Below are 72,089 nucleotides of genomic sequence, written 5' to 3'. Positions count from 1 at the left end.
CCAATGCCACGACGCTATTAATATTTTCAGAGGTTGCCATTCTTCACATACAGGCCATGGACACAGGGGTGCCTTCTTCCCAGCTTTAACCCTGTATTGTCCATTCACGGGCGCGGCTATGTCCCACCGCTGGATTTTGGTGGATGGCGCGATTCCCCATGAGCGAGGTGGCTCTGTAAAGCTTCATTCCTTCCATCCACGCAACGCCGATAGAGCCTCTATACAACAGAAGAATGAGCAGGGCCAGATGTAAGTGGATGCTGCAGGCCTTTTGGGCAATTAAAGGGGAGGTGGAAGCGCTCTGTGGCACAAGTTGCCCATAAGGGTGAGAGGGTTAATTCCCTGGTTGCCACTTCTTGTGTTGTTCTACACAACCTATGCTAAGCGAAGCATCAGGACTCTCCGGAGAGTGAATGGCTGGGCTGGCCCCCAAGTTAACTCAGATGGGAAGAGCAGCAGCTCCATCATAATTCGAGCAGGGTGAGGGGGGTCCTACGAGACTGAGGATCAGCATCTGGCAAGGGGAAGGCGGTGAGGAAATGCCCTGGCCACCTACCTCTTACTGCAACCGCCTCTGTGCAGCAGTAGTCTCCTTCGTTGAATGGGCATCCGCTCATGTTCCTCGGTAATTCACTGGTGTGGGCGCTTTGGATGTGCAAAATGTGTATTTGTTTTGCCATAATAAAGTTTTTTTTTTTACTGGGATAAACCTAAACTTACACGCCCAAGCGTCCCTCAATTCTACCACACATCTCCCCCCCTCTCCGCTCACACTGGGAGAGAGCATCCAGGTGAACCACCTTTCAATTGCTAAAGGAATTGTCTCATGAGTTGATTAGTGGGGGCACGGTGCAACCTTTGGGAGGCGTGAAAAACAGATGCGGTGGTTTGTGCGGGTGGGGGGGGGCAATGTCTCCTGGAATTCAATGCTCCCTGACAAAGCTCCGCGATGGGATCATGACAGCCCTGACCTATAAACGCGGGCGGGAAATTGTATTATCAATGGTTATGTCTGGGAACATTGAGGCCTTAAGTAAAGGCTGTGCACTGGAAGTTCATAGGACACTGCCTGCATTCCCGTTGCGTAACGCACGGATGCTTGTTTGCTGGGAGCACTCTAACAGCAGTTTCACAGCTTGTGCGCTGGAGGCATGACGGACAGGAAGTTCCGGCTATCCATGCAACGCCAATTGCCCGCTAGCTCACTCAGGCTGCCCTTCAAAGGCGCATTGTGCGGGCTTGTTGGCCCATCCTCTCGCACTTCTATCACCCTCACTTAATGGTCGATATGTCGCCCTCGAGGTGTGAACTGGTCTGAAGAGGAGGTGGAGGCGATGATACTGGCCGTAATCAGCAGGGTGGCGCCAAACCTGGTGGGGAGCGGTAAGGCTCCCAACAGGAAAATCTACTCTGGCCTCAGCAAGGCCATGGCAAGGAGAGGACACAACAGGAGCCCAACTCAGATCCAGAACAAAATGGAAAGCGCCAAAAAAGAGTTCTTAAAGCTGAGAGCTGCCTGCAGTGGAGAACTGCTGCCACTGGGAGGCCAAAGCACTACTCCCTCATGCGCCGAGGCTTGGCTGAAGGCTGGTGGTCCCAGCAGACATGGAAATGAAGGGGGGTGAGTTTGGTGATTTTCCACAGCATGCTCTGGCAGAGACAAACCAGTTTCTGGTTTCAAATGCACCTGCTCGCTTTAATCTGAGCACCACTGTGAGCCAACCAATCTTGCACCAGCACTCATCAGGAAACTTCGTTTCAGTATGGGACATATGCAGCTTTAAGATAAATGCAATCTCAAAGATGTGCTGTATGTGCAGTGAGATTTTGAGTTTAGCTTGTAGGAGTGTGACTTCTACTTTAGTGTTACAGAGCACTCTGCGGCAATGGGCCTGCTTGAGCACCACACTTAGAGGAGTGATTTGGTGAACGAAGCAAATTGCAGGTAGCAATGAACACTCAGCAGCGGTGGCTTTGGAGGGTAACAGCCAGAGCCAGACCACTCCTCGGGCCGTGGTGCACCCCCCCCCAACGTGGTGCAGCTGGTGATGTGAAGCCTACCTTTTCAATTCTGGTTCTCGCGAACAAGCCCAAATGGAATTGTTGTGTTTACCTTGGCCACCCCTTAGTATTTAATGGCTGTGTCTGATCCAGACACGCCAAGTGAAGTCTTCTGAGGGTGGGCAAGTGAGAGGGGAATGTGATGCCCTTGAGCATGCTGCAGTAGAGGAAGGCCGAGGGCACACTCTTTCTGCTCTTCCCTCACCACTTCCCTACTCATGCAAATTAAAGCAGGCATGTGAGCGCCGTTTATCTCCCCTCCCGCACATGCATACTCTCTGTCTGGCCTTATAGTCCAGCTGCAAAGCCGCATTGAAATCATGGTGGGAGCGACAGACGTGAGTGTTTCAGGCGCCTCTTCCTCTCCTGTAGCTTGCATTGGCCAAAGGTTTTCCATCAACGCAGAAAGGTTACACTCTTTTAACCAACATCGGACACATTGAAGAGCTGCCATATTCCCGGCCCCACCATGCAGGGTTGAGGTTGCCATGAAATTGAGAAAGTTGATGTGTGGAGTCTAAGCCAAACTTTAAAAACTGAAAAAGAACTTTACAAACTTAAGAAAGTTAAGAAATAGGGGAACTTGCATGCAGTTTGCAACGCCTACCCTTGTCTGATGGGAGGCCTACATGCTGGCCTGCAGTTCAATGAGGGTGGGAGAGGGAGAGTTTGCGGAAATTCACTGTCCAACAGCTGCCACTCCCGCACACATGCGGCATGCAATGCATTTCCCAACAACCGTGACAGGTGTTTGACAGTGCATTTCCGCTGCACACAATGACAGGAGGCGCACTGTTGAATGTGGGAGAGGGCGCAATTTTAAAAATTAGATTTATGTTGCTATCTGGAGCTTAAAGCCATGCATCCCCCCATTTCCTTCAGGAGCAGCTTTGCCCCCCACCAAAACCAAGGAGGAGAGGAGCGAGGGGGCCACCCAGGTGCAGTGCAGTGAGGATGAGGGTAAGCCTACTTGTCACAGAGTGCCATGTTCTTTGGGAACGTGTTGCCGCGGGATACCAACGTTGCCCTTGTTACTGAGAGTTGTGTCCAGCATCTTCAAATGCTAACTGGCTCTGCAATCTCTCCATGTTTCCAAGGAATGTCTGGGGACACAGAGGGGGCTCTGACCACGGCAGGGCACTCTGCATCAGAAACCACAACACGCAGTTGGCACTCAGACAGAGCCATCGCTGGATACCAACTGTGAGTATAGTTAACCGGGGAGGGGGAAGCGGCTTGCGGCAGGAGATTTTTCTTCATGGAGCGGGATGGCTTGGCGGTACTGGCAAGCTCTGAAGGGTGGGGAAATGTGGACACAAGCCACAGAAACCAGACCCCGTGCCTTGCCTCATCTAAAGTTTTCACTGTGTTTTATCTTCCACACACTTCAGACAAGGATCTGGAGCGCAGGCTGGCAGTGGTTGAGAAGTGGATGAACAGGAGGAAGGGGGCCGCCAGGAGGCTCCTGGAAAAGCAGAGGGCTGCAGAGAAGGCCGGCAAACCACATGGTGCGGGATCCAGCGAAACAAGCACCAAACTTTCCTAACCCATCTCCCGCCTCAGTTGTCTTAACTGTTAATGCATTGCTTAACTCACACAATAAAGGCAATTGCAATTTTCACAAATGCTTGGGCACATGGTTTATTATCGCTCGCTGGTTACATCTCTGCAAAGCAGAGGATTGTCTGCTTTCCATGACCATCCTCTCCTGGCAACCGACCAGAGAGGACTGGCATGTGTAACGTTTTATAAAATATAAAACAAATTGAACTCTGATGCTTAAACGCATACCACTAACCTATGTAAAAGCAGGGGTGGGTTTTTGCCGTGGTGGTGGCAGACAGAGAAAACAACTGGGGGGTGGGTCGCTTGCTGGTTACATCTCTGCAAAGCAGAGGATTGTCTGCTTTCCATGACCATCCTCTCCTGGCAACCGACCAGAGAGGACAGGCATGTGTAAGGTTTCATAAAATATAAAACAAATTGAACTCTGATGCGTAAATGCACACCACTAACCTATGTAAAAGCAGGGGTGGGTTTTTGCCGTGGTGGTGGCAGACAGAGAAAACAACGGGGGGTGGGTCGCTTGCTGGTTACATCTCTGCAAAGCAGAGGATTGTCTGCTTTCCATGACCATCCTCTCCTGGCAACCTACCAGAGAGGGCGGGGATGTGTAGCGTTTTCTAAAATATAAAACAACATAAATAAAAAACTCTGATGCCTAAAATGCACATCACGCAACTCATTGCTGGGTGCGGTTTCGCCGGCGTGCGCATATGCTCCACCAAATGCGGTCGCTTTGTTGAAGCAGCCCTGCAGCGAGATGAAACAGCTTCTACACCATCCCCCCCTGCAAACCGCTCAGGCGATGCCAAAACAAACAAAACCTATGCCCGTACCCGCTTAGAACCCCATGGGCGTTGCCACCCGTGGTGGTGGCAGACAAAGAAATAACAGGGGGGGGGAGGGTCCTCGACAGTGTCCATTCTGGCTTTGGGCTTCCTCACGCCGCTATGCATTGGCTGTGATTCTTGGCAAGCCACCTGAGTGCAGCATTGCCAGCTCAGGAGGTCTCCCCAACCATCATGAGCTCCTCAACTCCTGTGATGGGAGGGGCGCCGCAGCATGCCCCACACAGCGACTTCCAAGTCGGGTGTCCTCGGCCAGAGTGGGATATTAAGTCACCTCCGCCGCGATCTCCTACCTGAGATTTGCAGCTGGGCCAGCAATTGCACAAGTGGGCAGGCACTGCTGAAACGCTTGGGCAGGCAAGGTGCGTGTGGATGCGATTCCTTCAGGAGCAGAGGGCTCCTAATGAACTCCCCCCAGCACCCCTGCCACCCGAGGAGCTCCATGCGCTTCGCAGCAAAGCCGTCTACAAAGGGTCTGCATAATGTCATTCCCCTGTCGATGGCCAGTTCTCTACAGCTGGCGACAGCTCGCTGTTTTGTTTTGGCATGCTGCTCTTACGCAATGAATGACGCCACCACCTCCCCTTTCCCCGCTTATCCTCGCCGCCCTTCCATTGCTCCTCGACCTCTCCCTTGCTCCACCATGGCCTTCGCTGAAAGTCAGCGAGCACCCTAACACGCCGCGACACGCCTTCAGCAGTCATTCTCCGCATCTGGTGAAGTCAGTTCCATCATGGGTATGGGTGTGGAGCCTGTAAGGGGACATTAAGTTGTGAGAAGAAGCAAAATTAATAGCCAGGTTATGGAAGGAACTTTTATGAATCCACTGGGTCATCTACCCCAGGCTCGCATGGAGGGAGAGACATCTTTCTTGTTGGAGCACATGAGCAGGATCTCGGCATAGGCATCCCAGGGTTTGGTGCAGAGAAGCTGGAATCCAGAAACTCCCCTCAGCATCTCATATTTCGAGACTCAAGCAGTGAGCGCTGAACGGGCACTCCAGTAATGAGCAGCTCACTTTATGCGGCATGGTGTCTTCTCTGTTCTTGCAATGGAGTGGTTGTCCTGATGCTCTCAGAGTGCCTAGTACCACAAAAATCGCGAGGGGTGGGGTTGGGGTTTGTGTTTCAATGCACCTTCATTTGCAATTCGGAACACCCAGAAATAGGGATGTGGTCAAGGACATCAGTTCATGTCACCAGAGGTGTGCCGCTGCAAAGAGAGCTGCCATGAAGGAGAAAGAACATGAGGTCGCTACCATCACTGTTCTTCCTTTTGGACAATCACTAACGACAGTTGCGCCGTGGAGTGCTGAGTGCTGCAGGGTATTTGGTCGCGACAATAACGCTAAGCAGCACACCACTCCCTGGCAGGGCGCAGACACGCAGCACTAACATGCAATGGCCGTTGAAGAGGCATCCTATTGTGGTGGCCTCACATGATTTCTTCCTAAAAGCGATGACACACCGCCGCGTGTTGGCGGTAAACCATGGGTCATCACGCCGGACCGGGCCATCAAGATGCTCATGTACACCACGGCAGACAGAAAAAACCACCATGTTGCAAGCTTTCGCAAGGTATGCGCCGCGACTCCCTTGGATGCCGCATCTTCGTGTGAACATATGTCTGGCCAGAGTTCCAAGCCCGCTGCTTCAAACAAATGCTCGGCCCACACCAGCATTTCCCCGAAAAAAATGATCTCGCCAGTTTGCAATAACAGCGTCAGCAAATCAGGAACCCCCCCCACCCCTCCCCACACCAAAAAACTGGCATGTCTGGAGAAGGATGGCAAAATGTTGCAAAAAAGCAAACACATCTCAGTGCTGCGGCAGAGCAAGGCCAAAGCCACGCGAAACATGATGATGTGGATCTCCTCTGTCCATCTCCCTCTGCTCACAAACAAGCGCACACAGTGATGCATAGGCAAAAGTTCCACTTCAGCTCTTTTGTGACTGGAGTCCACCTGCCCACACCCCCCTGGCACACATTGAAGGGTAAGGCTGCGTGGCGCGGATGCGTGTTGGAGTAGGCACCTGCCCGCCAAGCTTCCTCAGTGAGGGAAGCCATTGCAAGTCCCTGCATCGCCTCCCCTGGCAGGAAACCTATTGAAAGTGCACTTTTGTTTTGGGGAAAATTCCATCATGAAAAGCTTCTGTTCCCTTAACCCGGGCCCCACTACCTTCATGGCATCACTGTGATGGAGGGATGTCGTGGGAACACCACAAAGCATGGCCTTACACCAGCAGTAGGTTAAACAGCCAATGAACTCACCACCTCATCTGCTATTATTGGGGACTCGCAAGTGGCATCGTCCTCTGAGAATTAAGCTGATTTCAGAGGTAGACACTGTTGGCTTAAAGTGTTTTGAAAAGTTCAGTAGCCGGCAAGTGCAGAAACGGGCCCGAATTCTCAAAAGAGGAGAGAGGGATGTAATTGAGGATTCACCCTGTTCTCAGGTTCCACACAGTACTGTGCAACAATGCAGCGACAGCGGGAATGCAAGCAATGCTTCCCCCCCGCACATCCGCACCTTTACATGAGAAATAGGACATGAGCCGGGGACCACATTTAAACCAACCCAGAAGTGAAGGCGTGCAGACAGGTTCTGGAGTGCCCCATCACAAGAGAGAGGCAATAACAGAGCAAGCTTGCACCCGGGGTATCAGGCAGAGGTACAGGAAAAAATCTCACCCTGGGATGTAGGGGATGGGTGGAAAACCTGCTAGGGGTTCCTCAGTGGTCTATGGTCTCCAAGTCTCTGCTCCCAACTTCTGGTGGAATCCCTCAGCGTCGCTGCGTCTGCAGAAGCTGTAACGACGCGAAGACTTCTGTCGCCTCGGAGCTGATGCGGGGGGTTGATCGTCCTGTCCCCCCCCAACATCTGCTCGAGTTCCTCTCATAGAAGGCTGCCATCATCTCGGAGGCCCATTCCCTGAAGTGCTGTTGTGCTGGTGTATCCGCTTAAAGTCCCTTTTCAAAGTCTTTTGCCTTCGCCCTGCACTCAACGGATCGCCCTGTTGTGCCCTTTTCGCGCAGATTTGAACTGCCACCCTCTGCAAACATGTCCAAGTTGCGGTAGGTGGGATTCTCTTCAGCGAAGCGCTGAACTTCCTTCTTCCCCCCACACGGCAATGAGGTCCTTCGTCTCCTCCTGCCGCCTCTTACCCGACTCCTCTGCACCGAAAATGGCGGCCGCATTGTTTAAAGTGCGCTCGGAGTTTCCTCCCATCCCGCTAATCTAGAATCCTCTGCAAACGCTGTAATCAGCGTGTAATGGGCAGGTGGAGACGAGCTGACTGAGTCATCGTGGTTGGGCCAATGGATCACCGCGGCAACGGGCCACATGGCCTCTGTGGGTCGAAGCTGCATGCATAATTCCATCAACAACGGTATCTGGGGAAGTCTGGAAAGTGAGATGCAAAAGGAACAGAGGAATGTGCGCGCCCAGCCAGAACGCCCCATCGCACTGACCCATTGGATGGATCAAACTGCCACACGCTGGGCGTAAACCCTCGCTGCCGGGCCTTCGATCCACTTTCGCTTCCACTTTTGTTTTCGCAACCAGGGCACCAAATTGTGGGGAAACTGGCGTTTTCCCAAAAGTTGCACAAGTATCGAGCGACAGGAAAAATGTGGAACAACGGCTGGAATGTGGCACAAAAAGGGGGTCGGGACACATTTCGGCTTAAGTGTGTGCAAACAGATGTGTGATACTGCGACGACCTCACATGCCAGATCTGCAACAAACAGTGTGTGCGAAAACGCCCTATGTCTGCTTTTAAGAATTGGCCCCTGATTGACACAATATACACATCTGCCTTAGGGAAGGTGGAACACTTGTGAAGGGACATAAGGAGCCTGCTGGATCAGAACAGAGTCCATCTAGTCCAGCACTCTGCTACTCGCAGTGGCCCACCAGGTGCCTTTGGGAGCTCACCTGCAGGATGTGAAAGCAATGGCCAGCAGCTGCTGCTGCTCCTGAGCACCTGGTCTGCTAAGGCATTTGCAATCTCAGATCAAGATTGGGAGCCATGGATTGGATTGTGTTCTCCATAAATCTGTCCAAGTCCCTTTTAAAGCTATCCAGGTTAGTGGCCATCACCACCTCCTGTAGCATCGTATTCCAAACACCAATCACGCATTGCGTGAAGAAATGTTTCATTTTATTAGTCCTAATTCTTCCCCCCAGCATTTTCAACGTATGCCTCTGGTTCTAGTATTGTGAGAAAGAGAGAAAAATTTCTCTTTGTCGACATTTTCTACCCCATGCATAATTTTGTAGACTTCAATCATATCCCCCCTCAGCCGCCTCCTCTCCAAACTAAAGAGTCCCAAACACTGCAACCTCTCCTCATAAGGAAGGTGCTCCAGTCCCTCAATCATCCTCGTTGCCCTTCTCTGCACTTTTTCTATGTCTTCGATATCCTTTTTGAGATATGGCGACCAGAACTGAACACAGTACTCCAAGTGCGGTCGTACCACTGCTTTATATAAGGGCATGACAATCCTTGCAGTTTTATTATCAATTCTTTTCCTAATTATACCCAGCATAGAGTTTGCCTTTTTTACAGCTGCCAAGCATTGAATTGACATTCCCATAGAACTATCAACTAAGATGCCCAAATCCCTTTCCTGGTCTGTGACTGATAGCACTGACCCCTGTAGCGTGTATATGAAGTTTGGATTTTTTGCCCCTATGTGCACCACTTTACCTTTTGCTACATTGAACTGCATTTGCCGTTTCTTAGCCCACTCATCTAATTTATCAAGGTCCGCTTGGAGCTCTTCACAATCCTTTGTGGCTCTCACAACTCTTCATAATTGGTATCATCCGCAAACTTGGCCACCAACATAATTCGGAGGACATCCGTGACTGTCCTGGGTCATATTAATACTTAAGCCTTTCTTCTGTTTGTAAATTTCTATTTGGGTCTACAACTCAATCCTAGATCATTGTTTATTAAATATCCCATTCTGTTCATTGGGTTCTTATTCTATGAAATGGTCCTTAACTATAAATAACAGCAGTAAATTAATTAATGTGATTCTCCCTTTCTGTTTCTTCTCAAGAGCCACACCTTCACCCAGCCTCCATTGTCATGGGGCAATTGTGAACCAAGGTGCAATCTTGGTGCAATCTGCAAAGATATTCCAACAACAATAATAATATTTTAAGTTTTTTCCCCAAATTACAGCATTTGTATTAAGAGGGAAGCTTTAAATTCTCCAGCCAAATTAAAGTGAGACATTACCCATCTGTCTGTAGAAGAGAAGTATTTGGTTCTCAATACCATCACTGCAATTTTTTTTCAAAACTACCATAATGATGTAGAAAAAATTCAGAAAGGATAGGCATATCAATGGCTGTTAGGTAAAGAAACCTCCTTGCCCAGAAACAGTACAACTTTAAATGATGGGTGCTGGGCTAGATGATTATTCTGTTAATGCCTGTGGATTTTGAATATGGGAGGTTAACATGCTACCTGCTGATAAACACTGACTGTGCATGGATGACACATGGCTTGAAAACTGACTAAAGCATCAAATCAGAATCTTAAAAAACCCTCTGCCCCAGGTTTCAACATGCATTTTTTAAAAACCACTCTGTTTAACATTACATTGTTGAGATTCAGTGGACAGTTTTTAGTTTAGGGTCAGAAAGGATCAGTGACATTGCTATGATGAGTGGCTTAGCTCACTTGCTCAAGTTAGCCAGAGCTTTCTGAACCACAGCACTTTGGTATGGTCTTTCTTGTTTATGGCACACAGCCTGATTTCACAGACTGACTAAACTGTAGTGAGTTGCAATATTGACAGTTGTCTCTTGTTGAGGAAGGCATAAACTAGATTTAACAAATCTGTGGGCCTCTTCTAGCTTTAGTACTAACCTCAGCAGCATCTGTAGGCCGGGGCTCAGTGCCAGGACAGAGCACACCATGCCTGCATTGTAGCAGCCGACTGGGACTTTCCCACACTGACTGCAAAGAGGCAGTTGCTGGTATGGGTGAAAGCACAACTTCCTGCTGCTGCTTTGGGCTTTCTAGGCAAGGCTGAACAAGCAAAGCTTTTCCTCTGCCACTGCCACTGCCAAGGTGATGCTTGGATCTGAAAACAATGTGTAAGCATATATAAAAGTGTGCACTACTTCCGTCATTATGTCTGAAAGAAAACAGGTGCCCTCCTGGGAGATGCAAACATATCTCAATATATGACATTCCAACCAGCACTACAATTCACACATCTCCCATTATAAGTGAAAGGTTAAAAGTCCTGAACTGGATGACCCAGGGTAGCCTGATTTTGTCAGATTTTTTAAACTAAGCAGGGTCAACCCTGGTTAATATTTGGATGGGAGACCACCAAGGAAGTCCAGGGTTGGTACACAGAACGTAATGGCAAACCACCTGTGTTAGTGTCTTGTGTTGAAAACGCTATGGGGTTCACCGTAAGTCAGCTGCAACTGTTTACACACGCACGCACACAATTCCAGAGAGAAGTTTCAAATATGAAATTGGCAATTTGACCCACAAGAGAAAGTGTACAGTTGTGAGAGCTTTCTGCTTTTCCTCTGCCATTGCTGCTGCAAGGTGATGCATGGATCTGCAAACAATGTGTAAGCACAAATAAAAGTGTGTGCGCTACTTCTGCCATTATATCTGAAAGAAAACAAGAGAAAGTGAAAGTGTACAGTTGTGTGTACATTATGTCTGGAAGAAAACAAGAGAAAATGGTCAGTTGTGAGAGCTTTCTGCTGTAAAATGTTGCCTATGATCATCACGTAGTACATAGGTTAAAGAGACACACACCAAGATCTGAATGTAATTAAAACGCTCTAAAGAGAAAACAGTCAAGGTCATGTTAAGTTTCAGCTGCTCTTGTGAACATCAGGATGAATGGCTAGCATAGTGTGTGGATTGCCATTTGTTTCATAACTATGACAATTCTTCAAAACATCCCAGTACCCCAAATCTTCAGGCAGCATAACGGAATCTTCCTTCTCTCAGAAAGTGTAGCGTTTTCAGCTTTTAACATGGCACGGAGCAAGCCCTGCATAAGGTTTATTTAATTTTAATATCATCAAGCCATGAAACAAGACAGTTCTATAATGAAGCATTTGTAATATCCAATGGAGTTGTAGAACTGTAGAAAAAGAACAATCTTTATTGTGAACATGTAAACTGGAAGCTGTCTACTTAAGTACCTTGTGCTTCATTATGTCTCTTTGCAAGAATCCAAAATTAATTACCTTTATTTGCCATCAAGTCATAGTTGACTTATGGCAACCCTGTAGAGTTTTCAGGCAAGAGACGTTCAGAGGTGGTTTGCCATTGTTTCTACTGTGTCACCACCCTGTGTTACCAGACCAACCCATGGTGGTTGGATGGGAGCTCTGTTTTAAGACAGTGATGCACCTACCCATTCTGTCAACCCTTAGGGTGCCTAGCAGTGCAGTGCCAAAATGGGGAGCCCATTCTTTGCATTAGCTCAGTGTACCCACAAGGACACAGTAAAAATTTGTCTGGACTTGGCCTCACCCACATCTGCCATGCAAAGCGCCTATCTCACACCTTTCCTGATAGGATTAAGAGAGCCCTGGAGAGCATTCCTATCTCTAGCCCTGGACTATATACCTCTGCAGAGACAAAGAATTGTTAATTTGTTTGCCCCAAGTGTTCCTGACCAATGTTGTATTAACTAAATGCTTCCTCTAACTAATCTCTCTAATTATGGTCTCATTTGCATGTCATGGTTTTATAGCTGTAATTCCATCAGCTACCATCCCCCTTTCAGGCACTCCCAAGCTTGGACCATCAAGCTAATGCCTCAACCCATTAGATTAATGACTCAACCATTTAAGGTTGATTTCTGTCTCTCGTCTGTCCCTGAAATGCAGGACTCCTCTTTGTCCTACAGGGTAATTCTGCATAACCCTGAGGGTCTCTTTTTCCCTATGCCCCTCTCCCAATAGTTCTTGTTCAGTAACTGTCCCGCCTTGAGCCTAGCGGGGACAGTGTGGAATAAAAGCCTAACAAAACAAACAAACAAACAAACAAACAAACAAACAAACAAACAAACAAACAAACAAACAAACAAACAAACATCTTAGGACTGTGTGTGTGTTCTGCTGCTTTGATTATTGTGCACTTGTGAACCCCCATTATCCCTTAATAAAATTGTTAAACATTATTCACTCTCCTGCAGAATCTCTTGCAAAAGCTGATTTTACGTTAACATAGACAACCAAGATCTTGCGCTTGTCCAGCCTTTTGCTAAGCCAAGAGACTGTTGTTGCTAATTCCCCACTCTAAAAGAGATTCGCACCATTTTGGATAACACCTGGTATTCCTTAGAAGTTTCCCATCCATATACTAAGCGTGGTCAGAGATGAGAGTGTGTGACTGGCCCAATGTCACCCAGCAAGTTTCCATGGGTGTGTCGGAATTAAACCTGAATTTACCAGGTCCTAGTTTGACACCTTAACCACTACAACATGCTGGGGTGGTGGTAGCTACTTTACTAATGGGTTATATGGGCTGTTGATTTCATAATGCTATGTTAAATGACCTTCAAATTAAACAGAGTGAATGAAGAGATAGCAGGAGTCACCAGTAAAGATGTAATTATAATTCTGAATTGCTCGCTCACATTTAAGTAGAATACACAGGACCTCTTCCCCCGAAGATATCCATTCTACCCTGAATCCTCTGTGTGTGTGTAGAAAGGGAGAGAATAAACAAACATGAGTCACCCTTTAATCCTGAGCAACCCTTATTCCAAAGGGAAGCATACAATGCTTCTGGAATTAACGTAGGCTGGAACTGCACAGTGCTGGACTTGGACCTCTTCTTCTAGGTCAGGGGTCCCCAATCTTTTGAGCCTATAGGCACATTTGAAATTCCAACATGGCAGGGTGGGCACAGACACAACATGGCTGCCATAGGAGGCAGAGCCAGCCAAAAAATAATTGCCACAGCTTAATCAATCATACAGTATAGATCAGTGATGGCGAACCTTTTTGAGACTGAGTGCCCAAACTGCAACTCAAAACCCACTTATTTATCGCAAAGTGTCAATAAGGCAATTTAACCTGAATACTGAGGTTTTACAGGTTCTGGTGGGTTTTCCGGGCTGTGTGGCCGTGGTCTGGTGGACCTTACTCCTAACGTTTCGCCTGCATCTGTGTCTGGCATCTTCAGAGGTGTATCACAGAGGGAAGTCTGTTACACACTGTGATACACTCTGTGACTTCCCTCTGTGATACACCTCTGAAGATGCCAGACCCAGATGCAGGTGAAACTTTAGGAGTAAGGTCCACCAGACCACGGCCACACAGCCCAGAAAACCCACCAGAGTAACCCCCTCATTCTTCTAAAGCAGGGGTGTCCAGCTCTGGTGCCCCAGATGTTCATGCCACCGCCGCCTCCCCCTCTGCCCGAGGGAGAAGGCAAGCACCTTCTCCCTCGGGCAGAGGGGGTTCCCTGCTCTGCGCTGCGGGCTCCTGCGCCGCGAGAGCAGGCGGCCCCGAGCAGGTTGCTGCCGCCATCCCCACCCCGCCCCCCCGCCCAAGGGAGAAGGTGGCTGCCTCCTCCCTCGGGCAGAGGAGGAATGGCGGCGGCAACCTGCTCGGGGGAGGGGGAGACCCGGGCATTTGCGTGCCTGGTGAGAGGCCTCCGCGTGCCATGTGTGGCACGCGTGCCATAGGTTCGCCATCATGGGTATAGATCCTTGTGCTCTGGTGGCAGATGCAACCAAAGCAACATTTTAAAAAACCTGCACAACCAATCAAGTCACCAAAAGTCAATCAGAAGCCTTGCTAGGCAAAAGCCCAACTTGGCTCCACACACTTTCTAAAAACCACATTTCTAAAAACCACATTCTAAAAACCACCTATTCTAGCTGCTTACATAGATGATACAGGCCAAGAAGCTCATCACTAAAGCCCAGAAGCTCATCTCTTACCATCTAAAAACAGCTGGAATTTGTTCTACAAAGTATTTTAACCTCACCTCTTCCAGTGTCACCTGATGTCAGGGGAGAATAAAGGCAGGAGAATATCCTACCCTTGCACGTTTTCTGGGTGTTTGTTAAACTGCAGAATGGCTCTTTTGGAATTACAGAGAAGAGCTGCATTTGACAGCAGCCACAAGGTGGCAGCACATTCTAAATATAAGAAGGGTGCAGAGTTTATAAAGTCTTTAAAAAAATAGCTTACTCTTTTTGCAAACTTCTTCTTAGCAGTCCAAATTATCACTACTGTTCTCATGCTTGGACTCCCCATGTGCTGTGATTCAGACCTGACATACAGTTGTCTCGATATTTGAACTGAAAGCCTTTCCTAAGTATACTGAATAACAGATATTATTAGTTGGTAACTGTATTACTATAAACAGTCTGTGTTGTGGCCAACAATACCGTTCAATATACAAAGTGAGTAGACTTTATCCAGCTGAAAAACCTTTATTTTGTTATTGGGAAACAAAGTGAAACCTGGGAGGAAGAAAGGAATTTCTAGAAAGCAAAGGTCTCAAGCCAGACAAGATAACAAAGGGGAAGAAAAAAACACAAGTGGAGAATGACGCAGGTTAAGGTGCTGCTGCTTCTAAGTCCCTTCTTTTGAAAACAAAATAACCCCAAACGGAAGGAAGACAAGAAGCCTCTCCCTAAAACATCCCAGCTGATTGCGCCACCCAGGACTTGCCACGTTACAAAAAGCCACTCCCAGGCAGCGATAGTAGGAGGGAGAGAGCTGGGAATTTCCCCAGTCCAGCAAAGTAATGGTTGCATGTAAGCAACTCCTGTTCCTTTGTCTGCTGATCTAACATACTTCAATCATCAGTTGCAACAAGTGGAGGGAGAAAGGGAGAGAGAGTGCACAGTACAGTCTTCTGGCTGAGCACAGTAACCTTCAACAGAGAAATCAGCACTGAATAAAACTCTCCTGCATCTCTTCATTTTGTTGGTCACTATTTCCAAATCACTCTGTTGACATCTCTTGGAACAGGTGGCTTTGGGTCACTAGCCCTACAATTTAGAAGGCAGGGAGAAGCAAGAGGAATGGATTACTCACAGGCTGAGGCTGACAAGTCATAGTAAAAGTTATTTTAAAATGCTAAGGAATAAGACTCAGGAAGCTGTTCCAGTGACAGCTTCTCCCATAAGGATAGTCAGGAGGAGAGAGCTTTCCTGTGACACAGCCATTAAAAAGCTGCTTTTCAAAAGTACTCCAGGAAGGGAGCCTGTAATCCCTGACAAAGTGGGGCAGATTCTGGCATTTCCTTATTTCACGAGCTAAGATCTGGGTGAAAGTGGGAATTCAGTTTAGCATTCTTTTGCCTGAGGGAAATATGGCATTTGTAGGACTGCAATTTAATAAAGAACCTGGCAGTTCCTAGCAGAACAGAATATCTAGCAAATCTGGACAGAGCTGAAACAGAACAGTGCATCTGCCTGAATGTGATCCTAAGGACAACAATCATTCCAGGCAGAAGTGGTGAACGGCGCATTTCTCTGTCCATGAGTTCAGCCTTCACTCAAGTTCTCTATGTTCTGGGTAGAACTAAAGGCAGGCTCCTGTCCTGTTGATCTGTTTGCAATGGGGTATCCTCCATGGGAGGAAGCAGATGGGCTAAAGTGAAAGGGCTACTGTGCAGTCCTCAACACCACAGATATACAAGCCAGTATAACAGTGCTGACTATAGCAGTCACTGAAGGAAATGCCTAGAACCTAAGCCATAGCTAGCTCAGGAAACTCTTCTCAAAAACAAACACCACCAGCCGCACTGCCTTGAGACTCCTATCATAGGCTTCTGGAGGAAACAGAGCAAATTTGACATCTGTATGCACTGTGCAGTTTAAGAAAAAAAATTAAGACACCTCTCCAGGATCTCTGACCTCTGGTCCAATGATTATTGAGATTTTAGCCAAAGCAGGTGAAGCAAACATAGGCCTTATCTATCTGAACTGGTGTCCTTCAAAAGGGAGGCAATTCCATTTCATCTTCTAGGCACTACAATCAATGTACCAGGAGCAGTTTTCCTCCAGCAGCGGTTCCCAAAGTCCAGTGCACTATCAAGAAGTGTCTGAAGGAGGCACAAAGCCTCAGACTTTGCTACAAGTGGAATCATTTTCTGGGAGCCAGACAACCTGTAGCAGCAGCAGTGTTCTGGCCCACCATCTCCCAAAAAGTGACAATCTAACTCAAGTCTTAGAATGCTCAACTGGAACACACGACCGGCTTCCCAGAGATCATCAGGTCATCAAAAGGCAGGAGAGTAAGTATCTGTCAAGAGAAAAGAGAAGAAAACAAACAGGGTTGGTACTGCAATGGTTGCAAAGAGCACACTAAAGAACTTGTATGACTATTTTGAATGCACAACAGAATGATACAGCACAACAGCACTACATTCAAGTGCAGATTTCTCATAACAGCATTGCACATGCCATGCCAATTGGGCATTATCACCAATCATTAGCCATGGCTACACATACAGAAGGAGATTTCATAGCAATAATCCCAGAAGAGTAGCTGTGTTGGTCTGTTGCACCAAATATTTTGTTCCAGCATAAGCTTTTGTAAATTAAGTAGATTAACAACCCAGTTCAATGAATCTGACAAAGCCTAGGTATAATCCATGAACGCTAAAACAACAAAAGTTTAAAGTGCCACTAAACTCCTGCCTATATAAAAGGAAATGTCTTATAATCTGTAAAAATACCATGTGCTTTTTGATAACATGGTATCCCCAGGAGTATTACCATACATACACATTTATGTGGGACTTAGGGACTACCATGTACAGGGGGAAAAATCTTTAATTTCCACATGATACATGCATATATATCAAGGGCTGGATTCACCATGGCTCCAAGCACTCTTTAGAGCAGGCTCTCAGTTTAAGTAGGTCTCTAACATGGTGTCAATTCTCCAGTTTTCTTCAAAAGTTCTCTGAACTGGGTCATTGATTAATCAGACATCACAAAAGGAGATATTGATCCTGTTCCAAACTGGAGGGAGCACTAGTATGATCCATCACATCTGCATCCTGCATTTCCTTCAAGAAGCTCGAAGGGTTATTCTGCAATATTCTCACAGCAACCTTGTAAGGTAAATCAGTCATAGAAAGAATGACTGGCCCGATTACCCAAGGAACTTAATGGGTGAGTGGAGCCCTGGCCCCAGATCTCCTCTGGACAATGCCAAACTGTCCAATACATCAAACTGGTAGAACAGAATGGCCATGTTCTCTGCACTGCAAACAGTAGGAGTGAGAGGGAAGCAACCTGTTTCTCAGGCATGTTTGTCTGCGCATCCTCAAGTACAGACTGAAGTGACTCAGTGGCTGCAAGTACAGATTGAAATGACTCAGTGGCTTTTGAAATGTGGAAATGCAGAATTCAGTTCTATATATAGTGCTCTACATTTTCTTTATTATAGTCCTATTTTACCACTTAATGGTGATTATAATGAAGGTCAGAATAGACCATTATTCAGTACAAAAATTGTTGCCAAACCATGACCTGACTTACAAGTAGCTCCGGTTTGCTTACACTGATCGAGAACAAGGAAAGAACCCTGATCCACTGAGGCAGAGTAGGACAAATGGAATCCGCCTGCACTGAACTACAACAGTTCCATGGAAAAGGCAAAAGTGGCAGCGGTGAGGCAGACCAGCCAAGTTAGCAGCTCCTCCCTGCTGGGTAAATGCTAAGATAGCGGATTCCGCAGAACTGGAATCTGTCCATCATACACAAAGGTCAGTGCAAAGAGAGGTGCAACTGAAAACACTCATAGCCAGAACTTAACATCTTACTCATGCAGTGCCTTCTGCTGGTGGATCCAAGCTGCTGAAGAACTCCCACACATAGCTTGTATCTCTGTATTTCTTGCAGATCCAGGGTTGGATTCCCACAGAGACTATTTCCATGCACAACAGTCAGCTAAAAATAAACTACTGGATCTAATCTCTAAATTTCTGGTTGTGCCAGTCATTTTTGAGTGGGTTAACACTAAAATTAAGAACTATAGATTGCTAGACCGTGTGCTAAACATGTTTTCCTTCTGCAGGATCTTGTCCTCTAACTGAACTTTGATCTCTGCCCATTCTGCTCAGCCTCCTCCTCCAGGTCCCCATGCAGCAGCAGCTCCTGCCAGGGGCTGAGCCAAACTCACATCATCATTGCCATCAGCCAAATCCTGGGCTGTTTCATCCTCCATGTTTCTAAGCAAGGTGTCTGCCCCTGAGTGACAGAGGATGGCAGCAATGGTAGCATCTTTCCTGCCTACAGCCAGGTGAAGTGGGGTGCAACCGTTGTACATCTGAGCATCCACCTGGGCTCCCATTTGCAGAAGGTGCTTCACAGCCACCTCATCATGGTTCTCCACCGCTAAGTGAAGAGGCGTCTTTCCACTCGTACCATCCTGGAAGTGAGGAGAGAAGAATGTTAGATCACACTCCCATTCAGTCTCTGAATCAGAATCCGAAAGGGTTGGAGTACCTCCATACTGACATGAACGTAAACCATGGAAGTCTGGCAAAAAACAGACAGGCGTGAGAGTTATTGCCCCGGGAGTACTACTGCTGTCCAACACCGACAACCTGAAATTGTTTCTCAGTACACCAGTGTAATGGGACCAAAGGTTATTTATGAACTGGTCAGATTACATCCAAATTTGTTTCTAGAAAAGCTGTACTATGTGACTTGGAACAATTCAATCAGATCCAGTAGCTTAGTGAATGTTAGTCTGAACGGAAGTTTTCTGATTTTTACTGGACAGGCATAGGAACAAGGAGCCATGCAAAGTTCCAGCTCCTTAAACCCTGCTCAACCCACCTTGAGAATTTACCACCCGTGGCCCACACATTTTCAGTATTAATCTTCATAGACACAATAGGAAGAACGTTCTTCAAAGTTAATGCTGACAGTTTTCAGAATGCTGACATTTACATTCAATGCACCAAATTCTATATGTGTGTCACCAAAAGCACAGCATGAATGTTGGCTTGACATACCCAGGATGTGCAGTTCTGCCAAGTGCCCTGGGGCTCAGCCATACCTGAACGTTTATGTCAGCTCCACTGTTCACCAGCAGTGCCATCAGCTGCAGATTTCCTTTTAAGGTGCTGATGTGCAGGCAGGTGAAGCCTGAAGAACAAGACAAACCAAGGAGTTGTTAGAATCTGAGCATGAATACTCTCAATAGGCACATAAAGGTCAAGGTCAAGGTTATCCTCTGTGCAAGCCTGGGGTCATTACTCACCCATGAGGTGATGTCACATCACAACATTTACTAGGCAGACCATGTTTACTGGGTGGTTTGCCTTTGCCTTCCCCAGTCATCCACTCTTTACCCCCAGCAAGCTGAGTACTCATTTTACCAACCTCGGAAAGATGGAAGGCTGAGACAACCTTGAGCTTGCTACTTGAAACCGACTTTTGTTGGGCTCAAACTGAGGTTATGAGCAAAGCTTGGACTGCGGTACTGCAGCTTACTACTCTGTACCCCAGGGCTCTTCCCTATGTGCACATACCTCACGCAAATGCTGATACTTCTTACCTTGCCAGTTCTGGAGCTGCAGATTTTTCAGGGATCTCCTATACTCCAAGGGCTTGCCAAAGACTGGCTCTTGCTGTTGTAGCAGCAGCTGGGCACACTCCAGACTCTGTTGCTCACAGGCCAAGTGTAGGGGGGTGTTTCCATTACGGTCTTGTAAAGCTGTGCTTACTCCTTTCAAAATTAATTCTTGCACCACATTAGACTGTTGCAGGTACACAGACAGGTGTAGTGGGGTCTACACAGGAAGAACAATAGTAGTTCAGAAAGAAGAAAGAAACAGGTACAGAAATTCTGCTGTGGGTTTTCCATGACTGCACTACAAAAGTTCAGCATTTGGTAGTGGATGCCGAATTCAGAATCCTGGTAGTCTCAACTTTCATGTAAAGAAAGCATGTGAACAATGTCTAATAAAAGTCTCAGAAGCCAAAGGTCAGGGGCTTAGTAGACGATGCATTAGCTCAGTCTGTTTTCTGCGCTGCTTCATGCTCCTTCTCCTGACTAGTAGAAAAATCAATGGAAAATATAGGTTTTTCACTTCATTTTTGCTGGCAGAATTTGGATTACTTTGGTGAAGATCCCCCACTTTTAAGAAACAAATTATACAAAGCTTTTATCAAAATCAGGGATGGATATCAGTTTTTTGTATACCTGTTTGGCTGACGGGCAAGGAATGCTGTAGTTTCTGCACACCACCTAGTCATATCAGGTACCTCACAAATAATAAATAAAACAAGCATCCTGATAGGCACACTTGCAAGTAGGACTCCATGTGTCCTGCTGAAACATATCTAGATGCAGATGCAACTTCTGGTTAACAAAATTGATGATGAAGAGGAGGAGTTTGGATTTATATGCTGGGTTTCTCTCCTGTAAGGAGTCTCAAAGTGGATTACAAACCCCTTCCCTTCCTCTCCCCACAACAGACACTCTGTGAGGTAGGTGGGGAGAGTTCTGAAGAACTGTGATGAGCCCAAGGTCACTCAGCAGGCTTCATGTGTAGGAGCAGGGAAACAAACCTAGTTCACCTGATGACAGTCTGTTGTTCATGTGGAGGAGTGGGCAATCAAATCGGTTCACCAGATTAGAGTCCACTGTTCTTAACCACTATACCACATTGGGTCTCACCAAGTTGAGTCAGAGAAGGTGATGCATGTAACTAAAGCTCAATGGCCCAGTTGAAGAATGTCCTGACCATGGATATGAGAAGCAGTGAAACACATGCCAAGGAAAGCCTTCCAGATCAGCAGGATAACAGCTCTGTGTGCGCTGCTCACTTGACAAGACAGCAGCAAGAAACACAAGGAAAATGCACATCTAAGGACCACTAGTCAGCTTGCTGAATAATCTACATCCTTACCATCTAGAAGAGGCTTTTCTTTCACTAAAGTTGGAGTGAAGCCACACACACATACACGCACCTGGAATAAGTCATTCTGCATCTCCAAGACTTCCTTGGGCAACTGGGCAATGCAGCAGAGTGCTACCGAGTCCATACAGTGGATGATCGCCAGGTGCAGCAGCCTGTACAGAAGGAAAAGGGGATTAGTCTGTGCTGTAGTGTCCAAGTAATGCCAACCTACCATTCTCAAAAACACTTTAAAAAAATCCAGCATGCCTGAAGAACAAGTCTTTACCCAGTTCCTTGTTTGCATGTCTCCATTGGAACAAGTTATTAAATACATTCGACTATAGACCAAACTCAATTAGACGTATGCAGGCAAACAGTAGTCATGTCTCTTCCTGAGCAGCTTTGCATCCTTGCCCCTTTTCACAGGATGGGCAGGCCAACAAACACTTTACACAGCAAAGGAGTTTGTCACTTGCAATTAGCCAACCACGTATTTCCTGCTCAGCAGTCAAGGAGAAGCAGGCACCTGCAAACATGCTGAGGGCCAAATTAATAGTAACCAATGTCCCACAAGCTTAATGAAAACCTATCCTCACAAGCCAAGCATAATTCTGCCATAACTTAAAACTTGGCATTTATGCCAAAGGTAAACCCAGAAGAAACACCAGGGCCAATTTTACTTTCTTAAGATCAAGAGACTTCCACTTTCCTAATGCAAGGCAGGAAAATATGAGGCTCAAATCTAAGGATGGGATCTGTAGACATTAGTCAAATCCTCCATCTTTGTGTAGAGTCTAATCTTAGTTGAACCAAGGGGAAGAAATGGCACCACTCAGTTTTTTCAGAAGTAAAATAACTGAGCCACCAATCAAGACATAATCATAGTTGGATTGTAGGAACCAGAACTTATTGTAACAACCTTCTCAGCACATGAGGGCTGTGGTTATCTCAGATACTGTCTTCCTGCTTTCAGCAAGTCACTGAAACATTCAAAAGTCACAACTGAACTGTTTGCTAAAAGCCGGTCTGTGCTGACTTCAGCATGTGGTGTCAGCACGCACACAAGCCCAGTGAGTGGGAGATACAGGTAGAATTTCCATCGGGATTGTCTACACAGAGTAAAGAGCAGAAAGCCAAGTCCATATGGCTGTATCACACACATAATATCGGGTACCTGCTATTTACTACAGGAAGTGTTGCCAACCTCCAGGTGGAGCCTGGAATTCTCCCAGAACTGCAAGTGAACTCCAGACCATAGAGACTAGTTGTCCCAGAGAAAATGGCAGCTTCAGAGGGCAAATTGTATGATATACCACATAGATCAGGGGTCCCTAACTTTGAGCCTGTAGGCATCTTTGGAATTCTGACACAGGTGCATCCACAACATGGCTGCCACAGAAGAAAGGGGCAACCACAAAGCAATGTCACAGGAGCCACATACTCAGAGAAAGCCTAAGTATACAGAAGAGGGTAATTTTAAAAAATACATTGGGAAAGAGAGAATAAAATCAACTGTGGTGGCAGTTTCCACTGAAACATTATTATTTTAATCTGCAAAGCGAGTCAGATCTCCAGTGTTCAATCAGAAGTCTTGCTGGTCAAGAGCTCTATGTAGCCCCACCCACTTTCTTAAAGTATCAGTGGGCACCATGGCACCCACAGGTACCGTATTAGTGATCTGAAACATACATTCTAGGTGGAAACCTTCCCCAAATTCTCCCCTCCACAGATACCATCTCCACACCTCCAGGCATGTCTCAGGCTACAGTTGGCAACTATAGAGGCAAACAAAAATGCTCTCAAGATCCTTGGGATTAAAAAGTAGGCAAATGCGCAAATAAGGCCTCATTTTAGAGGCGTTTCTATCATAGCAAGATCATTAAATTCATTCTATATCCACAACCTGAAGGAACACTAGAATTTCCCCAGTTTCCCCCTCTAATTTCCAGCCACTATTAAAAAAAAAAACTATGGCCACAGGGCACTACAGTGTAAGAAGAATGTTGACAAGTTGGAATATGTCCAGAAGAGGGCAACAAAAATGGTAAGGAGTCTGCAGATCAAGTCCTACAAGGAAAGGTTGAAGGAGCTGCGTATGTTTAACCTGGAGAGGAGTCAACTGAGAGGTGCTAGTCATCTCTAAGCATTTGAAGGGCTGTCATTTAAAGCATGGAGTGGAATCGTTTTCTGTTGCCCCAGAAGGTTGGATCAGAACTAACAAAATGAAACTAAATCAAAATTAAATAAACAATGGAACACGTTTCCTCAGAAGGTGGTGGGCTTTCCTTTGGAGGTTTTTAAGCAGAGGCCACATGACCATCTGACAGCAAGGCTCATTCTGTGAACTTAAAGCAGGTCATGGGGAAAAGGGCAGAAAGGCACGAGTCAGTGCTCAGCTCTTGTGGCCCTTGTTTAATTCCTGGGATAATGCCAATCACTGTTTGGGTTCCAGAAGCAATTTTCCTTCAGCCCAGATTGGTCAGGGATCCTGCAGGGATTTTTGCCATCTTCTGGGCATACAGCAGGGAGTATGTGGGGGAAGGTCGTTGTGAATTTCTTGCATTGTGTAGGGGTTGGACTAGATGACCCTCGAGGGTCCCATCCAGCTCTATGTTGCTAAGCCACAGGAGCTCTGATGCAAGAGATAAAACATACTGGAAATTCACTAAAAGCAAGAGAGAGAGAGAGAGAGAGAGAGAGAGAGAGATAACTTCCTAACTGTCACAGCTATGGAAGTTAATGTTCTAAATGTGCCCTAGAGGCTTAAAAAGGAAGAAAGCACTTCAATTTTTAAAAGATTCTGTACAATTTTAAAATGGAAACTCATTGTCTGTCCTCCTCATTCAGACAAAATTTCAGAATAAATGCAAGATGCACCAGCATCTACCAAGTCATCTAAACAGAACCTTCTTTAGTTAGCACCAATATTTGGTAGGGGTCCCTCAGTGCCAAGTTATTCAAAATTATAGTTAAAAATGGATCTTTAAATCTGGAGAATCATTGAGACAGGTCATGATGAGCCACATCTGCATCCATTGCCTGTCTATAAAGGGGATTTCCAAGGAAGCAAAAGCAAGGGATGTGGGAGGTAGTACTGATAGCCCTTGGAAAGAAGGGGGAGGTGGGAAAGAAGAACTCTGAACACAGGCCCACCACAGATCACCCCTGTTGCTACAGGAAGCTGCGGCCCCATGAGTGATTTGGAAACTTCTACACAGGCCATTGAAATCATAGTAGCTAGACTTTACAGCAGAGAGAACTGCACACTTTGCAGCCCAGACAGAAGAGTGTCTGTGGCTCAGCGAGCAAGCCTAGGCCCCAGGGGAAGCTCCAGGTCACATGGGCATGGGGAATTTCCCTACCCATCAAAGCAGTAGCCACCCACAGTTGCCTCAGCAACAGCTGGGGGAGGGCCAAAGAAACTCACCCACAGCTGCCATAGCCAGTGCAGGGCTGAATGCCGTTTAACTCTCCCAGGCCAAAGCATATGGAAAATGCATTAATTTGGGGAGAAGCTGGCTGGCTTGTTCCTGGGGCTCATTTTCACTATTTGGTCTCTGATTTTATAGGGCTGAATCACACCTATCCCTTCACCTAATTCAACCATCTAGGGCTTACTGGCATGTAGCTGCCACCTTTTTAAACTGGTCTAACTCCTCTGGTTTCAGTGGGAAAATTTAGCAAGTGAAATGTTCTGGTTGGTGTGGAGATGGAAGTGGTGCGAAGTTTCACCTGCTAAACGTCTATGTATTCAATTCATGTTGAAGGCAACGGAACATAATCCTCTCTGCCAGTTTTTAGAGTAAGAAACTCTTCTTCTGAATAAACACTTGACTGGGCTGCATAGTGTGGTTAAAGTTTAATGTCCGGGGGGGGGGGTCTTCCCCTGTAGCAGTTTGTACAATATCATGTTAGCAGCCTTTTGGTACACATTATATAATGTGCTGCTAAAGTTGTTTTTGTTTATAATAGCTGCGTAAAACTGCATGGAGCCATGGATGTCCTTCTGAAACAAGACAGAAAGCATGATAACAGCAGAGAGATTTATGTTAACAGTAGTGGGGGCTGTTTGGGGAGAACATTTCCATGGATACTTCTGTCCTGTCTGGGCTCCCCCTGCATTTATGGCTCTGATCTTCATTCAGACTACAATGGTGACCAGAGTACATGTAAACGTGAAAACCTCTAGCTCTAGGTGGGAAGTACCCAGTTGTAAAGTACCCTCTGATGCTGAATGGAGTTTACTCTCTGCTGGTCAGTTTCACCTTCATTACAGATTTCTTAAGCAAGTTATACAGTGTAGATGTAGGCCCTTACACCAGTTTTTCACTGCAAAAGTTACCACACATATTTAGCATTAGTCCCTCCTGCCTACCCTTTCCTACATTAGTTACATTAGTTATTTGATAGACTTAAAGGAAAGCAAAGAAAAATATTACTATTTATCACCCTCCCAAAAAATGAAACCCTTCTCCACGATCATTCTCACTCACACCAAACAAGTGACTAACCTGCCCAAAACAAACTGCTCAAAGTAAAGCATTTTAAAAGACACAGCTTAGCTTCCTTTACAAAACCTGCAAGCCTTGCAAATGGTTTGCAGTAGGACTTTACAAGACTGTGGGATCAGAGTGATCTAGTTGCTCAGAAATAATAAATTCTTAGCTAGCTCCCGAATTAGCTCCTCTCCCAACAAAAAAAGCAGAAAAGGCCTAAACTACAATTTGCCCAGTTAGTAATGTCTTTGCTTGCTTACAGAAATTGATCTAAAATACCTTTACCACCACACAAGTCTGGAAAAAAAAGAGAGGAAATCTAGAAATTGAAACTCTAGAAAGAGCTTTGGTTTTAGAGATAAACATGCAGCATTATCAAAGACAAGTGTCAACATAAATGAGTGTGAGAAATTCCAGGACTTTAGAGAGGATGCATTATCAAAGAGGTACAAGAACTGCAGGGCACTGCATTAGGTTAGCCCAAATGCTGCATGATACTTGCACCTGGGAGTCCCAGCAGTGGGAACCAGGGGAAGTCTCTTATTCCATTGTCAGCTGCTTCCATATCCCACTCATACTAGTAACCATGTTGGTGGCAGAGTACTGTGTTTCACATACTTTCAGGAAGCCGTGGGTTCTCCCCACACAAACTATTTGTCAGGTTATCTTTGCTAATCTCCCACACCCTGTGCATTCTCATGTGGCTCGAGGTGTATCCCTACACTCCAGTAACTGTGCTGCAGATAAGGGCTCTCAGGAGCAGGGACTTTCCAAGGCAGATTGCTGTGAACTTTAAACCACTGTTGCTTTATCTGCCAGAGCTAAGCACAGCTGTGAGGACAGAGGCAGCCGTGTGAGAAATACAGAATTCTCTGGATTCTCCCATCAAGCCACTTTCCTTAGGAACTCCCCACAACAGCTAGCAATGGCAGTCATTCTCATTGCAGGAGAAGCCCTGACCTTAAGAGGTTTCAACAAAAACTGGATACCTAGCAGCTTCAGCAAACAGAAATATTTCTTCAAATAATAATTCCACTAGCCTTATTCAATGGGTACCTTTTCAAAGTGAAAACTACCATACTTTTTCATGGTTCAAAAGCATGTTTTCATGAGCAAAAACAGCAATCACATTAGGATTTCTGAGCCATGGACATATTACTGGAGGGATGTGGGAGAAAACAACATGAAAGAGCTCCACATGCAATGTAAAATGCATCTATAATAAGATGCTGCAGTCCTTTCTTAGCTACAAGCTGCACCCTCATATTTGCAGTTGTGAGATTTTTGTTTTAGATAGAAATTTCCCAGTTTCTTCAGCCAAAGAAGCATATCCCTTACATGCCATATCACAGACCTGACAAAGGGCTACATGGATTCCACAGTGACACTACCCAAGCACAGAACTTAGTATCCTGAATATATAAGCTTTCATTAAAAAACAAAAATCCAGTTTCTAGCCCCTATGGCTAGAAACAGGATTAAAAATGAACAGGGAATGGCACGCAAAAGGAAGAGCAAGGCCCGGGATATCAGCTAAAAGGGCATGATACAGTCCTCTGGCTAAAACTTAGTGTGGGTCTGATTGATGCCTGAATCGTAGGTCTCCTTGTAAACTACCTTATGTTGCACTATGGAAGAAAGGGGGTCGGGACATGAAGCAGCCAGCCAGGGAGGCTCTGCTTCTACATTCTAAATAAATGCATGCATATTTTACATGCAGAGCATATACAGACCACATAATCCAACTTTTCTCCAAGCTTTTCATTCTGCTGCTGCAGAATACATTTGCGGATTTAATGCAGAGCACGCATATGATTCATGGGGAAGTGCATCGCTACCTAGTACTCACAAGGTAGTGATACACATTTACACTGAGAGAGAGAAGTGATCTTTTGGTGCTGAAGTGGGAAGTCCCTAATCACACATATCATGCCAGGCAAGGATGAAGACTCAGCAGCTGCTTACTTGGCCTCAGTGTCTGGATTTTGCACTGTCACCTGCCTCAATTACTTCACAGAACCACTAAAGATATACTATACTTTTGAGCTGCTAATGCTCTGAAAAACCTCTCCCAAACTCAAGTCAGGTAGGAAAAAACAAAACAATACAGAAAGGGTACAGTTCTAGATTTGGGTCTCACCTCCTGGCAAGAGCCTCTCATAGATCTCCACCTCCGCACTTCTGTCTCCTTAATCTAGCATTGAGCTACCTGCCCCGAGACAATTCAATAACAAATATGAAGTTATCAAAATAAAAACAACAAACACATCTTTATCGTCACACATTTTTCCCCGGCACCAGCACAAAAAACAGTAATGGGAATATGTGACAGAGTGTGACTGCTCCCTCTATCAGGTGCATTCAGAAATCATCATTAACTTTAGTTGATCAAATATTTGTGACATCTGAATGCAGACAGTCCAGCAACCCATAATTTACTGGTTGGCACCAAACCAGTATTTCAGAACAGAATTTTAAACCATGGTTTGTACCACAAATTGTTGAGTAGTACTGTGTGTAGCTACCTGGGCTAAGAAATGGCAGTGCAGGTACAGAACCTACTCACTATTATGTATTCTGTCCCGTCCCCCCCCCCCCCCCCACACACACACCCCACCCAACAAGGGAGATGGGGCATGTGGGTAACTGAACTGTTGACCCAGCATTTGGAAGGATTAATTATTCAAGCAAACAGGAAATTCCTACAAAAAAGAAAAGGGTGGGGAAAGAAACACTGCTGGAATCAAGAATTCAAACAACCTCCTCCTGAAGAATGTCCAATGAAAAAGAAGAGGGAAATTCCACATTTAATTTAAACTGCCCTAATTAAATTTTTACAGAGAACTGAAACTGACCAGCAATAACCTTGGCAACACCGCTGTTCTAGTACACCCCTAATCAACAGCTCCCTCCTTGCCATTCCAGCTCTCTGGCCTAACTGCAGAATCTTACCAACACACACTGTACTATCAACTACATCAAACTGCCTTACATCAGCCAGGGTTGGAGATGGATTGTGTAGAGTTCAGTGTCCAAAGGGCAAAATGTGAAAGTTATGCTAGCTCACAGGGTCAAGTGGCTGGGGGCAAATTACCCCTTTAATTTACTGGGAAAGTTCCTAGTGTCCTGTTGCCCCAGATGCCTCTTTGATGGCCAGGAGCAAGCAAAGCTGTGCTCCAGAAGTATCAGTGCCCACTCAGCTCAGATTTGCCTAGTAGTGGGAAAGGCTCATTGATATTTTTAGCTGCCAACAGAAACAGAGATACTTGGCCAGCTGCTTGGATCAGACCCAGCCAGTGGCGGCTTAGGAGGCTATAATGAGCAAACCTACATTTATTGTTACTGGCAGGGGCAGCTCAACCCTGGGCAATTTTAACACATCCCTGAATGTGACCTACTATATAGAAGGGGTTGTCTTCTACACTTCTGAACTGTTTCAACCCACATCTCCAAGGGTGAATTGCATCTAATGTTCATGACTTTAGTCCTCAGCCTTCTCACACTGCAGGATTTTGCCATCAAGTTTAGCACAAGACAAAGATGATATGAGAAAAACCAGCAGAAAAAGATGTCAATGATACACATAAAAGAGTTTTGGAGGCAGACCCTTGGAACTCTCACACTGCTGAAGAATTATCATTCTGGAAGAAAAACCTTCTACGCTAAGATAATGTTAGCTCTGGTGGGTGGTCCAGCCCATTAATGATCATCCTCACTACATAAAAAATAATGTCTTATTTTATGCTTTCCCGTATGAGTATGTGCAGCACCTTTTGCTCCTTCTTGGATGTTGAGTACCTGTAGGCCCATGGAGCTAATCCAGGAGCAGTTTACTGACAACTTCACAATGCAGGCATTGTTCATGTTGTGCTGCTGTGTGTCAGCAGGGCTCTCCACTGACGGATTCCAGGAGCAAAGGAGCTGACTGGGGTTTCACAGGCAAAGGAGAAACCTGCTAGCAGCTAGCCCGTCCTCAAGGGAAAATACTAATGCCTTCCATCACTGATTATCTTAAGTCTGTTACTGTCCTTCAGCTTAATTAACCTCTCAGGTCTATTGTGAAGGGGAGGAGGAGGAAGAAGAAGAAAAAGAAATATATGTCACTTCAAGATCCCTGGAGGAAAAGAAGGATAGAAATGCAATACTTTAAAAAAACAACAATTATTTGCAAGTGGGTTTATCTTTGTATCCCCACATGCCACAGCTTGCCACAGCACATTCCCTTATGAATATGCCAGAGTGGCTTCATGTGGCCAGGCAATAATGCCATGAACCAAAATGCTATGCTGATATGAGCCACAACTGCCACATTAGCATCTAGTTACCTCTGAGCTGCTAGGAAAGCCATATTGCTGAACAGTATTCACATTGTTCCACATTAAGGTGTAGAATTACCAGCAATGGAAAAATGCAAAATTGCTCCATACATCAGTCAGTCAAGACCGAAAAAATAATCAGGAGTCATGATCACAGAAATAATTGCATTGAATAGGAAAATCTATTTCCATGCAAGCAGCATCTGATTGTAGGGTTGCCAGCCTCCAGGTGGAGCCTGGATATCTCCCAGAATTATAATGGATCTTCAGATGAGAGTTCAGCCCTCCTGGAGAAAACTGAGATTTTGTCTAGCAGCATCTTAGAGACCAACAAGATTTTTGGGGGGAGAGGGGGAAGGATATAGTCTTTGATGGACACATGCATAAGTTGGTTTGCAGAGGGCACATGCATAAGTTGGTTTGCAGAGGGCAAACAGAGGGTCTACCCAGTGCTTCTTAATGGCATTTGGGCCCATTTGCTCTGTCAGAATTGCATTTTAAAATTACATTTTCCTTGCAATCCCTCACATGAGCTTTCAAAAATTAAAGCTCCCTTTGACAGATATCTCATGATGAGAGCTTTGACTCCTTAAAAATCTTGTTGGTCTCCAAGGTGCTAGCGAATTCAAATTTAGCTCAGCAGACCAACATGGCTACGTGCTGAAACTACCTTCCTGGAGAAAATGGCTGCTTTGGAGGGTGGTCCCTATAACCAGCTGAGGTCTCTTCCTTCCCCAAACTCTTCCCTCCTCAGACTTCACTCCCAAATTTCCCAACTCATGTTGGCAATCCTAATCTGACTGATATATGGATTTCTTTTGTTACAGTTTTTGTGGCCCTGAGTTTAATTTTTTACAGAATTTTCATCCTGCCTTTCTTTTTAAAAAGAATCTCCTAAGGGGTTGGCAATAGTTACCTTGAAAAATCAAGCAAAACAGCAGTAAATACTATGTCATGCATCAATCATACCAACAGCATAAGTATAAAACAGCACTAAAACCAAACATCTAAGGAAACAAACTAGATGGTTAATTAATTTCCAGCCCTCCATGACAATGATGAAGTTACGACTAAAGGCCTCCAAGGATGGTGCTTGTTGCATTGCCAGGGAGGGAAGGAAGTCCCCATGAAAGAGCCAGTGGTTGCAAATACTTTAATGGGTTCCCAACCATCCTCACAGCAGACATTTTGACGTTTCCATGGCAGCACGCCACCAACTGACCTTGAAACTCAGACAGGCTCATGCAAGTAGAGATGGTCTTCAGGACTTTAGAGTTTCTATTCATTCATTCATTCATTCATTCATTCATTCATTCATTCATTCATTCATTCATTCACTCGGCTTGTATACTGCCCTCCCCCGGAGGGCTCAGGGCAGTTCACAACACAGATATACAATACAATTAAATAAACAAGTAAACTCCATACATTTTAGTACTGGTCCCTATTAAAATACAGCGCTCTAATTACAACATTTCATTACAGAAAGCAACAGATGGTGTCCAATAGCTTAAAACTCCACTAAGGGGGGGCGGGCAGCAGGGCTCCCGCTGTTATAACAAAGGGGGCACGCACATCAGCGGCTGGCCTCCCCAAAAGCCCGGTGGAACAGCTCAGTCTTACAGGCCCGGCGGAACTCATTAAGGTTTTAGAGGTCAAAACCTGCTCTCTGAATTGGGTTCAGAACCAAATTGGGAGGCAATGCAACTGACAACATACTGGTCTCACATGTTCTCCGGCAGACTCCTGTTAAAGTCCTGACCACCACATTTTATACCAGAAGGATAGAATGGTTGGAGGTATCAAATGGCCACCAAGTAGACCATGACTACATTTGAGATTTTCCATAGAGCCTCACTCAGCAAGGTATCCATACCGGGAAAATATCTGTATTCCAGGCACCAGCAGCAACTAGGGGTCCATGTGCTGTGCAAGCTTTCTTTTTGCAGATATTAGACTTTGTTGTTCCAGTCTGACCTTTATTAAGTGCTCAAGAGATATATTTGTCCTTTAGCTGAGTATAAAGATGCACCTACAGTGTCTAATCCTTGCTTTATAAGAAGAATGTTAGAATTTTATTTGTAAAATAATATAAGCAATACAAGTTACAATGATACGCAGTAGATTCTATCCAACATCCTTAAAGTCATTCTGCAATCTCTTTGAGAAACAGAGTGACAAGCAAAACGCTCCCTCCAGCTCAGTTTGTTATCTATGATCTATACCTAGACATCAGATTTGAAGAGCAGGTGCTGCAAACAACAGTAATTTAATTAAGAGAAGTTCATTTTAATAGAAAAATTGCTCTGTGAGTGTTTCACAGTTCAGCCGAAATTATACTGCAAACCGTAAGAGAGACTTGCTTACATATTGGAACGAGCAGGCATTTACACCTGGGAACCATACATTAAGACTGCACATTAAGAAACAAACTTTTTTTAAAAGCACAACAGCTAGCAAGTTCTGGCTATGGAGTCATTTTACAGATGCACTGATAGCAGCCATAGGGACAGATGAGTCTTCAAAATGAAAGTAGGAATTCAGGATCTGAAGTCCAAACAGTTTTAACCCTACTGTTGACTAAAAAAAAAAAGGAAAATCAGTATATTAACAACATTATCATTGAAACACCTTATGAAGCCATTCCACCATATACAGGTAAGATTAACTTTTACACAATTAAGTTTTTACCTAGCCTCTTGGGAAATGTGAGGAAGATCTTCTGAAGGCTCTCCACGCATACCATGGCATTCATCTTTTTGTATGCACCAAGCAACAAGTTAGATCCCTTCTCCAATCATCAGCAAGGGGAATCACAGTCCTCTCTGCGTTATGAAGGTTTGTTCCACCTCCTGCATAGAGAAGAATGCAACTTCTTTTTCCCTTTTTCCTCTTGGTTTTTCATATGGTAAAACTCTCAGGCACCACATTATGCAGAGCAAACAGCATCTTGCCCACAGTATCTGCACTTTACAAAAGGCCACTTCTTCCTCTGATAAAAGACTCCTATTCCCAATCAGTTCAAGCAGAGTCTTATCTGGTGAACTGAATTTGTTTCCCTGCTCCTACACATGAAGCCAGCTGGGTGACCTTGGGCTAATCACAGTTCTCTCTGAACTCTCTCAGCCCCACCTACCTCACAAGGTGTCTGCTGTGGGGAGAGGAAGGGAAGGTGACTCTAAGCCACTTTGAGACTACTTTAGGCTGCAAAAAAGTGAAGTATAAAACCAAACTCCTCTTCTTTTTCTGTGTGTCATTACAAAACAAAGACATTCTCCTATCCTGGAGACTTCATCTTGAAAGGCAGCAAACAGCCACAAGCTAGTCACAGCCAGGTGCCCCAGCTAAAGCCAGAAAGACTAAGCAGCCTTAATGACTGCTCACCAACTGGTATTAGGAAAGGACACCCTTCCAGATAGATTCAAACAAACTGACTGAACTTCCCATTTCTCCAGCCATCAAAGCTCAATCCACATCACTGACACATGATTTCTCATCAGTCAACAGCCGTAATCATACAGTACAGGCTTCCCTGCCGCCTCTCCCTTCCACCATAGCCACCCCCCTCCACACACACACACACACACACACTCAGTGCTACTAAAATAGATCTGACTGTCTCCACGCAGTACAAAAGGCAGTTTCTCAGGCAGCAGCTTTGGCTGGAAAACCCCAAGATTCATCAGAACGAAGAACTACAAGGTCAACGAATTTTGCATGAAGTAAACCAAAACGGCAGCTATGCTCAGGTGATCTTCTGTAACCAGCATTCAAGAGCAGGAAGTCAGCAAGCATCCCTCTGCATAATGAAAATATTTGCTTGGACTGAAAGCTCGTTCCTCATCAGCGGTAAGAAGAGGTCACCGGTATTTTTGCATGGGCAAAAATCCCAGCTTTGCTTCAGGGTACCTGCTTGAAAGTGGCTGACACAGTACATCCTATCTTCTACTTTAAGGCCTCAAGTCAGGACTAGTAAGAAATGGAAGTTACTTCCCCACACCTGATGGACTTGCTCTTACACACAGCGTAACCAATTGTCCTCTTTAAGTGACCTAGATATGATTAAAGACAGCCTCCACAAAGACTGCACTTGACAGCAGATATTTCATGTTTTAACATTCAGACCTCAAAATAAAGAAAGCTCTACCCTGCAAAACTGAAGTCAATGCAGACCTTGTGAAAACCTGTCTCTGGCATTCTTGCAGAGTTCTGATGTTTTTAGTTTAGTTTTTTAGTTTTATTAGTTTTATATGCCTCCATTCCCCTCATGAGTTAATTCCACAATACAGCAAATAAAATCACAATCCACCCCAATATCTAAAATCTAATCTAAAATCCGATGACAACATCTGTACAATTTCAAACCCAATGCTGAAGGGAAGAAGACAGCCAAATGATGGAGAAAAAACACTAATGCCTCAGTCATAGGCCTAGTGAAACAGCTCTGTCTTATAGGCTCTGCAGAACTGGATCAGATCCCACAAGGCTTGGGGCTCATTGGGCAGAGTATTCCACCTGGTTGGGGCTAGGCCTAAAAATGCCCAAGTCAAGTCTAGCTGGACATCTTTTGGGCCAAGGACTACCAGTAGATTGTCACTCGCTGAACAGGGTGATCTTTGGGAGACGTACCACAGGAGACAATCCGGCAGATATGTTGGCCCCAGACCATTTAGGGTTTAAAAGGTAAGTACCAAAACCATGAACCTGATCTGGTTCTCCTTCTGGAGCAAATGAAACTGGTAGAGCCCCTCCCCCAACCATGCTGCATCTATGCTGGAATGCCCTGTCATGCAGTAACCCTTGACACCTCCTGTTTCCCTCATCAGATATGAGAGGGGATTACTCCCTTCCCTTGACCCCTCTGTAAACAGCAGCATAGTATTATTCCATGTCCCCCCAAGCCCCTATTTAATATTCCAGTTCTGAACAATCATTTTGACCTGGCTGCTTGTTTTAGTCAGAAAGAAGTAGCTGGCTTTGCTTTAGATGCTGGCCTGGATTGTCCATGTCTCAAAACCACCACAGGACAACCCCTAATGAAAGCTGTGTTGTTATGTTTCAGTGTCAAAATGCCAGAGTGCACCTTGCATTCTTAACCAGGCAAGATGTTCAACAAATGCATCCAAACCTCTGCGCAACAATAGGCTATTGCCTGTCAAAGTTTTCAGGTAATATAGTACACATAAGGATGGTTTGTATCTGCAACTGATGTAACTATGGTTCACTTACAGTGCCGTACTAAGCAGGTCTACTCAGAAATCTACTGAAGTCCATCCAATTGGGGGGGGGGGTACTTGATTCAATTGAAAAGCACTGTATTTCAAATATATGGCAATTCTACCTCTGACATTAGACCTGTGTTGGCCATTTGACACATGCAGCTCACCACTTGATGGTTACAGTCATCATCCAATGAATACACATGTGTAAACTTGCCCTCTTTTTTTGTGCTGCAGGAGGTTACTGTAATGTATTGCATTGATGTGTGAGATACTGTATTGTTTTAAGAGTCTGCAGCTGTTGTAGTGGAATTGGTAATCAGTAGGTATGTTACATTGAGCACAGCTGCAGAGTGATTTTAGGCTATGTGTGAGTAGCAGCTATGAAATAAAGTACCATGTTTTGTTCCTCCGACTCCTGGTTCTTGAGACGTAACATATTGGCAACAAAGGTGAACTTTGAAAAGTCTAGGAAGCTTGTAGTGAAGTGTGAGTAAATTATGGCTTTTCAAGGGCAACTGGAACAGTTTAATTTGGAGTTTCCTTTGAAGTGGCATAGTTATGAGGCCCGATTGGAATTTTATCTTCTGGCGAATGGCATAACAGACCCAGAAAGGAAAAAAGCCGTGTTTCTTTTGAGCCTCTGTGGTGAAGGGGTGTTTGACCTCGCCTCAGCATTGATAGCGCCAAGAGACTTATTTCAGCAACGCGTGCCGCTTGTAGAGATATTGACTGTATTTAAGGGAAACCATTTCATCTCCCCCAACCGTCAAAAAATAGCTAGGACGGAGTGTGCCTTTTTATAAACATGATCAGGAGGGGACTGAAAGCATTGCAGATGATGTTACAACCTTACGGCGGTTGGCACAACAATGTAATTTCTCCAATTTGGAAGAAATGTTAAGGGATTGTTTGGTCTGTGGCCTGAGAGAGGCATTTCATTGCAAAAGTTGCCAAGGCTGGCAAAGACAGACTTGACTCTTTTCTAAACGGCATACCAAGAAGCCTTGAATTTTGAACTTGCTTTTCGCAGCCTCTACTCGAGGTGCGACAAGTGCCAGGGAGCTCCACAGAGATTGGGTAAACAGCTGGCAGTGAGACTGTAGACCCGGTAATGGTGGAAATTCAGAGACTTCCAGCATGGTGCAATGAAGATGGGAAGACCCACCACAACAGAAGGGGAGGGATGTTAACAGAGAAAATGTGTGGAGTTGTGGTGGGCCCCTTGAGAGAGAAAGGTGTAAATTCTAAAGAGGCACAATGTTTCTAAGCTTCGGTAAAACGTTAAAGGGGCATATTGGGAGAGTGTGCAGAGAAAAAAGGCATCAGGGACCAAGAAGACATGTTCTCTGCTCATCGGCTACACACTCTGTGGATGCACCTTATGCTGTCCCCATGTTGTTGGCATTGACTGGCCAACCCCCACATGAGCAGTGTGGATGGTGTTTACGCAGCTGATGTAATTAACCAATGGGGTGCAAACCCGAGATCCAGCCGTGAAGTTGTCGGTGACTGTGGAAGATCCAGGATGTCCCTTTGTGTGATAGAAGTGGATCTCTGGGTCAGCATTCTCCATCAAGCTTCATGGGACACTTAGGTAAAACATTTTGCCCTGGCAGCGGATAATTTGGACATTAAATCTTGTGAGTTACCACTTACGGATTATCAAGGACATAGAGTACCTGTGGTTGGCATGTGTAATGTCCATGTGAAATATCATATGTTTGATGGATATTTGGAATTGTTAATAGTGGAAGGAAGGCGGACAAGCCTATTGGGGCTGGACTGGTTTGGGAGATTGGGAATTGCAATTACCGGAATTCAAGAGGTTAGCAAGTTAACATGGGAGGTGCTAGTGGAAGAATTTTAAGAGTGTGTTTGTTACGAGGGACTGGGGCAGTATAAAGGTCCACCTATAATTTCATTGCATCTCTTTTGATCCTTTACTACCAATTCCAATAATGCCTTTAAAAAAATCAATGCATGTGCATTCCATTCTGTTTATGCTATACTAAAGTGGATGCAGAATTAGATGGGTTATTGGAACAGGGAATATTGGAGCCAGTGGTAAATGCAAAATGGGAAACTCCAATTGTGACCCCCCTGAAGGCCAATGGGGATGTGCACGTTTGTGCTGATTATAAGTGCACAATTAATAAGGCATTGCAGAAACATCCGTACCCAGTGCCAGTTGTCAGTCAGTTGTTAGCAACATTGGCAGGGCGAAAGGTTTTTGCAAAATTAGATCTAGCACAGGCATACCAACAGCTGGAAGTGGATGGTGCCACCGCAGAAGCCCAGACGATAAGTGACCTCGCCACAGGGGGCATTCCAGAGTAAAGCGGCTGCAATTTGGAGTGAGCGTAGCTCCTGGGATATTCCAGAGCTTGATGGAAGAAATATTAAGAAACTTGCCGGGAGTCAGCACCGCATTTTGATGATGTCTTGATAGTGGGTGCAACTTGGAGGAGGAACTGATGACAACGGGTATACGGAAAGTACTGCAGTGCTTCTCAGATGTAGGGCTGCGCGCCAAGCTGCAAAAAAAATGTATTTGGAGTGGCGCAAGTAGTAGCTTCTTTGGGATACACGGTAGATGCAAGGGGAATCCAATCTGACATCAGCAAAGGTGAGGGCCATCCAGGGACGCCCCAGGACCACGCCAGTCAAAAGCAAGAGTTACAGGCACTTTTTTGGATTAAGCTAAATTTTTTACCATTCATTCTTAAAGCCATATAGGCCATAATATCGAGGGAGCCACTGCACCTGCTTATTAGGGATAAAACGGGCAGTGTGGCAGTGGACAAGTCAGCATGAGAGAAAGCATTCTTAGATGTCAAAAGATTGTTGTCACTCAGAAAGTGTATTGGTTCATTTCTCTTGATGAGAGGAAGCCATTAATTTTGGACGCGATTAGCCTCCCCGTATGGAGTTGAGCAGTGTTGGAGCCATCAATTGGAGGATATGGCGCGGGAAGCTCCAATATATGATATTCTAGAACGTTGTTCACAAACGGAGCCGTAATTACGCCGCAGCTAGATAAGGCGAAGGCAGTATTAGCAATAGTGGCTGGGTTAAGAAGTTTCCATGATTACGCGTACATGGGCTGCACTCATTTGTGATTGTTACAGACCATAAGCCGCTGTTGGGATTATTTTCCTCAGAGCCAGACACCATTGGTACAGATATTGTCCCCCAGAATGCTGGCGCGGTGGGCAATGTTCCTGAATGCATATGGATTATGTCTTGCAGCACCAGTCGGAAAAGAAAATTGGTCATGCGTAGATGCGCTTTGAGTTGTTTGCCAGTACAAAGGGAGGAGGAAGATCACTCCCCACCCTTTGAGAAGTTTTGATGTTGGAATCATTATCAGAGCCTCCAGTGCAAGCCGCAGAAATAGCAGAAAGGTCAGTCGAATAAGGACCCAGTGCTTCAAGGCCCTCGAAGTCTCTTGAATTGGGCATGAAAGGGTTGGCCATTGGGTAAGTTAGAGGAAAAATTCAGACCATTTGGAATGAGGCAGCATGAGATATCTGTCCACAAGGGGTGCTTACTGTGGGGAAATAGAGTAGTGATCCCAGCAGCTTTAAGGATTAGGGTGCTGGAGGCCTTACATGTAGGGCACCCCGGAATAGTGAGGAATGAAGGCATTGGCCCTCAGAAGTTATGTGTGGTGGGCCAAAGATGGATAGTGAAATAGAAGAATGGGTGGCCGGGTGCAGGGAGTGTCAGATAATGCGACCTGCCCCACCTCAGGCCCCTACCTATCAATGGGAGTCCACAAAATGACCATGGTCAAGGATACATATTGATTTTGCAGGGCCTTTCCATGGCCAGGTGTTTCTCATCGTAGTGGACTCATATTCCAAATGGCTAGAAGTAGTGCCAGTAATGTCAATGACATCACAAACAGTAATTAGGGCACTGCGTAAGTTATTTGCAACCCACGGCCTCCCGGATACAGTGGTATTGGATAATGGGACAGCCGCTTGTATCCAAGGAGTTTAGGAGCATTCCTGGCCAATGGTGTTATTTGCCAGTGGTTACCTCGGCCCCTTTTCATCCGGGCTACTTAATGGGCAGGCAGAAAGCGATGGTGCTGCACAATGAAGGATGCATTGCAGCTTAATAGTAGAGGGGGATTGGCACCACCGGTTGACGTAATTTTAGTTAACACAGCACATAACACCGCACAGCCATACTCAGCGAGGAGTCCCATGGAGTTGGCTAATGAACTGAAACTTACAACGCTAAGTTGGACCTAATGCATCCCGATTCAGTTGGATGATCATCCACCTAAAAGAAGATCAGGTGTTGAAAGCACCTCGGACATCTCGATAGGGGATGATACGGTGTATGGTCCTAAAATTCATGGAGCAGGTCCGTGTTGGGTCTCCAGCAGTCGTGAGGCAGTCGACTAGGGCCCTTGTCTTATAGGGTGGAAACTGAAGAGGGGCGGGTGATCCGCAGACATGTTGACCAAGTAAGAAAGAGAGTGCCAGGTCTAATAGTAGATCAGGAACCCCAGGTCCTCGAGAAATCTAGGGCGCGGGGGCAGATGGAGCTGCAGGATGAGGAAGAAGTAATTGGTCCAATTGTCCCCGAGGAATCTGGGGCGTTAAGGGCACAGATGGAGATGCATGATAAGGAAACAGTAAATGGTCCAATTGTTTTGCAGAACCAGTGTAGTGATGCACTGCTGACCCAGCAGCACCGTGGTAGAACGTTGGAACACCAACGGACCTACGGCCTTCTGGTCGCACCGCACCCCCACTCCTCAACCCCGTATGAGTCACGGGTCATGAACTATCTGGCTCAGTCACCGGGCGTCCCAGACAAAGGGACAAATGATCTGCCTCAGGTAAGGTGAGGATTAGGCCCAGACGCCACGCCTTCTCCCAGACGTAGCAGCCAGGTGAGACTCATGCATCACCATGATGATCTCCGCCCCGCCTCCCCGACTCTCCCGGCCCTCTACACGCCTCATTAGAATCATCATAATAAAAGGTGCCAGAACCAGCACGCTGAGATCGCTTAGGAACACGGACCCCGGCCTCCGCTGCGTTGGCGCATCTCCACCAGATGTTATCTCCGCTCGCCTTCGCTCCTGCGTTGACCGCGCTGCACGACTACAAGCTGGTGCCGAAACCCGAATCCTCGGGAATTTGCTCACCGTCGCCGGGAAAGGGCCGCGATACTGAAGTCCGGATCGGGCGATCCAGGGACCACCGCTTCGGTATCGCCGTCCTCTGGATCGGCGATCCAGAGACTCTCATTCTAGGACACTCTCGTCCGGACGGAACACCGTGAGTACGCGGGAGCTTGCAAAAGCAGGGCCAGTGACAAGCACGCTAGATCTTAACTGAAAGCGTTAGCTAAAATGCGCAGGGTCCCCCGTGAAGAGAAGGAGCTGGCGCAAATTGGTTGAGGAGATTGAAGCTCAGGTGTCCATGGTACCCAGAGGGGGGACATTGGAATCTTAAGGACTGGGAAAACATCGGGCGACTCTTCATTATTGGTGAGCTACCGATGTCACTGCTACTGACGCGGAGACAATGTTATGTCGCCATCAGCCTGCAGACCTATGGTTCCCTTTGGCCGAGGTGGGCCTCCTTCGATCTTTCACCTTCAATTTCAACCCGGAATTTTCTATCCGCTTAAATTGATGCCTGTCCTTCTGCCCCCCTTGCTCCTCCTCGCCCATTTCTACAATTCTCCCGCTTCAGCTCTCCTTGTTCGCTTTCATTTTCCAAAGCCACCGACTGGCCAGCGCCATCGTAATGGCGCTGGTTTCAGAATCCTCGCAGAGCCGTGATAGCCACGATCTGCAAGGAAAGAAACCCTGACGGAAGACGCATGCCGATATTCCCCGCACCTTTGTGCCCTGGCCCATTTCACAGATACCGAGGGGAGATGGCTGTCCGCGGGTTATCGAAAGTACCGCCTTAAGCTATAACATCTCACTGAGTCTTCGCAGCCGCGCGGGACGAGGAGTCACCAGCCCCTATGTGAGAGGTAATGCTAGAGGTAGTCCGCGCGAGGGAGTCACTTAATGGTTCCGACGACTGGAAGACCACCTCCGCATGCTCCTGAGCCCTGCACAATTCCAGATCTGGGAAAGCGAAACCAGCAGTGCTTTCAGCAAGGCAGTCAGCCTCAATCAACAAGCATTGTGCTTTACGCTTCGATGCCTTCAGCAACCCTAACAATCAGATTGTCCTACCTGCGGCCACCCCACGATCGCCCGAAAGCGCTTTGTCAAGGTTCCCAATGCCGCCAGCCCAATTCGAGCTTCCACCACCCGCAAAACCCTAAGAACCCTATGTCAGTTTGTGAGCAGGCTCCAGGAAGCTCTCAAAAGGCAGGTTGACAACGCAGGAGGCTCAGGCTTAACCCTTAAGCCGCCTTGCCAAGGAGAACTTCCGGGCTGAGTGCCGCTAGCAATCACAGGTCTAGGTGAACCCTGAACTACCGACATGCTTACAGGATGTCGGTCCTTCATCACTCACGCAGACCTCCTGACCGCAGCCCTTCCATTGCTAGGAAAACAGCCCTGCGGCAGATGTTTCCTCTCTAATTGCCACTCAGTCCGACATCTTCCGAGATCGTAAGCCGCCCAGTAAGGGGCCTGGGTAACCCGCGACCGGGGTCTCCCCGCGAGATTCAGGAGGCCCTCGCCGCCCCGACCTTCTCCACCTTTAAACAAGAACTATCCTTATTGCAGGGGCCACTGACCCGCTTTCTGGCCCGGAGCCCCAGACACCCCAATGTGGGCGGTATCCTGCAGGACGGCCTCATCAGGGCAGCCGCGACAAGGCCTTAACACACCGCGGGCTCCTACGCCTCAAGAGCATCCTTCCGCCCACTTCACAGCGTCTAGAGGCTCCAGGTAAAACCTAGGGTGCAGAGAGCTCCCGCACGCTATCGGCGTATGACCGGCTGCCTGATCAGTGGCCGCCAGCGCACATTTATGCATCTGGGAAGAGGAAGGGGAGTATATTACACCGAAGCCCCCCCAGAACTTCGGCGGTAACCCTATCGCCTCTCCCCTATTGCTGCTGAGAGCTCGAAGTAGTAAGCCTCGCTTCACTGCTCACCCTCACATGGACCTCACGAAGACCCCAGTATGGTAGAACAGTGGCTACTGCCTCCAGAGAAAATTGACTGCCATGCACCAACCGTGGAGGAACAGCTGGCTGTGGGCCACATTGAGACCTCTCAACATCACCATGGAACACGCCAGTCTTTGTGATAAAAGAAGAGTGGCCGGTTTACATTGCTACAGGACTTCAGAGCAGTAAATGCCTGGATCCAACCTATGGGCCTCTCTTCAAATTTACCTAACCCCAACCTTATCCCTCGACTACCAGGTCCTGGGTTGTTGACCTGAAGGATTAAGCTCTTTTGTATTCCCTCTCCAAGACCGAAAATATTTCGGCCACGGTGCCGGGTGTTTAATCATCAGCAGCCCACCGCCAGATACCAATGGAAAGTATTGGTTCCAGGGAATGCCTCCAACAGCCCCACCTTGTGTCGTTTTTTGTCCATCACGCTTCAGTCTCGCTTTCGCTACTAAAAGCGCCGGATTATAATCATCCATTTACATGGATGATATCCTAGTAGCCGCATCCTGTAATCGCCCCCCCCGCGAATGGATAACGCCAGTTGGCCGCACACATTAAAACAGTCAGGCTCTATACATCGCCTCCTAAAAGGCAGGTGCAAAAGAATCCAGCCATTCTTGTATCTGGGGCATAAACTCTCCACTTACTCCGCCCCTGTCATACCAGAGATGTAAACTCTGTGACACGCTTCACTTCCTCCAGTTGCAGCAGCTGCTCGAAACCCCTCAACTGGGTCCGCCCTTCTTGCCCCTCACCACCTCCTTGCTCAGCTCCCCTGTTCCCCGCTACTCCCGGCCAAAACCCAGGGGACAGGATCCAACTCACCCAAAAGCACAAGGACGCTTTTCGGCAGTAGTGGGAGGTCCTAGCCCCATCGATGGGTGATCGGGTCCCTCAAGGATCAACTCTCCCTCTTCCTCTTGAACACCCCTCTCCCAACCGAGTCCTAGGGTAGCAATAATAATTCCACGCCATTAAACCGCCTTGGTCGAATGGCTCACCTACCTCATGCCCGAAAAAATCTCTCCACCCCCCGGCCAGCTTTTTACGAGATCTCATCAACCAAGGGCTAGCAAGACTATGGTAATGGTAAGGGGACTCGAAAAATCGTAGTTACGCCTAAACAGAGCAGAATTCCAGCATCTCTTTGAACGCTTCTTCACCTCCAGCTGCCCTGAGGATTTCGTGGGGAGATCCTTCCACCTCCCCAGATCCTCGGGCCACTTCTCCACTCCCTACCTCTGCCCTTGCTCGGGCTCTTTTAGCTGCTCCTGTCCCATCTTTCCAAAGCCTACCATCTTTCGCCGACAAACGCTACGGGCGCCATTGTATTTCAAGCAACAAATGGTCAATGGCAGATCAAGCACATCGCTTCCCAAGCTCAACGGAGCGAGTTCGGCCGCAGCCATTTTGGCCTTCAAACCTTCCCAACCTTCAACCTTTTGGTTTCCATTCCCAATACGTATGCATCGATCGCTTCACCTACCCGAGCCTACATCGGCCTCGACCGACTCAAACCTCATGAGTCTCTTCCTGACATTACGGAACCTACTAGCATCCAGAACCTCTCAATACTTCTCAGAGGCCATATGCGAGTCATTATCGCCGGCCCCAGGCCCTCAGCGAAATCTCAGCTGCAGACAACGCTACCCACATCTCCACCCTTCTTCTCCCACCCTTCCAGTCATTAACGCATTTCCACCAGGGGCAAAAGCACTCGCCTCGATCCTGTAGCATCCCCTCAACCAGGCACAATACAATCTATCGCTAAATCTTTGTGCTCAATGCTCACGCCTTGGCCCTCGCCAGACCCCTCGGGTAAACCTCAGGGGCCCTGGTAAATGACTTGTGGCAAATGGACGAACCCTGGTCCCTGCCCTAGCCCCTGGAAGCACCTACATGTAACTATAGATACCTTACCGATACGCTCACACCAATTCGAGGTTTAAACAACCAATCACGCCATCCACCTCTTTGCATGCATAACCGCTATGGGTCACTCTCCACCTGTAAAACGACAACGCCACAGATATTCCTCCCAAGCATGCTCCAGTTCTGCACCAACTGGGGAATCGCGGGTTAACACACGGAATTCCTACAACAGCACCGGCAAGCAATCGCTGAGAGAGCAACGCTTCAAAGAAATTCTAGCAAAACAAACTAAAGAAAGGGGATGTAGCCCCCCCCATTTAGGCCACATAACAGACAGTATCAAAAGTACTCTTCAATCATTAATCATTTAAATCTGCTCGCCTCTACCATCAGGGCAGCCAGATCACCCCCCCTGCGAAAGACACTTCCAGGCAGTCAGACCTCCCCCCACGCCAAGGTCTACTACCGCCAGCGCCTCCCCAGATCGAACCTGGCGGGACCGCCTCATAACCTGGGAAGGGGTGTTTCAGTCCTTCTTCCCACAGGTCCTTCTATGGATTCCAGCCCCACATGTCCTAATTGTGCCGAGGAACTATGCCGAACGGAGCCAGGCTACACCACGAAGATGGCGGTATCCTCGAGTAATCCGGCCCCATAGCCTCAGCAGACTTACAATCAACATCGGAACGTAATTCCTAAGATCCAGAGGATTCGTAAAGGCGCTAGAGCTACGCACTCAGCCTAACCTTCAAGATCTCCTGCAGCAGCCGCCCGCCAAGACACTCCAAGAATCCTAAAGCAAACCTTCATGTGCTATCGCGATTTCACAGCCATCAGCAGCTACTACAACTACCCCCCCCAATCGCGACAATCGTCACCCCTGCAGGATTTCATCTACAACCGCCATCCTTCTCGCTGGAATTTGAATTCACAGCCGAACATCTCGATAGGTTAACCCTTGAACTCTCCGCTGCTTTCAGCCGCTGAATAATATTGTTGAACGCCGCCTTTCTCTCACAACCTTGCTCTCTCGTGAGAATCACTGAACCTGCAATGCTAAAGACTATCAGTAGCTCTCCTACGATCTTGAGAAATCCATGGACTCTAACGCCATCATTTGTAGTTTTGGTAGTCAAACAGCAAGAGCCATGCATTGGACAATTATGCAACCACGGGTTGCCTCCCTTCCGTACATCATCCAGCCTATGTATCACTTAACCATGTTTTTTATTGTTTAAATTTATTGCATGCCTTAATTTTGTGAAGTTGATGTTATTTGGCGTGTATTACTGCATTTCCGCCTTCGTCTGTCTGCCGACTCTCAAGCTACCGCTTCACTCATCGCTTGCCCTAGGCTTCACCCCGAAGCTCCAAGCACAGCCGCCGCCTCCGCTCTTCCTCGACCCCCCCCTTTGCCGGGAGTGACGCTGCTTTTAGCCAAGGCGGAGTGTGTTTCCTCGCTACTTCCCCTCGCGTGGAGCCCCCCCCGACTTATTTCCTGTAACACTAAGACTATTGGCCAGCTGGCCTGTGCTCCTTAAGCGGTCCATCAACTCCACCTCCATTGTCTCTGGATGCCCTGGCCTCCGAAAGCAGCAAGAACTTCGCCGTTTAATTTTAGATAAACGTGTCGCTTACTGACTATTTGTTGTTGGTTGCATCACCAGAGTTGTGGGAGAATGTACATCATCTGTGTTGTTTTAATCTTTCTGCTAATTCCCACTTGATTCATATGACAGTACGTGAGCTGCAAAGAAGTTGTATCTAATCTGAAATATGACATTGTGCTCCTCATTGGTGGTCAGCCTTCGAGCTGGCTGCCGGGAGAGGATGGTTGAGTGTGCTATTGTGCAGCTCTGCATTGGTTTAATTGTATGCCTCGCTATCGGATCTTGGTTTCGCTCAGTGTGTGTCTAATATTGCCTGTAACGCGTGTAAAGAAGCCCCTCGACTTCCCTTCTTTACCCCGCAACCAAGTTCTAATGTTACTAACAAGCAGCTCGGTCAGCTTGACCAGACGCATGGAGGAGACGAAGCCGCCCCTTTAAATCACCCCTAGCATTTCGTCCCCTTCTAAATGTAAAAGGGAGGAGATGTAGTGATGCACCTGCTGACCCAGCAGCACTGCGGGTAGAACGCTGGGAACACTAACGGACCTTCCACGGCCTTCTGGTCGTGCGCATCTGCACTTCACCTCAACCCCTGCAGATGAGTCACGGGTCATGAACTATCTGCCTTCAGTCACCGGGCGCCCCAGACAAAGCGGACAATGATTCGCCCTCAGGTGAGGATTAGGCTCCAGATTCATTACGCTTCTCCTCACGACTGTAGCAGCCAGGTGAGATCATGCATCACATGATGTGATCTCCCCGCCCTCCGCCTCCGACGCTCTCCCGGACTCTCCGGCCCGCCCCTCTTACACTTCCCCATTAGGAATCATGGCAATGTAAGCAATGTTGGTGCCAGGGAACCAGCACGCTGGGAGATTCTCGCTTAGGAACATCGGACCCCTCAAGGCCTCCCGCTGCTGGCGATCTCCACCAGATGTTATCTCCGCGTCTCGTCTCGTTCCTGCCTCCTATGGGCATGCTGACTGCGCGGCACGACTACAACCAGGAACAAACACAGACTCAGGAGCCAGAGCGGGAGCTGAGACGATCTCAGCGAAAGAGAATCCCACCAGATTCCCCCACAGGAGTTAGGGGGAAGGGGTGTAATGTATTGCATTGATGTGTGAGGTACTGTATTGTTTTAAGAGTCTGCAGCTGTTGAAGTGGAATTGGTAATCAGTAGGTGTGTTATATTGAGCACAGCTGCAGAGTGATTTTAGGCTATGTGTGAGTAGCGGCTATGAAATAAAGTACCATGTTTTGTTCCTCCGACTCCTGGTTCCTGAGATGTAATAGTTACACAACTAGCCTTTTAGAGGGAATGTTGTAAATTACTGCAAAGATGACAGCAAAGAAATGTCTCCTGAAAACCAGCTGATGCCCACACTTGCTTAAGGTGACTGGAAGGCATCAGGAGGGTAGCAAACTACCCTAGAAGCAGGCCTGATCCCATTATGGTAGCTGTAAGAAACAGGAAGCAGAGATCTGCAGCCACAAACTTCTGTTCTTTCATCATTAGAATTGTTACAAGGAAGTGATATTGCCCAGGGGAGACTGCTGAGAAACAGTGAATAAAACAACCCCAGTTTTGGTTCACAAAATGCCCTCAGCTCTAGCCATTGCTCCCTCCAACAGAATGAGACGAAGGAGTGGGGAGAAGCAGTGTGCTCAAAGAGACCAATTTCACTTCTTGAAAGCACATGCAGACTTCCCAGTCAACACGTGCTCTTGTTCACCAGGCAAACGAAAGACACAGAAATTATATTTATTTTACTGGATTTATATCCTGCCCTATCCCATATGCCTGGTTTCGAGAAAAGATGAATTTTCCCACCTGATTCTGGCACCCTTCATCCATGCCCAAGGACTCCACATTCTGGAAAAGGGGATTGCTTTGCAATCAGACTCCTGCCGTTCTGCACCAGAAGCAGCCACTGGAATGGATCCTACTCCTACACTGCCACTCCACTGGGCGAAGTATGAAGCCTTCCTTTAGCCTAAGGAGCCATCCACCAACTTAAGTGGCTCTTCCACTGGAGGAAAGCTCCTTGGATCCTCCTCCTCCCCTCCCAGATTTCCAAACTAGGAAGTTGGAGGAGAATTTGCAAAGTAATGTGATTTTCTTACCATCTCTTTCCCCATCATCTGATTCTGTCATGAAGCTTTCCCTTATCCTCTGTTCCAAAGAAGCAAACTTATCCTCCACAGCTGTAAAAGCATGGGAAGGGTTTGTATGACCAATAGAATTAGGGGTAATATAATCAGCTACAATACCAAGCATGACATAATGGGGCCCCCAAGAAAGGGAAATAAAATACCGAGAAATTCCACTCCTGCATAAATCTTTCACTACAAGACATTATAATCTCTTGGGTACTTGAGTATGTCCATTTCCACAGCCTCCTCAGTTTACTTTAACTGATGCTCAACTGCCACTGGTATTCCCATATCTCCTAGAATATGTCCAAATCTTATCAAGATATGGGTGTGTGTAAATTGACAACAGCACATTTCCCACTCATGCCTTGGAGAACCACCAGCAATGCAGAAACTTGAGTCTTGTATGCAGCTGGACCCATTTTGTTGCCCTATTGATAGCTGCTGGTGCATATTAGCCAAAAGAAGAGACAAGCTAATGTTCACAAGGGATCATTGTGGGGCAAGGTGACAACAGATAAATGATTTAGAAATTACACATACAGATGCACGAGCAACCAGAAGACCACTGGCTGCCAGGGCCCTGAGTAGGCTAGTTTTTCCATCTGAGTTTGTTCCCCAATGACTGTCAACTGCTGTCAACATCCCACACTTTCTGAAGTATGCTCATGCATCACCAGGCAATGTTAGGGTTTCCCTCTTACAAAGTCATTGTTCTGCATACTGGGGAGTCCCTTGAACATGCAGGAGCACCTACTTGGTCTGTGGTTTACCTAGTTTTGCTTCTGCCCACTTTACTATTCGATATAGTGAGAAATGGGGGGGGGGGGTCCAAAGGGAATCACTGCGGGTGGAAAAACTGAGAAAGTTCCACAGATCTATCTAGATTTCCCTCCCTGGGACTCTACAAGCTCTTAGGCCAACTTTCCTACCTCCACCCCCATTTTTTTTTAAAATCTGACTGTCAATTGCTCTCATGCAGCACATGTAGTCAGTCTGTACTGAGGAATTATATTTAGGTTAGTTTACAAAGTCACATTTTGCTGTACACAAGGGGAGCAGAGCTGGAGGACGAGGGGGGCAGGTGCCCTGGGTGGTGGACAGAGAGCGGACAAAGGTAGGAGGTGGGGGAGCCTCAGCTGCCCGGAAGAAATGGCTTGTTCTGCAGTGTGGGAGCACAATTCCCCTAATTAGGCTGCTGTAGGAGGTGGGGGAGGCTCAATTGCCCAGCAGAGATGGCTTGCTCTGCAGTGCAGTTCCCTACTTCCCTTGATTAGGCAGCTGCTAGAAGGGGGCGGGAGAGGAAGACCCTGAGCTCAGAGAGGAGTCGCAGCCGGTGGTAAGGCAGAAGCTGCCACTGTTGGTTGGGTGAGACTATGGTGAGTGAAGAGAAGAGGAAACTAAAAATTCCCGAGGAGATATTCAGAGATGTCAAGTTCTATGCAGTGGGAGACACAAACTCCCAGGTAACATTATTTCGCCTCAGTAATCTCCCTCCTTTCCCTGGCTGAAGCACCCTTTGCTCTTCCACCTGCATAACCTTCCAATTTTCCTGACCCTTCTTTCATGGACTGAATGTTGACAGGGGTCATGGTAAGCTTTGGGCATGCAAGAGTTGGGGTGGGTGGGTGTGGGTGTTAGGGTGCATTCTAAACACATACAGGGGAATAAATGTTTTGGGGGCTGGTGACTAAATGGTTTGGAATGCCTGATGTGCCCCACCCCCCGCTCTGCTAAGGTGCTACAAGCCCTCAATAAGCCTGGAGTCAAACGGGGAAGAGGATGGGCTCTTATTTTGCTCCCCTGCACACTGCTTTAAAACTGGGAGGTGTGTTATGCTTAGCTTTGCCAAAGGCTATGAATAGGCCTGGCTTCTTATCTGATAGGCCTGGCCTTCCCCAAAAAGCCTGATTTCACACCTTGAGAAAAGAGGGGAACAAGAACGGAGGGCCTGTCCATGTGGGTTATGTGCCTTCTCATTTCTGACTTATTAATCATAGACTTCCAAAATATCCCCACGTTAACAGCCTTCCTCAAGTCATGCACGCTGAAGGCCGTGGCTTCTTTTACTGAGTCAATCCATCTCATGGTGGGTCTGCCTCTTTCCCTCTTGTCTTCAACATTTCCTAGCATTATTGTCTTTTCCAGTGACCAAAGTACAGTAGCTTCAGTTTAGTTGTTTCAGCTCAGGGGTCGGCAACCCGTGGCTCTGGAGCCGCATGCGGCTCTTTCGTCCTCGTGCTGTGGCTCCACATGGCTGGTTAGCGGCCAAAAGGCGAGGGACTGGGGGCAGGGGGTGACAAGGGGAGCCTTCCTTTCTTCCCTTCGGCCCTCGCAGGCGGTTCCAAGCTGTTCACTCCCCCTCTCCCCAAGATCCAAACAGTGACTGTCCACTCTCCCTCCCCTCAAGATCCAAATGGTGACTGACAGCTCAAGCCCCACCTCCTATCTGCCCTCCTTCTCTGCCTTCCTTCTCTGAATAAAGTCATGAGAGAAATTTCTAGCACCACATCAGAAAAGAGGTCACATGGGATTAAGACACTGGCTTTATCAGATGGAGAACCTACAAAGCAGGCTATAAAAAGCAGCTGGGACTTTTGACTGTGGCTAACAAAAATGATGCCATCATTTTGCTTCTCTCAAGGGGGTGACAAGGATTTTGTTTGGAAGCATGGCTATAGATCAAAAGCCAGTCACCACAAAGTATCTCTGTGCTTAGGTTGCTTTGTAATGCAAAGATACATCTTTAGCTTCCAAAAATTCTACAGAAGTCTCAGTCAAAGAGATGACAAATCTACTATGTTGGAACGTGGGGGGAAGTTAAACCTCCCTCCAACAAGTACAGCTTGTCACTGAAATTACGAGAACAACAGTAAGCAGCCAGCAAGTCCCGTCTCCATCCCCCTCCCCAAACCCCAACAGGTCCTACAGTGACATCTGCAGAAAGTGGTGAGAGGAATGAAATAACCTCTCCAGTCCAGAACATTAAAACATGAAAATGAAGATGCCTTAAAGTGAACAGTATGCAGGAGATAATAGTTTTTAAAACTATATTCATCCTACTGATCTAATCAGATCTCAGAAGCAAAGCAGAGTCAGTCCTGGCTAGTTCTTGGATGGGAGGCCACCAGGAATGCTGGGGTCAGGAGGCCCAGGGAGGCAATGGCAAACCAGCTCTGCTAGACTCTTGCCTTGAAAACTTTATGGGGTCAGTTGTGACTGGACGGCACTTTACACACACACACACACACACACACACACAGTCGATCAACACGCATTTCCCCACTGTGTCAGTTAGGCACAGCTCTCCCGTATTAATGGGCAGTCCCACGTCCCGCAACATGATTCCTCCCCCCAATACAGCATGTGGTCATCTTCATTTCGGTCAGTCTCATTATACGATGTCTCTTCCGTCGAGCCTAGCTCTTTCCGGCCAGCCGCCGGACTTCGGTCCCCGGCATCCCACCGCCAGAGGCCGGATCGCCAGCGGGTGGCAAGGGCGGGCGGGGGGACGTTACAGACTCCCTACCTGTTTCTGCTCCTCGTTTCAAGAAACAGAAAGGTCTAATGTTACGTGTACGTGCGAAACAGCACACGAGCGTCACTCACGTGTCTCCGTCTTCAGAGACGAAAGGGAAAGTCTCCAGCAGCTGCTGCCGAAGTCCTTCTTCTTCCTCCTCCTCCGCCTCCTCCTCCTCCTCTTCGGGAGTCTTCCCCAGTTCCCGCAAGGACTCGACGAGAGACGAAGAACCGTAGCTGGAATCGAGCCTCTCCTCCGTCTCTAAGGCGGCGCCCGTGTCCTCCTCGCCTAGGCACGGCGGATCGGGGTCTCTTTCCCCCGGCACCCGCAGGGCTGACGGCGATCTCGGCTCGCCTTCACCCAGCTGGCCGTGCAGGGAGCGGCTGCACCCGATGCCCGAGTCGCACTGCCCGTCTTCCGCGTACAAGCCGCCGCCTTCCACCTGTGCCTCTTTCTTACCGTCGTCGCTCGCAGCCCCCGACATAGTTGCAGCAACCGAGGGCGGCCCCTGCCTCCACACCGCCGGCAGACAGGAGCTCGGAGCAGAGGCCACTAAGCCCTCGGGGCGAGCAGCGTCCCAGCAAACCCCGACGGGGGAAGCAGCGAAAATCGCATGCCCAGAGTGCAGCGCTTGCCCCTCGCACCGACTGAAGGAGCTCCACTCAGCCCGAACCGGCTCGACTCCGCCCAGCCCCTCCGAAGGGAAGTTCCCAGAAACAAGGCCAACAGGCGCCCTCTAGCGACAGGCAGGGGAATCCCCCGAAGCAAATTCCCCCGAAGGGAACCAGGTCCCAGGAACAAGGCCAACAGGCGCCCCCTAGCTGCAGGCAGGGGAATCCCCCGAAGCAAATTCAGCCGAAGCGAACCAGATGCGCGCGTCTCGGCTTATTGCTTCTTAGCTCCAATGGCTAACTATAAACGGAAGGTGTCTGGGGCTCAGAAACCACCGTGGAAGTTCCCTCGACCCTCTCGGCAATGGGCCTCGAATAATAGGGGAAGCGGGACAGGCTGGTCCGGTCACGAAAGAAATGTGCAGTGTTAAACACCCAGATGTACTGGGCTCTTGTTCAGTGTTAATTAATCCGTCCCAGAAAGATGCATCCAGATTTCATACCTTCCTCATTTTTCTTTAGAAAGCCTGGCAACTCAGAGTTGGCAAGCAGATGCTTTTGGATTGGCTCTGGAACTTACGCGAGTACAGACGTTATTGTCAACTATTAGGTTTGCCTTTGCCGGTATTGTATGTGGACACATCCCCTCTTAAAAGACAGTTTTTCAGCTTGGTGGTTCTTCTCGGTTGGAACTGGATGCTAAGGTGGCATTTGTGTGTGTGTGTGTGTGTGTGTTTGTGTTTTTGTGGTGGTGGTTGCTGCACACAGAGCTTCTTCAACTTCAGAGGCTACTCCAGCTACGCCCCCTTTCGGACAAAAATGATTTTGCCATTCTGTTTGTTCCTCGAAGGGTATCCCTCCGCCTTGATCACTGGGAAGGAGGCATCCTGTAAGGGGCGGGGCTGGCACTCAGAACTGCTCAGAAACAAGTCGGTTCAGAAAACACACTGAGTTTTGGGTGGTAACATGTCACCCTAAATCCCAGTTCTCACAATTCACAGTCTCCTCAACCAGGGTACTTTAAGGACTGCTCTCTCTCTCATGAACAAAGTTAACCAGCTGAGGCTGTTCTCTTCTATCTTCACAGGTTAAGTAGGTAGTTACCAGAGAAAGAGCCTTTTCACTTAAGTGTGCCTGGGGTCTGCTTCACCTTTTAGGTGCCTGATGACCTGTTCAATACCTGTTATTGATGTTTACTGTTCACTGCTGCTTTCATGTGTTGTTTAATTTTCAGAATTGTCAGCATGTTGTAGTGGTTAATGGTTTGTGCTATGGAAGCTTGCTGGATGACCTTGGGCCAGTCACACACTTTCAGCTGTGACCTTGACTAGTATTTTGATGGGAGACCTCCAAGGAATACCAGGGTCTGATGAGGAGGCAGGCAATGGCAAACCACCTCCAAATGTCTCTTGCCTTGATACTTATGGGGTGACAACTGTGACTTGATGGCAAAAAAATTCAGAATTCTTATTTTTGGATTTGTTTACAACCTTGTGTATTATTTTAAAAGAAAGATGAAAATATTTTTATAAGGAAACTGTTAACAAATAGGTCAACTTCTTGCCACCTCAGAATGATGGAGAAAGCTTGAATTTCTTTATTGAATTCATCCTTTGAGGTCCTGAACTGTACATAGAATTCAGCTCTTCCTCCTGGAATGCTGCACTTGAAAAATGAGGGTATCTTTGGCAGAACATCCACATTCATAGCCCTTAAAATCATGCTTTTTCTCAATGATTGATCTACCCATTCCCAGCACAGGAAGAAAGAATATTGTCAGACTAAGAATACAGCTTCAACTAAATTAGGCTCCGTGCTGTATTCTTTGACTTGCTCAGAAGCAGTAGCACACACTTTACTCTCTGAGACCAGGGGAAAAGACAGAGAGAAAAAAAGATAAGGGGGGGATTGTGGGGGTTATCCTTAAATCTCAATCCTTATCTGGTGTGTGTGTGTTTGAGGGCTTGGGGAAGCTTTGTCTGTGTAGGAGGTTCCTTTGTTGTTGGCTGTATGTTTGCCTCAGACTGTTGAGGAGTGGGGATTCTGTTTAATCACCCAACCAATTTGAATCAACTGCCACTAGCTCTTGGATCATCAAGGAGTTGCTGCTGTTTATCTGCAACAGCTGTGGAATGTTTGTTTTTCTGCCAGAGGGTATGGGTAGCTACACCTGCAGCAAGTGCAAGTTGGTTACTTTGTTAGAAGAGAAGGTACAGCAGCTTGAAACACAAGTATCTACACTTCAGTGCATTAAGAACAATGACATTATCCTGGAAAGAATGGAGCAGATGGTACTGGGTGGAGAACACACCAGGGACATATCTGAGGAGGATGGCAGCTCTTATACAGAGGAGGGGGGCAATTGGAGAAATGTAACCCATAGAACCAGAAGGACCAGAGAGCATTCTGTGAATTTGAAACTACAGAATAGTTTTGAGGTACTCTCCCTTCTTGATGAGGATAAGGAACAGGCCCAGGAGGAACGGAATCAGCTTTCAGAGAATGCACAAGTGACAGAAAGTTCAACCCATGAAATGTCACCTGCAAAACCCCAGAGGAGACGAGACATGGGGTGGTTGTAGGGGACTCCCTGCTAAGGGGAACAGAAGCAACAATTTGCAGGCCTGACAAGATATATTTAGAGGTGTGCGGTCTCCCTGGGGCAAAAATCCATGATGTCACAGAGAGGCTGAGAAAACTTGTCAAGCCCACTGACGGTTATCCGTTCCTTTTAATCCACGTCAGAACAAATTACACTGCTAGACATAGCTTTCGAGACATCAGAAAGGATTTTGAGGCTCTTGGAAGGAAGCTGAAGGAACTGGATGCACAGGTTGTCATTTGATCTCTACTTCCAGTTGAAGGACAAGGGCCCAGGTGGGAAAGAAGAGTAGTGGAGTTGAATAACTGGCTTCGCAGGTGGGGCTGCCAGGAATGTTTTGGCTTCTTGGACCATGATCTGCAGTTTCATGAAGAGGGACTACTGGCAAGGGATGGGTTACACCTCATGGCTATAAGGAACAGCACTTTAGGAGATTGGCAAATCTTTTCAGGAGGGCTTTAAACTGAGTCAAGTGTGGGAGGGAGACAATATTCAAGCAAGAAGGAGTTCACCTAGTACTAGCAAGAATAGGATGAAGGTTATAGAGAGAACTGAGCGAATAGTTTAAAAAAACCCACAGTGAGAGGGATAAAACCTTAAATAAGCACCCACAGGGCATGAACCGAAGCCTCAAATGTCTCTACACTAATGCACAAAGCATGGGTAATAACAGGATGAACTGGGCCTCTTAACACAGCATAATAAATATGATATAATAGGCATCACTGAAACCTGGTGGGATGAATCTCATGATTGGAATGTAGGGAGTAGCACTGTCAGGGATGATTATACCTGTGAGCAGGCCCCTGACTCATGACTCATTTGGGTAAAAATTAAGGGGGAGAAAAACAACAGTGATCTCATTGTGGGGGTCTGTAATAGTCTGAAGAGTTGGATGATGCCTTCCTGAAGCAGATGGCCAAACTTTCACAAACAAGAGAAATAGTAGTAATGGAAGATTTCAGTTATCCAGATATTTGCTGAGAGCCAAACTCTGTCAAGACTACCAGGTCCAACAATTCCCTCACTTGCCTTGCAGACAGTTTCATGGCCCAGAAGGTGGACAAGGCAACAAGGACATTGATCGGCTATTTTAGATTTGATCCTAACCAACAATGATAACCTGATTAATGGGGTGGAAGTGGTAGGGTCCTTTGGTGGGAGTGACCATGTTCTCTTGGAGTTTGTTATACAATGCAAAGGGGATGCCAAGTCTAGTCAGACACATTCTAGACTTTAAGAAAGCTGATTTCAGTAAACTTAAGAAACTACTGGTTGTGATCCCATGATTAAGAATACTAAAAGAAAAAGGAGTACAAGATTGGTGGGAGTTTCTTAAAAGTGAGTTATTGAAGGCACAATTTCAAATAGTTCCAGTGAGGAGGAAAAAATGGGAGAGGTGTCTAAAGAAACCAGGATGGATGTCTAAAGAACTCTCAAGTGAGCTAAGATACAAAAGCGACATGTACAAGTAGTGGAGGAGTGGGGGGAAGAATTACTTAAGAGGAATTCAAACAAATAGCCAACACACGAGGGAAAAGTTCAGAAAAGCTAAAGCTCAGAATGAGCTCAGGCTTGCAAGAGATATTAAAAACAATAAAAATGACTTTTTTTTTGGTTATGTCAGTAGCAAAAGGAAGAAAAAGGATATGAGAGGGTCACTGCCTGAAGAAGATGATGAAATTCTAACAGGGGACAGAGAAAAGGCCTCAACACCTTCTTTGCCTCAGTTTTTCCCCAAAAGAAAAACAGTTCTCAACGGGGGAAATGGATCAGAAGATACAGTAGGGGAAATTCAACACAGAATAAATAAAAAACTAGTACAGGAATACCTAAATAATTCAAATCTCCAGGGCCTGATGAACTTCATCCCAGAGTATTAAAAGAACTGGCAGAAATAATCTGAACGCTGCCAGCCCTTTGGCCGCTTCCGCGACGGCCAGCAGCGACGCTGATGACGCCGCGAAATTGCTTACGCATCCCAAAAAAAAGCGCTCGTACTGGTATGAGCTGCGCGGCCCGCAGCCCCCGCAAGAGAAATGTGATTTGGTTCGCGACGTGAAGCCAAGTGAAGCGGCGCTCGGCGACAAGGTTTCGCGATTTCATGGGCCGCAGGCCCGACGCCATTTGTGACGGCATTGAGCCCCGCGGGCTTCGTTCGCATCGGTGAAAGCGGGCGGCCGATGCGGCCGCTGATGGGGAACAAGAGAGTGGTTTTAAGCCGCTTTCTCTGAATACGGGCGCTCTTCGCTACCGGGCTTAGCTGCTTCCGCGACGGGGCGCTAATGTTACCTGCTTTGCGCCAGTTAACGCTTATGAGAGCAGTTCTTTTACCGCTTCATGGAATCAAGAAGTTGCAAACGGCCTTTGAGAATTCCTGGAAAACGGGAGAAGTCCCAACAGACTGGAGGAAACCTAATGTTGTCCCCATCTTCAAAATGGGGAAAAAAAGAGGACCCAAACAACTACTGCCCAGTCTGTCTGACATAAATACCAGGAAAGATTCTAGAGCAGATCATTAAGGAGACAGTCTGTAAGCACTTGGAAGGGAATAACGTGGTCACTGAAAATCAACATGGGTTTCTCAAAAACAAACCCTGCTTCACTAATCTTATCTCTTTTTTGATAGAGCGACAAACTTGGTAGATGAAGGGAAAGCTATGGACGTAGCATACCTTGATTTTAGTAAGGCCTTTGACAAGGTGCCCCAAGATATTCTTGCAAGTAAGCTGGAAAGATGTGGACTTGACAATGCAACTGTTATATGAATTTGTAATTGGTTGACTGGCTGAACATCAATGGCTCATTTTCATCCTGGAGAGAAGTGAACAGTGGAGTGCCACAGGGTTCTGTCCTGGGCCCTGTGCTTTTCAATATTTTTATCAATGACTTAGATAATGAAATAGAGGGCATGTTAATCAAATTTGCAGATGATACCAAATTAGGAGGGGTAGCTAATATTCTGGAGGACAGGGGCAGGATTCAAAATGATCTGGACAGATTAGAGAGTTAGGCCAAAACTAACAAAATGAATTTCAACAGAGATAAATGTAAGATTCTACACTTAGGCAGAAAAAAATGAAACACACACATATAGGATGGGTGACACCTGGCTTGACAACAGTACATGTGAAAGTCTGGGAGTCTTAGTAGACCACAAACTGAACATGAATCAGCAGTGTGATCTGGCAGCCAAGAAAGCCAATGTAACCCTGGGATGCATCAATAAGATTATAGTGTCTAGATCAAGGGAAGTAATTGTACATTGGTCAGATCTCTGCATTGGTCAGATCTCACCTAGAATACTGTGTTCAGTTCTAGGCACTGCAATTTAAGAAAGATATTGACAAGCTGGAACTTGTCCAGAGGAGTGCAACCAGAATGCTAAAAGAATGCTAAAATCCATGCCCTATGAAGACAGGGAGTTGGGAATATTTAGTCTGGAGAAGCAAAGGCTAAGGGGGGACATGATAGTTATGTTTAAGGGATTTGAAGGGATGTCGAGGAGGAAGCAAGCTTGTTTTCTGCTGCCTCAGAGACTAGGACACGGAGTAATAGATTCAAGGTACAGGAAAAGAGATTCCACCTAAACATTAGGAAGAACTTCCTGACCATCAGGGCTGTTCAGCAATGGAATTTTTACTGCCTCAGAGAGTGGTGGAGTCTCCTTTGGAGGTTTTTAAACAGAACCTGGATGACCATATGTCAGGAGTGCTTTGATTGTGTGTTCCTGCTTGGTAGGGGGTTGGACTTTATAGCCCTTGTAATCTCTTCCAACTTTATGATTTTGTAATTATACCTCTGTGATATCTAGAGCAGTTGTTCCCAATCTTTCTGGTATGTTGACTCACAGCTCCATTCACTTGGCACAGTGCCAATCTAGGGCTTGTTCAATGATTTTGGGTGCTCCAGGTAAACTGTAACCTTGGTACCCATCTAGTTCAGCATTCTATTTTCTACAATGGCTAAACAATTTTTTTGAGAATCCAACAAACATTGCACAAAGAGCACAGCTGCCTCCACTATGAACCTGAAGCAAATAGTATTCCGACATACACAACCTTTTCATATGGAAGTTACATTCCAGCCTTTGATCACTTTCTCCATTATTACCTCTACCCTCCCCCCACCCTGCCCCGGGTTCTAAGAAATTCACTCTAGAAACCATCAGGACACGTTTTACGTGATCAACACATATATGCACTGAAGAAGAAAATGCCAACAAATGTATTAACATGGAAATTCCTGCTTCCAAGATCAGATCTTGGTTTCTAAAAAACACAAGAAAGCAATAGAAAGGGCAAGGCTGGCCATTATGGAGGATTGATCCGCAACACTTTCAGAGACTTTGGGACCCACTTTTGAGTCCTGACCCAAAGGCTGGGAAACATCAGTCTAGAGGCTTGTTTTTGTAATCAAGATTCAGAAGCTTATCAGCATTCAGCCCTGGGCTTACTATTTTGAGATTGCATTCAGCTGCAATCTTTTACCGGCTATCTTAAGGAACAGATGTTTTTTTCTATACATGCATGAACATGTTGACGAAAACTATGTAAATCATATGTCAGCAAACTGATTTTTCAGCACTTGTATTTATGCATGGCTCTAGATATAAAAGTTTACATGTGCAGATGCAAGCCAATTTAATCAATTAAGTCTGTATAGTTAACCGACAAAGATTTTTTGGTTGGCAGATGACTCTACACATCATTGATGCATTCAGGACCTCTCTCCTACAATATTTGATCTAGTATAAATGTTTGGGGAAGGGTCTTAGTGATTTGGTTACTGAGAACAGTACAATAAAGTTGTGATTGATTTTTCTTCTGACATGCTTCACTTTTTAAAATCACTGAAATGTTTTTTAAAATGTTTTTATGTTCTTATGCAGTTTGAGGAGCAGATAATGGTTGTTTTTGCAATACTTCCAGTTGACTTTTATTCTGCTGACTTTAGTAGTCTTACAGTGCAGTGCTAAGGGTGCAAATGGGCTGAGGGAGCTCACTGACCCATACAATCTCTGACACAAGACGGACCAATCAATCTGGTGCAGGGTCTAGCATGCTTCTTGGGATCTGGCACAGCTCTGCAGAAGACTCTGCAGCAGTGTTGATGTAGGTGGATCATGAGGCATGCCTGGAATTAGTTGGCTCCCTAAGCCATTTCAGCCCGGGAGTGCCCCTGAGGGATGCACAAAGTTGTGCTAAGAAAAATGGCAGTGCAGCCCCACAGCCACACCCATGAGACCCAAGCAGCTCTGGATGCTCACAAAGGGTGCAATCAATTATCTCCCTCTGCTGCAGCGACCAAGCTCTCTCCCCAGCAATCAGTGGTGGGATTCTAAAAGATCAACCACTAGTTTGCCCCCCCCCGGTGCGCCCCCAGTGTGCTCCCCGCCACTCATTTACCTGGCTGCTGCACCCCGACCCCCCTTTCTGATGTTGGGCAGGGGGAGGTGAGGGAAGGTTGTGGCTTTGGGGGGCTGGCTGCAGGGGGCTGGCTGGCTGCGATCGGGCTGTGTGTTTCTGGGCCAGTGGCACAGCCTTTGGAGGAGGCCTTCTGGAGTGCCAGTAGGCCACCCCAGCAGGCTATGCCACGTGCACAGCCCAATCTGTGGCCAGTCAGGGCCCCCCATGGGAGGCTGGCTGCCGATTGGGCTGCGCACCTCTGGTCAGCTGGTGGTGGCATGGCCTTCAGGGAAGGCTGCGCCACCGGCCCAGGCATGCAGCCCGATCACAGCCACTGCTGCCCTGGGGTGGTGGGATTCCAGCTGGTTAGCTACCAGTTTGGCAGAACCGGTACGAACCAGCTGAATCCCACTTCTGCCCCTAGCTCTCTAAAGCCCCCAGCCAGGATGCCTCAGAACTCACAAGGTAGGGTACGTGGCACAGAATGCTATGTGACAGTTCCCTGCCAGATTGACTTAGAATCAGTACTGAGGCACTTTGGTGGTGGGAAAAGCACAGGCAAGCATTTTGCATAAATACCCAACAGACAGAGCAAAGTCTGCACTCTGTGGCTAAACTCCCTCAGTTCTGAACCCAAAACAGGTACCCCATCTCCTCAACCACAATCCAAAGGATGACTGCACACTGACAGGTAAGCAGAAGACTGTTCTTCCAACCTCTTTCCCTTCAACCATGTTTGTGACTGAGGCCACTTCTGCACCCAAGCCCAGCAGCCAGCAGGGGCAGCAGGAGCCCCAGACCACCTCCCCACCCCATTGCCCCATCACAGAATCGGATTTGGTGGGTGGAGATGGGTCTGGAACAGTTGCCGGGAAGAGGTCTTGAGCTTTCAGTTCTGCACTGAACTGGCAGCTCAGAGAGTTGCAGGCTCTCTCTTTGACAGGGCACTGCGGGACAGAGCTCCCCCCCCCAAACCCCCGGCAGCTGAATGGAGTGGGTAACGACACAATCCTGGAACTTATTCCCTTGCAGGAGCAGGGTCCTGTGTAGCAGATGTCAAGATGAACCAACATTTACCTCCAGCCTTTTCTGGGGGGAACATTGTGGTGTAGATCTGATCCAACGGCTGCAGAGTGGATTTGGAAGCTGCCAGAGGAGAGTCACACTCATTTCCACAGAGGTTACCTGGAGGTGGATTCTGTTAGATTTCGTTTAGAGTCATGGATATACCCAGTAGTGTGTGTGACTGCAGTTTATAGAAAGTTCTCCAGAGACATAAATGTAAAAGGTAAAACTTACATTTATTCAATCATCTTCAGTTCACAACTTTGTTCCAAGAAAAGGTAAATAGAAAGAACCCTATCTAAAGAGATTACTTTCCCTATGACAAGTGGGCACAACTAACGCGCCATCACGTGTGTGGAAGTGAGTGGATGCTGCAGTGGGAAAGGCCCCACTGAGCAGGCTGCCATTGACCATGCGCTCGGGTCAAAGGCTAGAGCAGAAGTGAGGCTAGCATGGGGAAGAAAGGAAGTTAGTGGGCGGTCTCCTGGCCCAGACAAGGAGGGCAAACAAGAGAGGCAACATCACAGTTAGAGTGAGATACTCAGCACCCCCCAGTGTCCAGGCATGCAGAAGTCGCTTATTCCAACACTCCCTCTCGACACTGCATGCTTTCCAGGTATACAATGTTCAGTTTGTCACACAGGCTTTGGAACTTGTCTCTTGGCAGCGGTTTGGTCAAGATGTCTGCTGTCATCATATCAGTAGGACAGTAGTGAAGTTTCACAGTTCCTTCTGCCTGTAAGAGTCTTACATATTGATCCTTAATTCCAATGTGTTTAGTACGTGTACTATTCTTTTCTGAAAGAGAAAGTGCTATACAACTCTGGTTATCTTCTAGCATTTGTACCGGTAAAGGTTCATCAATACCAAAATCTTCTAACAACATTAAAAGCCATTGTAATTCTCTACATGCCTCAGAAACTGATACTAATTCTGATTCAGTAGATGAGTGAGCAACAACACTTTGTTTATGGCTCGCCCAACTTACAGCACTTCCCCCATAGCAACACGCATAGCCACTGGTAGATCTTTAGATCTGTTCTTTCTCCAGCCCAATCTGCATCAGCGTATCCCAATAGTGTGGGATCTTTAGTTGCTGGCAGTTTCAGTTTAAAGTCTAAAAGTACCTTCTTAAGGGTACCTCACCACTCGTTTAACAGCAGTCCAGTCTCTTGTGGTGGGTGCGCTAACCCTTCTGGACAATATACTCACGGCTGTAGCAATGTCAGGTCTGGTTGTCATTGCTAAGTACAAAAGCTTGCCTATTGCAGTCCTGTAATCATTGTTGTCAGGTAGCAAGTCATCAGGTAGTACTTGTCTGTAGAAATCCGAACTCATTGGGGTAGGCATTGGATTGACACCTTCCAGGTTCAGACTCTGTAGCAGTTCCAATATTTTCTGCTTCTGGCTAAGAAGATAGCTTCCATCTGGTTCACGTTCGATTTGGATCCCCAAGTAGATGCTGGCATCTCCCAGGTGCTTGACTTCTACTTCCTTGTTGAGTTGGGATATAATCTCAGCACAGTCAGTTTCATTTTCATGGCAAATAATCAAGTCATCAACATATGTCAGGATAAATGTCCATCTCCCATTTCTGTGCCTGCTATAAAGACAGGGGTCTGCATTGCCTTGTTTGAAGTCCTGACTTAGTAGCATCTTGGCTAGCTTATCTGACCAAGCTTTAGCTGCTTGTTTCAATCCATAAAGTCCTTTCTGAAGTTTACAGACTAAATGTTTATTCTTTTCATCTATGAACCCTGGTGGTTGCTTCATATAAAGCTCCTGTTCAATTTCGCCATGCAAAAATGCGGTTTTAACGTCCAAATGCTCAGTTCTCATGTTTCTAGATGCAGCAATGCTTAAGAACATTCTAATTGTAGAATATTTTACAACAGGTGCAAAAGTCTGATCATAATCTGTTCCATAGATCTGAGAGAATCCTTTAGCAACAAGTCTGGCCTTATATCTCTCAATCTGACCTTCCGCATCTTGTTTAGCTTTAAAAACCCATTTACAACCGATAACGTTCTTACCCTTAGGTAGTTCTGTGAGAGTCCATGTTTGGTTTTTATGTAGTGCAGCGATTTCTTCTTGTGCTGCCTCTTTCCACTTCTTTGCTTCTGGTTCAGGCATTCGCTGTAACTCATACCATGAAGCTGGTTCATGCAGTGACGGCGCCCTTGCGAGGTAGCTAAGTTTCTCGGCTGCAACTCCCTTGTTAGGCCGCGATGAGCGCCTGAGGGCCAAAGGTCTGTCTGCCTCCGCAGTAGTCTGTGACTCCTCTGCCTCACCTGTCAGGTCTGGGATTTCCACTGCTGCTCCCTCTTCAGGTTGAGCATTTGCTGGCATCTGCATGGTGATGTCATCCTGGGACTCTGGGCGATGTAGGATCAGCTGGTCGCTATCGCCATCTCCCTCTGAATGGTCATCCATCACAGCAGGCTTGCCATCTCTGGGTCGCTCGTCAAACTGCACAACTCTGCTTATAGTAATTTGGTTAGTTTCTGGATCAAAAATCCTGTATCCCTTACTTTCTGGAGAATAGCCCACAAATATACCTGCTTGCGTAGTAGGGTCTAGCTTGGATCTCTTTTCTTTTGGTATGTGAGCGTAAGCTTTACATCCAAAGACTCTGATGTGTTCTACATTTGGTTTCCTGCCATGCCATAACTCATATGGAGTTGCTTCTGTGGCTTTGGTTGGCAATCTATTTTGTAGGTAAACTGCAGTCATTGCTGCCTCTCCCCAGTGCTTGCGGGGAAGGCCTGAATCAATGAGCATGCACCGAATCATGTCCATTATATAACGATTTCTTCTTTCTGAAATTCCATTTTGTTCTGGCGAATGGGCCACAGTAAGTCTATGTTGGATCCCATGTTCCCTCAAGAAATTGTTTATAGATATGGAATTGTATTCTCCCCCTCTGTCCGATTGGATACACTTGGGTTTCCTATTAAACTTATTAGATACCATAGCAACATAGTCTCTTAATTTCTGTTCAGTCTGAGACTTTTCTTTTAGCAAATAACACACAGTGTATCTCGAGTAGTCATCTATAAAAGACAACAGATAGGTGTTCTTACCAGTTGATGCTGGTTTGATTGGTCCACATAGATCAGAGTGAATTAAGTCAAGAGGCTGCTTAGAGCATCTTTGGCTTTGCTTTGGGAATGAAGGCCTAGTTCCCTTTCCTCTTAAACAACAATCACACAATTGGTTATCATTGGGACAGTCTTTTATGGAAATACCTGTTACCAAGTCCTTGCTTTTCAGCTTCAGGATGGCCTCTTTATCACGGTGGGCAAACCTCCTATGCCAGAGCTCCAAAGACTGCTGGGTAGAAGTTGCCTTGGCTGTGCAGGCTTGTGGTTCCTCACAGTCCAGTTCAAAGACTCCATTTCTTAGGGTACCTGTGGAATATAGCTCACCATCGTGTGAGATAGTGCACAGATTATTCTCAAAGTGAACAGCAAATCCTTTTTCTGATAGCGTGGGGACGCTGATCAGATTAGCCGCAAGGTCTGCAATGTACAGGACATTTTCTGCCACAATCTCAGTTCCATTACCATCCAGTTGGCAATGTAAAGTAACTTTGCCCTTTCCAGTCACTGGAATCTGTTTTCCATTGGCTAAATACACATTGCATCCAGCATCTCTGTCTAATTCATTGAACAAAGCAACATCTGAAGCCATGTGCCTAGAAGCACCGCTATCAATAATCCAAGGCTTATCTTTTTCATTAGTTTGTATCATGTGGGTTGTGCAAAAGTTGAACGGATTTTTAGGAGTAAAATCCCTTTGTCTGTGTGAATAAGCAGTGTGAGATGGCTTGCTGCCAGTCTCAGCATTCTTATTGCGTCGACACTCCCTCTGGAGGTGACCAGGTTTATTGCACTTGAAACAAATGGGTGGGCTCCTCCTTTCCCCTGTGGGATTGGATTTTCTGTATCCAAATGATTTAGTTCCACTTGCCTCTGGCTTCTTGGGCAATGTAACTTGAGCCATTCTTCCCTCTGCTCTCAGAGAGATACTCTTGCTGCTTGCAAAATTCAGACCTAGTTAGTCCTAGAATTTCCTCAAATGTGCAGTCTTTGCCATTCACAGTAGAGACAAAAGCTGAATATTTCTCAGGCAATGAGCTTAAAAGCAGTCCAATTTTCAGTTCTTCCTCCAGAACTGTGCCAGTGGTTGCTAACTTATCAATCAGATTCAGCAATTTCTCTATATGGCAATCAGCATCTCCATTTTCTTGTAATTTGATTGAAAATAGTTGTTTGAATAAACTCACTTTGCTATTTCTGTCTTGCTCTCCAAAGACCCTTTTTAATGCTTCTAGCATGTCTTTGGCAGAATCTTGTCCTTTAACATACACCAGTTGTGAGTTTGGGAGGGTACTAACAATTACATTCATGGCCTTTTCATCTGCTCTTTGCCATCTAGTCTCTTCATTTCCACTGTTTGGTTTTGGTGAAGTTAAAACAAAACCTATGCCCTCTTCCTTTATTTGGGATTGAATTCTGTAGAGCCATGAGTTAAAGTTCAGGCTTGTAAGCTTCTCAAGAATTGCCTTACGCTGAGCCATTTTAATGCAAAAGGCTTTCTCTGCAATCTCAATTAGTCACACACACAAGAAAGAGGAAGCAAGCCTTCAGGCTATGCAACCTTTTGTTACTCGCTGGCCTGTTAGAGCTAGGTGAGCAAGAAAACACAAGAACCAAGGCAATGGCTGCTAAGCCATGCAAGGAAAAAAATTTTGCTCCAACTTTAAAACAACTTTAAAGCATCTGGGCTCCAAAAATAACCATCAATCTCTGCTACCATGTTAGATTTCGTTTAGAGTCATGGATATGCCCAGTAGTGTGTGTGACTGCAGTTTATAGAAAGTTCTCCAGAGACATAAATGTAAAAGGTAAAACTTACATTTATTCAATCATCTTCAGTTCACAACTTTGTTCCAAGAAAAGGTAAATAGAAAGAACCCTATCTAAAGAGATTACTTTCCCTATGACAAGTGGGCACAACTAACGCGCCATCACGTGTGTGGAAGTGAGTGGATGCTGCAGTGGGAAGGCCCCACTGAGCAGGCTGCCATTGACCATGCGCTCGGGTCAAAGGCTAGAGCAGAAGTGAGGCTAGCATGGGGAAGAAAGGAAGTTAGTGGGCGGTCTCCTGGCCCAGACAAGGAGGGCAAACAAGAGAGGCAACATCACAGTTAGAGTGAGATACACAGCACCCCCCAGTGTCCAGGCATGCAGAAGTCGCTTATTCCAACAGATTCATGTTCACTGAGCTCCTTAACCCCTGAAGCTCTCCAATAAAGTGTATTCAGAGGCCACAACTGTGTCCTTGTGTGTGTGTCTGGGTCTCATAAGAGGGAGGATGGGGAGGCAGATTTGCACTGCTAATGCTGCAGGTGAAGGGGTTGGTACTCATCCTGCTAGAAACTGTCACACCTTGCAGGGACAGACCTAGGCCTCTTCTGCACATTCAGAATAATGCACTTTCAATCCACTTTCACAATTGTTAGCAAGTGGATTTTGCTATTTCGCACAGTAAAATCCAGCTGCAAAGTGCATTGAAAGTGGATTGAAAGTGCATTATTCTGCATGCGAAAGGGCCCTAGGGATGCTGTGATCTCAGTCCCTGAATTATATGCTTCAAGCAGACACCACACACCATGCATGGAGGGCCTCCTTGCAAAAATAGACATTATTTTGATCTTCAAGGCAATTCCTGTGTTTCTTACTCATCCCACCTCTAGGAAACACCCTGCTTAGATATGCATTTTTCATTTCCAAAAAGTAACACTGCTAAATTCAATTCAATTTTGTGTGTGCAAATTATTTCTCCTTAATGAAAAAATAGTCCTATCAATGGCTATTATGATAAATGGAAGAAGAGAAAATGGTCCTTGCTGTTTCCCAGGACAACTGAGGTTGCAATAAAACAAACACCACATCAATACATTAAACAATACGTTAAACACCACATCATTGTGACCCATCCAGAGCAACTATGTGGAACTATGGTCTTAACTAACTACACATTAATAAAAGAGTGGGAGCTAAATACAGTGTCCAAGAAACACTGATTATCTTCAGCTTTTTCAGCATGGTTGTCATCCAAAACAAACTGCTATTTCAGGCATGCTGTCATAATTCCCTAATCACAGAGCGGCTTGTCTGGCAAATAAAAGCATAGACTCTATTGAAGTGGGACATGTAGATTTTATAATGTATCCATATGTGTGTGTGTGTGTGTGTATGTATATATATGTATATGTCTGTCTGTCTGTCTGTCTACCAATTCTTTGCTCATCGTGACTTGTTATTATCTTGGAGATGGAGTAGAGTGTTAGCTAAGCAACGAAGCTGTGATTCAGGAAATTGCTGGCTCCAACCTTATTTTAACCACTCACTAAGAACGTCCCAAACACCTTTGTAAACCCATTGACTTCAATGGAGTTAGAAGGATGTAACAATTCTTAGGCCTCAGGAAAGTCACCACGCTCAGTCCTTCATCTGCAAAACCAATGGTAATAATAGTAGCCTACTTTACAAAGGTGTTGCAAGAATTGTGATATAGTGTGTGACATGCTTTGTTAACAGAAAATGCTTTACAAATGCTAAGTATTTTACATACCAATTATCCGGTTGGTGTTGCTGGGTTGCCAATGAGCAGGGGGGGCCTAATCTCCAGATGACAGGAATCTGTGCTCTTGGAGAGGTGCGGACAGTGGGACATGGGAGGGCTTTCTCTGTGATTGCCCCCAGGCTCTGGAACAGTCTCCTCACGGAGGTTCACCATGCACCTACCCCTTATGGGTTTAGGAGCATGGTGAAGACTCTTTGCACAGGCATTTGGCTAGCCTCCCTGGAAACTCTCTCCACAGCTGCTGGTCAGGGTGTGTATGTGTATTGTTTTGTTTTAATAGTCATACTTTGTTTATGATGTTTCTATTGTGATTTTTATTGTTTTTAACCAGACTAGAGACTTTGGTCTGAGGCAGAGTATAAATATTTATAAAAAATAAAAATAAATACATAAAATGGCTCCTTTGGTGGGTGGCCTCAATGGCCTTATACTCCATTGAGCTCCCTCTCCACACCAAATCTTGCCCTCCCCAGGCTCCACAAATCTCCCAGAATGTCCCATCCCAGAGTTGACGACCCTATATGGTTATGTTGACAAAATATCAGACCTGGGTTAAAGCATTAACTCTGCCATGGTTAGCTTTGGGGTGGTAAATCTCTCTCGATCATGGTTCCTCTTCCTAATGTATAAAACGCAAATAACAGAAGCCTATCTCACAGAGATTTTTTAAAGAAGGAAAGTACAAGGAGGGATCTGTGAAGACTCATAGTAGAGGGGGAATCCTATTCCCTCACCCACTTCCTCCTCAATATGCTGCTTCTTATCTCATAGGCTATTATTTGTTGTGCCATTTATCTGCCACTTTTCTCCCCAGTGGGACTCAAAGCATTTTATAGAAGCTTTCTAAACAACCAGGTTAAAGCAATTCCATTTAAGTAAAGAAAACAAACATGTTCTGGACAAGTTCTGGTTCACTGGGCTGTTGTAGGCCCCTAGCCATGCCTGAACACAAAGGAAATAAGTCAGGCGATTTTTTTAAAAATAAGTGAATATATATCTCATTACTTAGTTAAAATGCCTAAAATTCTCTACACACTTTGCCAAGAGGTTTTTTTCCAAGGGGATCTGTTATTCTTGCAGTAATGTTCTAAAAAAAGTATGTTGCTGATACTGGAACGACTAACAGAATAGGAAATGTTGGGGCTCTTAACTGAGTAATAAAAAATATTTTTACCTTTGCACCATTGGCCCTGGTTTTATTTTTTAATCGCCTGTGATTGGTGAAGGTTTTTTTTATTTCTCCTTGAAAAAACAGTCATACCAAATTGTATTCAGTGGTCAGGATCTCCCCAACTTCATCCCTCCAGCCCTCCTGTCCTCACTTCCTTCAGTTCACTGCTGACTGGTTGCTTTCAGTATTCATGGACCATTTGGGGTTGCCATGGAAACCCAGAGGTTACCCAAACTCCAGTAGGATTGTCTTGTGACCTAATAGCATGCACAAATACTGCTATTAACTGTTCAAACACCTAGTTTAGGATTTTTTAAGGACAAGAGTTTTCTGAAAATCTGGGGGTTCCCACTGGGTCTGCAGAACTCTCAGTTATAGCAATGGTTGGCCCCATTGTACAGATTTGGCTATCTGAACTGGAGCCAACCCTTGACTATTAGATAACAAATAGATCATAAATGTATTTTATGCTAGTGAATTGTAATACCCCAGTAGATGGCGCCCCATGCTAAGACAGGACCACAGGAGAAACATTTCACAAATATCCTTAACCTTTACACTACCACACCAATGACACTGCCCTATACCACCAAGTCAGACCATTGGTCTATCAAGGTCTGTGGTGTCAATATGACTGGATTCTCAATATGAGAAGAATATAAAGCTTGTGGTCAGAATATGACATATACACATTAGGACCAATCAATTATTTTACACTTGGCCTTCAATATACTGAATTGAAATACTGCTGATTACAATATAATAGTTTTGACAATAGCCAGGAGTGTGTTATAAAAGCATCCACAGAGGCATATCAGTTGCTGTAGACCTGAGGGGGAAGGAGAGGCTCAGACCACACCTTCTCATTGGCTACTTATATCTGCCTTTCTGAGTGTTCCTGCTCTTTGTGTCTGGGGTCTGTATAGTATGACATACCAAGAATCACCTCCCAAGAGTCCATGGGGTTCTTCTGTTGTTATGAAGTGCCTATTCCTAAAATAAAGTACTCCTACTCTGTATTCATCAAGACAGGCAACGCTGGTTAATCTTGCAGGAAAAAAAAGCAGGAGATTTATTGAGGACATTTATGGAGAAAAAAAGCAGGACATTTATCCCCGATAGATCTGGGATAAGGTGAGATTAGAAAGAAGTAACACAAATAATACACAAAAGCATATGACCACTCTAGGCACATCTTCTGACCTGGTGATTTCTAATGTTATGTAACGTTTCTTATGAACATATATCCACCACTCTTCCAAAGTACCAGACCAAACACATAAACATAGGAAGTGGTCATTTGACAGGGTGTAATTTTAGGGGGTTTTATCCTTCATTCTGAGACTGAGGAAAGTGGATGCAGCATGTAACGCAACAGAAATGGTCCAGATGCTACAGAGGATGTTGAAGTGTATCCAAAAGCTGGGCAAACAAGCACCAATGAAACAACTCTCAGTTTGGAAAGCATGTCCCCTAGTGCCCTCACAGAAGATGCTGGGGCCAACCTGCAACTGCAGCAAACAGGCTGTGAAGTACATTTTTTTAACTGCCAGATGGACATTGAGACAGAACTTTCAGACTATTCAGTGGTTTCTTGGCAGTTGTTTAGTGCAAGCCAAGAACTTCCTCACATCCTCTATGCTTTGTCGAAGGCTTTCACGGCCGGAATCACTTGAGTGCTGTGCGGTTTCCGGGCTGTATGGCCGTGTTCTAGCAGCATTCTCTCCTGACGTTTCGCCTGCATCTGTGGCTGGCATCTTGCCAGCCACAGATGCTGAAGGCAGAAAACATCGAGGGAGAGAATCTTTCTCAACACGGCCATACAGCCCGGAAACCACACAGCACCCAAATCCTCTCTGCTGTTGCAAGGGGACCTTTTGGATTGTAGGTTGCAGTTACCTATCAGCTATAAAATATTAGGCAAAAGTCCCACCAAGGAATCATGTGGACATTCTCCATATATTTTCTTCTTCATGGTCTATCTAGTAGCCATCTTCTTCTGTCATCCTCAGATGTCCCCATTATTTGTTTGTTTGTTTATATATTTATACCTTGATCCATATGCTCAAAGCAAATTGTATAACTGACTCCAATTAAAATATATTATGGGCACCCTAGTCCAAAGCCCTGAGTTACAACACTGACGTAGCAGATTCCTATCTTCTTATAACATGAACTTTCCCTACCAGACTTGACTGGGTTAAATTTCACCTTGTTGTTGTTCATGTCTTTGACTGCAGTGCTGTGTAGGTATGCCTGAGTTGCTCTGCCAACATTCATACATTTATTTTGCCTCAAAATGGGAGAATCAACAGAAGCCTGTAATTAGCCAAATCTTCCTAGGCCCAAAAAGACTTTTTCAACAGATGTCACAAACTGCCTCTGTAAGATGACCCTACACTACAAAGGTGTTAATTTCCTTGGTTGAAGAAGTTCTCAGTTTCTTCTGGAAAGTTGCAATCAGCCACGAAGGGTAGGGATCAAATTTACAAGTAGAGGCCTATACAACTCCAGTGGCCTTCCATTTTCATATTAGTCAGAGATAAATTTGAAATGATCCATATAATTTGAACGTGGGTACTTCTAGTGTCTCTGACACTGAATCCTCCATGAATCTGGTGTGCAGATTAGAGATTTTCTCAGCAAAGAATCTCTCAAAAAGTGTCATAGTGGACTGATAAAGCATCTACTACCAAAGAGTAAAAAATACAGGATTACAAGAAACGTTCTTCTGGGCAAGATTCAGCTGATGCAGCAGTGACAGAGAAGAACACTTTGCATGTTACCATCTCTGCCTACTCATAGACCAGGGGTCTCCAATCTTTCCTCTCCTCCTCCCCATTCCCTTTGCCAAAAAAATGGGAAATTCTCAGGATTGAACTTGGGCC

At 46.3% G+C, this 72,089-nt stretch overlaps 1 protein-coding gene across 1 annotated transcript; it reads right to left on the bottom strand.

Moving 5' to 3' along the window:
• Positions 1–14,914: 14,914 nt before the first annotated feature.
• NFKBIE (NFKB inhibitor epsilon) lies at positions 14,915–52,357 on the bottom strand. Its single transcript, XM_048482949.1, has 6 exons — positions 51,780–52,357; positions 21,447–21,549; positions 20,029–20,263; positions 19,528–19,616; positions 18,643–18,891; positions 14,915–16,752 (listed from the first exon to the last, which is right to left on the bottom strand). The coding sequence occupies exons 1-6, from the start codon at positions 52,172–52,174 to the stop codon at positions 16,687–16,689; spliced, it is 1,137 nt and encodes a 378-aa protein (XP_048338906.1). The 5' UTR covers positions 52,175–52,357; the 3' UTR covers positions 14,915–16,686.
• Positions 52,358–72,089: the final 19,732 nt, after the last annotated feature.

This window comes from Sphaerodactylus townsendi, linkage group LG01 (assembly GCF_021028975.2).
Source record: "Sphaerodactylus townsendi isolate TG3544 linkage group LG01, MPM_Stown_v2.3, whole genome shotgun sequence".
In the NCBI taxonomy this organism is placed as follows: domain Eukaryota; kingdom Metazoa; phylum Chordata; class Lepidosauria; order Squamata; family Sphaerodactylidae; genus Sphaerodactylus; species Sphaerodactylus townsendi.
The sequence above is the reverse complement of the archived record's forward strand: the minus strand, read 5'-3'. Positions and strand labels throughout refer to the sequence as shown.

Bases quoted from the DNA above. Each gene is read 5' to 3' on its own strand.
- NFKBIE (XM_048482949.1), bottom strand. From the start codon at position 52,174: ATGTCGGGGGCTGCGAGCGACGACGGTAAGAAAGAGGCACAGGTGGAA. The intron at 20,264-21,446 runs GTGCGTGTATGT...CTTCCTGTGTAG, and splicing joins TGCAGAATGACTTATTCCAG to ACCCCACTACACCTGTCTGT. The intron at 19,617-20,028 runs GTAAGAAGTATC...CTTGTTCTTCAG, and splicing joins GCAGCTCCAGAACTGGCAAG to GCTTCACCTGCCTGCACATC.